Below are 72,089 nucleotides of genomic sequence, written 5' to 3'. Positions count from 1 at the left end.
TCTAAGCTCTAATGGATGTTGCGTAATACTCACCTCCATCTACGGGCAAGGAAAGGAACTCGCATAACCAACGATGAATGTCGATCCTAACATTAGACCTTATTTTGTAATCAAAATCGACAAGGTACCAAGTCGCATTTTTAGAGTTCTCTAGAGTACGCCATTATTTTGCTTCATGGGGAACCTATCCCCGTAACTTGAAGACTTTGTCTCCTCGTGTACTCTTATATTTATATTAATAATATATTCACATTTTGCTTGCAAAAAAGAACATGCCTCGTATCGAAATGACGCGCTCCATTGATCAAACCTCAATGAGCGAATGATTACATTTGTCGGGCATATGGAATCCACCTTGACCCGCCATGAAAAGTGGTCGCAAACCGCTGGAAATGTGTCTTCACGATCCGGCAAAGCAGGACTGTAAAAGTATATAATCCGATCTTGAAAAGTCGAGCTCGCTTTGTTTGGAGACAACACAACCTAAAATGTTAAATAATGCAATGACTCGAGCTAGTAATCAATACGACGCAGGCAAAATTCATCAAGTGCGTGAAAAATGCCAATCTCCCATAATGTTCGGGGAGTACAAATAACATTGCAGTCCCCATGTTCATGGTCATGCTTGCTAATGGAATGGTGATGTTGGCCATGGCACATGGCCATCTCCTTCTCGCTTGATCTCAAGACCATCACCATAAGAGTTGCACGCTTTGCCACCGAAAAGGAACGGTAAGAATTATGATAGATGTAATGCCAAGATGCAGCAGGTTCATGGTATGGAAGGTCCAAAGTTAGGGCAAGTTGTTGTTCAAAAAGATATGAGGTGTGTCACCAACTCGGATTGTGAACCCGTCTAAATAGAAACCATGCGATGGTCAATGTCAGTGTGTCTTCCATATTAGCATAAAAGTATGCAGCCAAAACTCGAGAAATAAGTTTGGTCAGGGTTGAAGAATTAGGGAAAACCACCCAATGTTTGTGATGTAATCATGGAAGAGATGGCCATAGGCATTGAATCCATCATAGACCGAAAGGATTGCTCGAATGAAGTTCGGAGGTACCATGGATGATGAAGATGCAATGTTTGATGAATTTAGGGTTAGGTGGTGATCAAGTAAGTAGGCGTACGTGATTTCTCTAATTGGAAAACTACTCACTGCATTGTCATCACACAAATCACTCATGTCAAGGTTTTTGGTTAGATTCCTCACCCAAGGATTTATAGTTAAGTAACTAACGTTGGTTAGGAAACTTCTTCTTTATGTACAATCGATGATACTACGATGCGCTGAATATTCATGAAAAGATGTATAAACTATGCATCACATTATTATCTAAAGTTTCTTAAAAAACAAATCCTAATTAGGATACTAATGTGAGATTTCTAGACAATTTTCATCATTGAAAAGGAAACAAGACTTTGTCACTAAGTACAATTATTAATATGAAAATAAAAACAATATACGAGGCTACAAGATGCCTAATTTTTACTTTCTGAGGTTTAAAACACCCCCAAAGCGTAATGATGCTTAGTCCTCGAAGGATCAATAATTAAAGAGAGAAAGAAATCCCGAGAACCGTGGAGCAAAATTGGGGCTAGATCTTTGGAGCGAAGCAGAGGTTGGAGATCATAATATATTATTGAAAACAAGAAAATGTTGATAACCCAGCAAACATAGCATAGATCATAAAGACAACGGAATAATGAAAAACAATAGCATACCAAACATGAAAAACAATAGCACACCAAAGCATAAGGTTTAGCTAGATATATGTACAATGGCAACCTCATTTACCATCCAGTGGGATGTGAAGGTCATGTCCTCTTTAAGGAAATGCATTTCCTTAGCATCGCCGCCAATAGATAATAGTCTGCCAAATTTCTGCCCATTCTTTGTCTCCGTTCCCTCAAATTGGTCTTCATCTTTTCGTCCTTTGGGTAACATCGAACATGCCTCGGTATCGAATGGGGCAGCTTCCATTAATGAAAACCTCAATGAGCCCGAATGATTACATTTCTTTGGGCACATGGAATCCACCTTGACCCGATCATGAAAAGTAGCTGCAAACCGTGGAAATGTGTCTTCATGATCCGGCAAAGCGGTGATCGGTAAAAGTATATACTGATCCCGAAAAGTGCGAGCTCGTTTGAGTTGGAGACAACACAACCTAAAATGCTAAATAATGCATGACCACGAGCTAGTGCGAATACGACGCGAAGCGGCCCCGTTTGGCGGTAGAAAAATGCTAATCTCCCATAATGTTCGAGTACAAATAACATTGCAGTCCCCATGTTCATGGTCATCTTGCTAATGGAATGGTGATGTTGCACCATGGCACATGGCCATTGCCTTCTCATTTGATCTCAAGACCATCACCATAAAAAAAATTAAGCCCGAAACGCTTGCCAATGAAAGGCGGTAAAATTATGATAGATGTAATGCCAAGATGCAAAGCCGGTTAGGTGGTATGGAAGGTCCAAAGTTAGAGGCAAGTTGTTGTTGAGAAAAAGATGTGAAGTGTGTCACCAACTTCGGATTGTGAACCGTCTAAAGTAGAAACCATGCGCATGGTTAAATCTTTGGTGTGTCTTCCATATTAGCATAAAAGTATGCAACCAAACTTCGGAGAATAAGTTTGGTCGGGGTTGAAGAATTAGGGAAGACCACCCAATGTTTGTGATGTAATCATGGAAGAGATGGCCATAGGCATTGGGAATCCATCATAGGAAAAGGATTGCTTTCGAGGAATGAGTTTGGGAGGTACCATGGATGATGAAGATGCAATGTTTGATGAAGATGCCATGGTGGATGAAGTAAAAGAATGGGTAACGATCTGTAATTGGATGGAAAAATGAGTATGTAAGAAAATAGATCCTCCAGTAGCACATGTTAAAATTATATTAGTCCTGTGAAATGATGACAATCTACTAAGCATTTCATACAAAAGAAGACAAAAGATAAGACAAAATACATAGTATATGGCGGAAAAAGCGTAATAACATATATGATTATATACTTATTGACTTAGTAATACCATGGATTCTTATATTGATCTTGGAGATGCATATTTTGCACCACCAATTTATTTTAGGTCTTCTATTTGTTAGGCCGAAGCATCTGAATGTCCCCCTTAGTTTGGCAGAGAGTATGTAGTTTGATTTTCCATTAGGAGCGTGATTTTGCAAGGATTGAGAATGATTTTCCAAGATCTCCTCATGTTCAACATCATGCGTTGCTTGGACGATCTTGGAAATCTGAAGAGTTGTGATGATGATATTACGGCGTGTAGTTCCCTCAAACCACGATGAAGAAGTTTAATGCCTTCCATGGGATTAATAATATTGACATGACATTTTCATCAAATAAATGGTCGAATTTGAACTTGGGTTGTTACGCTCATCATCTATCCAGTATCGAGGGGTCCAAAACCAACGAGTAGTCTGTTTGGAGTACCTTTATATATGCTCTTTGAAGGGGGTCTCTGGAGAAATTATTGGATAACCCAATAGCATCATAATCTAGCGTTACTAAAGTGGGTAGGGTCTTGACCTTCTTGTTTTTCTTGGTGATTCGTTCGGGAGGTGTTGGATCGGACAAAAAGTCATCTCTTTGAGTTTGCAAAATCCAAAGTAGGTGAAGTTGAGGCTTTGTGACTTCTGATTGGTGTGATGTACCTACCACATTATGTCCTGACCCAACTGGAGCACAACACGTTGATTCTGTTTCAAAGCGTTGAAGAACAATGTGATGTGTATTTTCGGCGTCGCCATGAGATCTGATAGCTTTCATGATAAAGTTTTTTGAGGAATCAAATGATGACTCTTGAAAAAGGGACTCCTGGGTATTTATTGGGATTTGAAGTATGTATGGAGATCATTTCCTTATTCAATTCAATCGTTGTCCATAGGCATTGAAGTAGAATTTTCCATCTTCATATCCGCTAAATTGGTAGAACATCAAAACCAATTCTAAAGGAATAACCAGCTCTTTGAATGATATAGAAGAGGCGTCCATCCGACGTATGATTTTGTGTCAAAATAAGGAGAAAACCGCCCTCTTGAAGAAAGTTTTCAGGTAGTCTTTCTCTGCCGCTATTTTTCTTGGTTGAGCCATTCTTGAGGGAAGGATAGTGAAAATTGTTTGAATAAGAATGGCTGAAAAAAAGAGATTTATAGCCAATCTATAAGTCTATACCAATCTAGAGTCAAGTGTAGTTAATGACCCATGTGATTATGAACAACATCATAGGGGATCCACAAGTAAGTCTTTATCATGTCGGATATCCAAATACAATTAATGAGATGGTTTAATGTTAGAAAATCACGGAGGAAAGTTTCCGCGGGGTAGTTAGACTTACGTAATTTCAGAAATGATGATCATAACTTCGGTAATAGAATATGGATAGAATAATCGAGTGCATGTGTGACAAGTGTTATGTGTACCTTGTAAGCGTCTTGCGATTTTCTCTGAACACCATGTGTATCCATTAATTATTTTGGTGAGTTTTGGATGGCCTTTCTTTGTTATGGTTTGTTTATTTATTTACTTTATTATTATTTTGTTATTATTATTATTTTTTATATATTATTATTTTTATTTTATTATTTTATTATTTTTATTATTTTTATTATTTTTATTTTTTATTTTTTTTTTAGAGGAAAAGACAACTAATATACACAAATATTTAATCTGGAACTTCTCCATTTAATCATTTAACCCGATACAAATGTGTGAGAATTATTTAACACACCATACTAATATACAAAATGAAAAAAAAAAAAAAAAAAACGGTTACATAGATCTAGATGTTACGGATCATGTTATGCATGAGTGACAAGAGAATAATGATAAACATTGTTATCACGATTAATGTGATAGCCCATTCGCGTTATCCTTTTCCCATCGGTCTATTTGATTCATTATGTTCAAGGAATTGAAAATTTGTGAAAAAATTTGTGAAGAGTGAGAGAAGGGAATGAGTGAAAGTGGAAAGGAGAGTTGTATTTATAACTTGATTTCTTACCGTTGGGCATCGACCGTTTGGATCAGTCATTGGAGTTCGGGATCCGTTGGGGCTTTGAGAGTAGGCCCAATGAATCAAGGACAAACTTCATATTTTTGAAAGTACTATATTCGCGATAACATAAATAATTTCTCATTCAAACCGTGCGGAGATACAAAATTATGAGAAATCAACCCGATATATAATAATTTAGCACTAAAAATAAAAATGCAATGCATAAGGGAAATAAATGACATAGTCATTTCTAAACCAAAGGGAAATAAATAACTCATGGGAATCCTCCCGTTAGCGGAAGATGAACCCGGGTTTCTACATCTTACGCCACTAAACCCGGTGAAATTTGGCCGGTGCGGAATGTGGCCTATAGATTGTATCAACCCGATCTTGGAATTCTTCTTTGAGTTGCCATCATCATTCTCTGGAAAACGGCCTTGGCGATTTCTCATTTCTTCTTTGGGAAGTCATTCAGGAAGTAAGCATCTCTTCTGGCGAAGAAACATCCCTGCAAGATACTAGTATTCATGTGCCTCAAAGCGTCCATAGGAGTATTGATTAGAGCATGGTATCTTCATTAAAAACAAATCGGTGGGTGAAGGAGGAGGAGGAGGTACGTTATCATGCTCAATGTCATCTCTAGCTCTTGGGTCCCAGTGGTCTAAAACCACAAGTCTCAAAAATTCCAAAATTCTCGAAAGACCTTGTTTTGATGAAAGGAGTAAGCGGATTTGGAACCCTAAGTTAAGCATAAGCTAAGTAACAAGTACAACAAGAGAGTGACCTATTTGACCAGCGGTCGTAAGAATATGGCCCAGGAAATGGACCATACAGAAAGTGTTCTTCCTCTCTGTGGGATCCACGGCAGGGTGTAAGAAAGTCTTGTTCACGTCGGGCGTCTTTGAAGTTCCAATGACGTTGTCGCCCCGACCATTAGTGGCGGCTAATTGGTTACGTCGGCGAATCTTTGGTACAAGCGATTCGAGCGATGTTGTACTCTCCTCCGAGAAGCGTGTCAAACATCAAATCCCTCGTGGTCGGATACTCGACAATAACGAGTCGGACTATCGAGTTTATCGAAATCAATGCGGTATTGAAATCAACTCCGGCGTGGGTTCCGCGTTCCAACCCATCCGCCGTAATCCAAAATTAAAATCACTCCCGGAAACCTCCATTGTTGTAAAATTTCAACACTTAATCTTGAATCTTGAGCTGGAATTGGTGCAATAGATATTCCCACTCTCTACTAGCAATTTCTTCATCGAAAAATGGGTGAAACATCCCTAATTGTAGAGATTTCGAAATTTCGCTCAAGCTATGATTCTCCTTCGTCTTTGCCATAAGCGCGATGTAGATGATCTTTTGAAGGTGCAAATAGCAAGAAGAGGTGGAGGAGATGGTCTTTGGAGGAAGGGGTTGAGTTTGGTGTACTTTGGCCCGTCTTGTGGTCGAATTCACCTCTGCCTAGTCGCCTTGGTGATGTGTGGGGGGACCAAGATCCGATTTTTGTGGAAGAAGAAATGAGAGGGGTGGGCGTGGGTGCCTGTGGCGTGGGCTTTGTACCGGATTTTTGATTTTTGGGTCGGGTCAAAATTTTGGCCCAAGCCCAAATGAATAACAGAAATTCCCACTTATGTCCCGAAATGTTCGAAATTTCAAAGCGTGGAAATTGATTACGTTTCAACTCAAAATTGAGCGGATGAGATATCAAAAGCGATCGGCATTAAAATTGCCATCCACTAGAATATGAAAAATCACATTCAAACAATTTTTTTTTTTTTTTTTTTTACTAAACATTTTTTAACTTTGGTTTTATTTATTTACACTTTTATATACAAATGTACAAGTCGAGAAGAGCGTGTCAACAACAGGAAGTCAAAATAAAACAACACATCAAAATGCGGCTTAAATCAGGGGCAACTTTCATGTCGCTGGGCGAACCCAATCCAGCCCGGTGTGGCTTATCCTTTATGTTTTGGGGGCTTAGGGTTCGGGGCGGTACCATCCACGACCAATGTCTGATGGTCTAATAATAATATTACCCTTAGTACATATGGTATAGCCTCAAAACCGCCCGAAATAGTCACATAAATGATCGGGGTTGGCACGGTGGAATCCATTGCCCGATCACGAACTAGGAAATGTCCGATGGTGCATATCCGCGACTCTCTTTGGGCACCATCTTTGGGTGCTAATAAAAAAAAAAGCAGTATATACATGTTGAGTCTTTTTATGTCGGATCCTCGAGAGGCGAATGTGAGTCTTTTAACGTCGGATCCTCAAGGCGAATGTGAGTCTTTTAGCGTCGATCCTCAAGGCGAATCCCAACACAATGGAAAAACGAGCGGCAAGCGAAGTTTATCCTGGCGGTGGTGTCGGACAATAATATACCTTATACCGGCTCATCTCTCGATAGAAAATCAAGACACAGACCGAGAAAGGAGTTTGGCCAGTTCATACACCACCCCATCCTTTTTAAGCGCGTCGCTTTCAAGCAAAAGTACTATAACCATTACCTATTCGAGATGGGTGAGATTTGGACCAAATGATGAGTTGGAGTTCGCGAGGAAGAGAATAGAAAAGGGAGGAGAAAGAAGGAGTTGAAATTTTTGGTACCCATTGTTTTCCAAGAGGCACGTTTGCTCGATTATTAGAAGGCATTTATACTCAGTTCTGAAATAGAGTTTTTGTGGACTAAGGTTCCGACGCTTGCAACCACACACTCTAGGGATTTTTAGAAAAGAAAATAGAAGAGGTCCCGGCTACCCTAATGGCATACTTTTCCTGTTTAAATACATGGAATGAAGTACACCAGCGAATCTCTTAGTCTGTGTAGACCGGATCATTGAGAAGAGTCTCTTCGACATCCGGAGGCGCAACTTCATGATAATGTTTAAAGTGGGCCATTTACTTGAAATTCGCTACCATCATTTACGTTTTCCACGAGAGATAGCCCCATAAGGGGTGACAGCAGAGACGATGAAAGGACGGACCATCGAGTTTTAATTTTCACGGAAAAATGTGTAATCTTGAGTTATACATCAAAACTTTTTGACCGACTTTGAACTCTTTTCTCAATATGTGCTTGTCATGCACTCTTTTCATGTTGGCTTTATAGGATTTTGAGAGATCATAGGCATCACTCGAATTTCCTCAAGCTCATTTAAAGCAATTTTTCTCTTTTTGCCCCCGCGTTAGTGTTATAATTGAGGCTTTTGATGGCCCATAGAGCCGCGGTGCTCAAGTTCAACCGGCAGATGACAAGGTTTTTCAAAAGCGAAGCGATCTGGAGACAACCCTATAGGTGTCTTAAAAGGCATTACGTATGCCCACAAGGCATCGATAATCGTAGAGACCAATCTTTCCTAGATGGATTGGCCAGTTTTTCAAAATGGATTTGATTTCTCGATTAGAGACTTCTACTTGAAACCTTTGGTTTGAGGATGATACGAGAGTTTCCACTTTGTGCGTGACTCCATATTTCTTTACTAATGATTCAAAAATTTATTGCAGAAATGTTTTCCCGTCACTAATTATAGCTTTTGGAACACCAAATCGAGAAAAATATTTTCTTTTCTACGAACAAAACGACCGCTTTATGATCGTTAGCACGACATGCCAATGCCTCAATCCATTTTGACACATAGTCAACTGCTGCTACAAGTATGTATAGGAAGCCATGAGAATTTGAAATGGACCCATGAAGTCGATGCCCCATACATCAAAGATTTTCACAATTAGAATGGGATTTAAGGGCAACATATTGCGTTGAGTAATGCGACCTAACAAGCGGCAGCGATTGCATGCTTTGCAATGCTCATGTGCATCTCTAAACAATGTTGGCCAATAAAAGGACATTGTGTAGAACATTGGCGCGGTTTCCTTACCACTAAAATGACCACCACAAGATTGTTCATGGCGGAAGGATAACACATCGTTGTGTTCCCGGTCGGGAATGCAACGGGCGGATTAGTTGGTCTGAACAATACTTGAAGAAGGTAGGGATCATCCAGAAATAGAATTTCCGCGATGGATAAAAACTTTTTCCGGTCATTCTGAGACCAAGATAAAGGGACTTCCTCGGTAACTAAGTAATTTACTATGTCGTACCAGGGGGCGAAAAAATAGAATACAAGTGTTCATCCGGAAAGGAATCCGCGATAGGTTCGGTATCGATATCAACATCAGCGACAAGTCTTGATAAATGGTCGCAACCACATTTTAAGCTACCTTTTTATCTCTAATTTTGAGAGTAAACTCTTGCAAAAGGAGAATCCATCGGATCAACCTTTGTTTTGCATCTTTTTGCTAATAGATAGCGAAGTGCGCATGGTCGATGTAGACAATAGTTGGAGAACCCACTAGGTAAGGACGAAACTTATCCAACGCGTATACAACGGCGAGAAACTCTTTCTCGGTGGTATAGTTACGTTGAGCTTCATTAAGGGTTTTACTCATTATAGTAAATGACAAGCGGCTTATCTTCTCGGCGTTTCCCTAGTACAGCTCCTATAGCATAGTCGCTCGCGTCACACATTAATTCAAAAGGTTTAGACCAATCAGGTGGTTGAATTATGGGAGCGGTAGTTAATGCGGTTTTTAATATCTCAAAGGCTTGTTTACAACTGAAATTGAAATAAAAAACGACATCTTTAAGCAGGAGATTGGTTAAAGGTCTAGCAACCTTTGAGAAATCTTGAATAAATCTCCTATAGAAACCTGCGTGTCCTAAGAATGCGCGAATGTCTCGAACTGTTTTTGGTATAGGAAGTGAAGCAATTTTTTTATCTTAGCTTTGTGGAAATTTCGATTCCGTCCTTTGAAGCGATGTGTCATAAAACTATTCCTTTAGTAACCATGAAATGGCATTTTTCCCAATTAAGAACAAGGTTTTCTCTTCTGGCGTGTAAAGACCTTTTCAAGATTTGATAGACAGCTATCGAAAGAATCTCCATATATTGAGAAGTCGTCCATGAATATTTTCATAAACCGTTCAACCATATCACTGAAAATATGAAGCATGCAGCGTTGGAAAGTACCAGGTGCATTGCAAAGGCCGAATGGTATTCGTCTATATGCAAATGTACCAAATGGACAGGTGAACGTTGTATTTTCTTGATCAGCAGGGTCTACGACTATCTGAAAATAACCTGAATAACCATCAAGAAAATAGTAATAGGCATGACCGGCTAAACGTTCGAGCATCTGATCGATGAATGGAAGTGGAAAGTGATCCTTACGAGTGATGGCATTAAGTTTGCGATAGTCAATACATATTCGCCATTTTACTAGGATACGAGCGGAAATGCATTCATCTTTATCATTTCGCACAACTGTAATGCCAAATTTCTTTGGAACTACGTGTACAGGACTCACCCAAACACTATCAGAGATAGGGTAAATAATACCCGCATCTAGTAATTTTAACACTTCCTCTCGGACCACATCTTTCATGGTAGGGTTTAGGCGACGCTGTGGTTCACGCGATGTCTTAGCATTTTCTTCCAAGTGTATGCGATGGGTGCACACATTAGGTTCAATGCCTTTAATGTCATCGAGGGACCATCCAATAGCAGAACGATGTTGTTGAATGACATTAATTAAACGAGCTTCCTGATCGTCAGTCAATTGTGAAGAAATAATAACTGGGTGACGACCATCGGCATTAAGCTGTACGTATTTTAATTCCAAAGGAAGAGGTTTTAAATCAGGGGTGGGCGGAGTGGGTATTAAAGATTCTTGAGGAAGGTCATCATCCATCAAGAAACAGATTGATGATCATCCAAGTTACTTGACATCACCATGTTGTAGGGTCAAATAATGGTAATCGACTCTAATAACTCATTTACTTCTTGTGTATAATCATCGCCTCAAACTCAGATTAAGCTAAAGGAAAGAAATTGGTACACTTCATCTTCGGGAAAAGAGTTTGTGAAATACTCTTTGCGAATGTTTGTCAACCCCGTTGACCTCACCATCAATGTCGCTCGAAGTTGTTTCATCAACTTGAACACATTCACCTCGACCGAAAGATTTCCGAAGGACATGGTCATGGAACCATCTCTACGCTTAATAAGAGCATTAGCGATTGGCGAGAACGGACGTCCTAAGATGATAGGAATGGAATCACATGCAACTTCGTATCCAAAATAACAAAGTCTACGGGATAGAAGAAATCTTGGACTTTTACAAGGGCGTTTTTTACAATTCCTTTTGGATACTTTATGGAACGATCGGTAACCTGTAGAGTCATGGTGGTAGGTTTAAGCTCATGAAGACCTAGTTGTTTAAATAAATAATATGGAAGTAAGTTCACACTTAGCTCCTAAGTCTAGTAGTGCGATGGTCGTGTATTTGTCACCTAAGGTGCATGGAATCGCTTGGTCTACCGGGGTCCTTGTATTTTACTATACCATTGTGTTCGGTGATGGAGGGAAATTGTTCAGTGAGGAACGCTTGTTGAGGAACATTAGTTCTCCTTTTTGTGGTGCACATATCTTTCAGAAATTTTGCATGTTTTGGTAATAGTTTTAAGGCATCGAGAAAAGGTAAGTTGATTGTTAAATTTTGAAAAGTCTCTCGAATTTCAGCAAAAATTCTCATCGGGTTTATTCTTTGCCAAAGCGTCAGAAACGGTGCCTTAGGCGGAATTTGGCAAAAGGGTCTACTTGCTTGTTTCCTACATTGGAGGTGTTGACTTTGTTGAATCTGGGAATCTTCCGTAGGTTCATTATTAGAAATAGATTCCTTGGAACCCTCTTTTCCTTTGGTTGATCATCCGCATACGTATTTGATTGTCTACAGTTTTTCAGATCGTAGAGTAGTGATTGCATGCACCTCACCTTGGTTGGGGTGCTTGTACCGAGGCATTATCAGAGTTCAAAGGCCGTGTTTTGGTTTAGGGTTTGGAACTGCTTGCCAGGAGAAACACGCCTTTCTAACTCTTTTCTTGCACCAATTGTTGAAGTGATTGTTGGATAGACGTTAAAATTTGACTGTGGGTTCATGTTCATGCTAAGAAAGTCTCGTTTGTCCTATCCGAAAACGGGTTGCGCAGGTTGTACAAACGGTGGTAGTTCACGATTATTCTTGAGAAGTTGTTGATTATAGTTGGGATCCGGATTAGTCGGAACAAGGCTGCGGTTGGTTTGATAGTTTGCATTGGAATTATTTTGAAATTGACCTTGTTGGTATTGTTGATTATTTCCTTGGCGTCATAGAATAAAATTGTTTGTAGGCCGAACAGGTGGATTAGCGAAACCTAGAGGAGCCCCCATTTGTTTGTTATTTTGGCGCCAAGCGAAATTCGGATGTTGTCTCCACGGTGCATTGGGAATGTTGAATGCACATGCCTCCTCCGATTGTTGAGTAGGGGAAGCATATAACAAGGGACAATATGCATCAGGATGGTTAGGACAAAGACAAAGGACACAAGGAGCGGTGTCAACGTTCATGACTGGTTTTGGTAGTTGATCGTTTACTTGAACTGCAAAGGCATCTACTTTTTTAGTTTGGGATTCTATCAAATTTTTTATTTCGGGATCGGGTTTTACCTAAAAAATAGATGTGGCTTTTGTAACAAATCCTTTGATGATATAGGCGACTCGGTGTTACCCCAAGGTACCTTTTTTTAGCTTGTTTTTCAAGAAAAGTATAAGCGGTAGCTCCTTTGTCCATGAAGCAACCTCCGTTCATTATATCAAGAGTTTCTTTTTGATGATCAGACAGACCATTAAAGAATGAACGAACAAGGACAGCTTTGTCTAGTTGGTGGTGAGGACATTCTAACAGAAGATCAGTAAAACGACTCCATGCTTCCGTAAAGGATTCATGAGGATTTTGACGGAAGAACTGAATTTTCTGAAGCATTTCAGTTGTTTTCTTCTGAGTGTAAAATTGAAGCATGAAAGCTTGAACTAGTTTATTCTATGTGCCTATGGACTGTGGATGTTGTCCTGCTAGCCAGATTGACGTTTTTTCCGCTAAAGTGAATGGAAACAGTCGAAGCAAGAGTTGTTCCTTAGAGACTGCTGGATGGTGAAATGTTGTTGCCACTTGTTGAAGCCTACGAAGATGATTGTAAGGTTTTTCGTGCTCCAAACCATGATATATAGGTAACAAACTGAAAACATTTGGTGGGATACGAAAATCACCGACAATGTCATCAAGTTTGATCGCGGGGAAGAAGGTCCTTCCCCAGAATGCGAGATAGAAGTCCGAGAGGGCTTCTCTGCATGGTGGAGGATCGTCGGCCATAATGACGAAGTTGATGGCGGCGAAGGATTGTGATGAAGGTAATTAGCGTAAGAAGAACAATTTTAGGTGAGAGCTTACGCAATTGCTTATCGTTTTTTTCGACGATAGGTATGTTCAATTTCTTTAGTGGAACCAGACCTTAATCTCATGCAAGCATAAAATTAGATCTAACTTACAGAAGGAATTTAGTAGGACTCGAATTTTATTATTATCTTAAACATTAGAGTTTAACAACATATGCCTAAGCTCTTTGCTAACGTGCTTGGTGAAGCTAGGAATACGTGTGCATAAACCAACGGCCAGTCACAAAGAGAGATATGAGGGAGGCTTTCCGTGCAAGCACGGTTCTAATTAAGTAACCTCAATCTTTCAAGTTTCCTAGACACCATCGGAATATGATTAAGATTTATGGAATTAAAATTTATGCAAAAGCGGTATTAATTTTAATTTAATTTATTTATTTATTTATTATTTATTTATTTATTATTATTATTATTTTTAAGATTTATGCAAGGGTGAAAATACAAACATGCAAATACGATCTACTCATACAATACTAGGTGCAAGTAGCATGTGAAGATACTCTACTCATCGATAGCTATCTGAATAGGCAAGCTTGTGTCATCAATAAATACTTCCATGCGTGCAGACAAATATACATCAAGAATGTCGTATATGATATGTATTTCTAATTTGTAAATCGATATTACGTAAACGTATATCAACGATGCTGAGCAAATTTGAATCACTCATACGTATCTAAATACATAAACATCGCGGATATAGTATACATAATGCGGATAAATCATGACAAAACTAAACATGCAAGGTATTATACATAAACTAAAATATTTACTCTTGTATTGCATAATAATTCGATTTCGACAATACTCATTGAGATTTTCTAATGTCATATAGAGAGCGACTTTACCCGTAGGGTTTAGAAACAAATTACCCAACTCAGATTTTAACCCTCGTTGGAATGTTCTCCTCTTTCTTGACAAAATCGACTTATTAGACAATACCATGTACGTATACGTAGAGAAATATTAAACATGTAACAAGAAACATTTATACGTAGAAAGACATATACCCATGCAAAACAGTACCATTAATATGCAATTTATGTCCGTGTAATCGTATATAAATATTTACCGGTGTACGAACTTGATTCATGCATAATTTTAGGCTAAAACGTAAATAATAATCCATAAATTTTTTCCTAATACTATATACATGGCATACATGCAGAAAAACATTAAAAAAAAATTACAATAATACTGAAAATTTGGAACCTCAGATCTTCCCGCTTTTTCCGCCTTTGAACCTGAAACAAACGCGTTTCAATTGCCGACGCGATTAATCCCAAAGGATTATCGAATTTTTAGGTACAGGGCGGATATTTAGGCCTGGAAATGGATCAAGGTAGATCGGGGAGATACCGTGGTTTGAACAGGGGACATCAAACAAGCAATTTGACTTCATGAGCGGTCACACTCACAAGAATACACCTGCAGCGCCGCGCCGTGTCAAATAATCCACAGTGAGTTCAATTTTTTATGGAAGTCTTATAATCTCCTGTAGTGTACGTTCCCAGTCCTAACTTTTGGTACCTAGAAGTGGAACGAAAAATTTGTGAGCGAACAGGTCTATTGCGAGGCAAAAATCCGAAAATTTAACAAAAAGCGTAAGAACGAAAAGAAAAGGAAAGAAAAGAAGAGAATGGGGGTTCCCCTTTTGCAACTTCCGATCCGTAGAACACATTCTATGGCTTTAACAACAGCAGCGGCGCATTTGATATATGCTTCTTTACTACTACTTAGAGGTTTGAACTCTCTAAATTGATGCAAAAAGCAACTCAGGTCCTTACTCACGATCTTCGATTTTAGTAGAGTTGGAATAAGGATTCAACCAACCTAAAGTCTAGGACAACTACAAATTGGTTGTTACAATAAAGGGAACTAAGGAGTAAGGTTATAATACTAATGCTAGGTTTTCTTTCCTACACAACATTTAGAAAAACATTAAAGTTTGAAATCATGCACTTAAACAAAATACAAATTACTAAAAAAAGGTGGAGAGTTAATCCTCCTCATGTGAAACTAACATTTAGTTTATTGATTTGAAAAGGTTTATTGATTCTTCCTAGACTCATAGACAAGTCCCTAATGGAAAAAAAAAAAAAGATTTGATCCCTAGCATGTATGGCTCACTAAAGAGCTCATACATGCTAAAAATGAAACCAAGCAATGACTTATCTCTAAGCTCATTGCTTGATTCCTAACTAGACACTACACCAACTATCATTTTGGGATAGGATGTAGAGTTAGTTGTTCTTCCTAAAACCTACCAAACCAACAACAATTGTTTTTCCCTCACATGAGTTGGATTAACTCCCCAAAAGGGAAGTTAGCTCATGATTCTTGAGACAAGGAATTTAAACTAGAGAAACAAAAAAAGAGAGAAAAAGGAAGAAGATAAACAATCAAACTCACTTCTATTTATTTTCTAGAAGAAAACAAATGTTTTCTCCATTAAAACTATTACAAGCTTTCTTACCAAAACTAAAAACTAACTTATGATTTTCTTTACTAAGGAACTAAAATAATGCCATGTAAGGAAAATAAGTCAAGGGAGTAAATGGAGTGTCCCCCACCTTTGTCTAATTTCTTCTCTATTTGAGAGAAATCTCATTTTCTCCCACGTGAATCATCAAACCACATTAATTTATTTTTATCCACCACATTAAAACAAAGTGACACCTTGCCTTTTTTTCACTATTAACACCTAATCTAATTTATTACATACAAGGTGTCAACTTTGCACCAATAATTTGTTATTTTTTTTTGTCTTGACATGCTCCATGATTGATGACTCATCCAATCTTGTGGCCCCACATAGTGGGTCCATGTGCAGTCCAGTGGCGGTCCGGTATTTTGGGCAGTTTTACAACTTTCCGCCTATGCGTAGAGTTCATCTCCCTGATTGTCTGAGCAGCTCTCTTGTCGCATTCGGAGTCCTGGTTCGAGAGGTAAGAGCTTTGGAAGTTTGATGCTTCTGTGTGGATTTGGCGGAATTCATATATACGCCGTTCCTCGTGCTTTATTGCATATTTAACCAATATTTCCATGTTTACTGCAAATACCTGCAAAAGTATGAAAACATATTTATTTCATGATTATTAAACACATAATTAACCAAATTTATATGTCTCAATGGGGTTTCATAATACACTTTTGGGTGCTTATCATACATCTGTGATGACCTTGATACTGTGGGCTTGGAAGTAAGGTCGAACTTCCGAGCTGAATACATCAAAGCTAACATTGTTTTCCCCATTGTGGAGTAATGTTTTTCTGAGTCGCCCAATGTCTTGCTGGTGAAATAGATTGGCTTTTCGATTCCTTCGTCTTCGCGAAAAAGAACCGAGCTGATGGCAAAGTCGATAGTCCCAACTCCCAAGGTAAAGCCCCAGTGTCTCTCCTTCTGTTGGTTTGGACAGGATGAGAAGAGTTGATAGGTAAGCTTTCAGGTCGTTGAAAGCTTTTTGACATTCGTATGTCCATGTGAATGTTGCGCCCTTCTTCAGTATTTAGAGGAAGGGTCTACATTTGTCAGATGCACGTGAGATAAATATGTTGAAGGCTGAGATCATGCCAGATAACTTGTAGATTTGTTGCTTGGAGGTCGGCTCTAGCATCTCGAGGAGAGCTCGTATTTGTTCTGGGTTTGCTTCGATTCGCCTTTGTGAGACGAGGTATCCTAGGAATTTCCCTGAAGCTACCCCGAATATGCATTTTGCTGGGTTGAGCTTCATTTTGTTTTGGCGTAGTCTTTCAAAGGTTTCTTGTAAGTGAGAAATGTGATCTTTAGCCTTTTCACTATGTAGACTTCCATAGTGTCGCCTAACAAGTCTTTGAATATCTTAGTGACCAGTCTTTGGTAGGTCGCGCCTGCGTTCTTCAAGCCGAATGGTAGGACGTTGTAGCAAAACGTTCCCTGTTCGGTTGTGAAGGACGTCTTTTCCTGATCTTCCTCTGCGAGTGGTATTTGATTATACCCACTGTATGCGTCCATGAACAAAAGGAGTTCGTGGCCACAAGTTTGATCTACCAGAATGTCAATTCTTGGTAGGGGGAAACTGTCTATGGGGCAGTGCTTGTTGGCGTTGGTGAAGTATATGCAAAGTCGTACCTGGCCGTTCTTTTTGGGGACGGCTACGATGTTAGCTAGCCAGGTCGGGTATTCGACTTCTCTGATAAAACCCACGTTTTTTAGTTTTTCTATCTCTTCATTGATGGCTTTCTGAAACTTGAGAGCTAGTTTGTAAGGTTGTTGTTTGATAGGCTTTACATTTGGATTGACATTTAATTTATGGCAAGCGACCTGTGGGTTGATTCCAGGCATATCGATATACAACCAAGCAAAAACATCTTTATTGAGAGATAAAAATTTGACAAGTTGCTCCTTGAGCTTGGGGTCTAAATCAGCCCCAACATAGACAAACTTTGGGTCATCATTTGTGCCCATATTGACTTTTTCTCCCGGTTCAATTTGTGTTTGTTTCCCTTTGAGCTTGTCTGCTGCTGCTGGTGGGGGGGAAAAGCTTGAGGATCTTGCTTCTTTCGAACGTCCCTGTTTTCGACTGAGGCTAGGGTGTGGTTATTGTGCTGACGTGATTACATCGGTGAGCTTCTAGTTGGTTGCTTCTGAGCTCCATGATGCCTCGGGGTTCGGGGAATCGCAAGACCTGGTGTAGGATTGATGGAATTGCTTGGATCTTGTGAATCTATCGGCATCCTATAATGGCAGTGTAGGACGACTTGACATCGATCACACTGAAGCGTGTTGACGTTTTGACCATGTCCTCTTTTTCACCAACAGAGACTGGTAGGATGACGTCTCTAATGGCATCTGTGCGATCTCAGTTGAACCCATAGAGCGGTGCATTTGACTCTATCATCACCGAGTCTGGTAGGTGCATGTCCTTGTATGTTTGATAGAAAAGTATGTCACACGAGCTACCTGGATCGATGAGGACTCTTTTTACTGTCCACCCGTTGATTTTTACGTGCACTACCAGGGCATCATTATGAGGTAGGCATACCTTGTCTAGATCGTTCTCCGTGAATGTTATGGAGGTCGTTGACTAAGAGCTGGTAGGAGTGATGACTTCAGCTTTGTGGGAGAGATGGTAGATCTCCTGAAGCGCTCCTACCCTTCTGTGCTTTTCCCATGATGTTTCATCGTTGGAGGTATCAGTAATCATGTTGATTACTTTTTCCTCGTCGTTGTCGGAGGAGTGTTGTCTCTTATTGTGTCTCGACCGACCTGGAGAATTAGATCGTTGGACCATTCTGCTTTTGCTTCTATTATTGGCAGGTCGTTCGTGGTTGCAGCTCCTACTTCTGTGGCGTTTTGCATCCAGTTTATGCCTGAGGTCGCTTTCTGGCAGGAACTCCTTCAATTTACCTTCCTCGACTAAGTCTTGGAGGTAGTGCTTGAGGCTCCAATATTCATTAGTGTTGTGGTGGTGGAGCTTGTGAAAATGGCAGTATGGACGTTCTGGTATGGCGATCACCTTATTGATGTTGGGTTTGAAATACATAGATCTTCTTCAGGATCTGCCTTGGTGTCCTAGAGAAGCTGGAGAATTCCCTTTTTGTGTAAGAGGGCTTGTGGGAGCTAGGGCCCTTGTTATTGTTGTTGTTGTTGTTGGAGCTGCTTGAGTAGCGTTTGTTTTCTCTGGGTTCTCGCTTGTCGCTTACTGCAAGAACTTCTTTGCCTTTGCACTGTGCCCGCCACTCTTCGTACTTGATGTATTTGTCAATTCTGTGATATAGGTCGTCTAGGCGTTTTGGTTTGTTGCGCATCAGAGATCCTGCCAAGTCGGAGTCATCTAGGAGAGCATTGGTGAATGCAGAAGTTGCAAAGCTGTCCTTTAAGCCTGGCTCCATTGAGAGGAGCTCCTTTTTGAAATGTCCTAGGAACTCGCAGATTGTCTTGCCATCTGCTTGCTTTAGTTGAAACAGGGAGTCCAAGTCGGCTTGTTTCTTCCTGTTGTGGACGAACTCTGTTGCAAACGTCTCAGCTAATTTGTTGAAATTGTTGATTGAGTCAGGGGTGAGCGTGTAGAACCATTCTAATGCTCCGTCCTTCAAGCTGGCTAGAAATAGTTTGCACTTCAGGTAGTTATATTCTGGAGCGTCTGTAGAGTGTGAGAGTCTGGCTGAAATAAGCTATGTGCTGGCCTGGACACGAGCTACCGTCGTACAGCGGGAACGTTGGTTGGATAAATTCTGAAGGTGATTGCTTGTGACTGATCTCCGTCGTGAATGGTGACGCCTTGTATGTCTGGAGTATCTTCTGAGCGATCTGGATCGCGCTTGTCTTGTCGTTTAACTTCTTTAACTTTTGTGTGAAGTCTTCTAACCTTTGATTGGTGGTAGTGGTGAGGGTTACGATGGTGTTGTTCTCTACTGCGTCTGGAGTGCCGTTATTGGCGTTGGAAGTGGCCTGTTCGCACGCATCGTCTGATTTTCTTGCTGCAAGGTGATGAAAGCTTCTTGGAGTGTCTTCATCTGATCTGCCAACATTTGAAGTGAGGGGTCCATGGTGGTTTTGCTGACCAGCTTCGTGGGCTTTAGAAAAGGGTGTGTGTTCTTTTCTTAAGGAAACAAACTGGCATACAACGCCAATGTAGAGGTTTGGTGTTTACTGGACAACGACCTGATGATTTATGTGATCGGGAATGGCTGCACTCTCCTTGGGACAAGAGTTGCCTACGTATCAAGTTTCTTGGGGTAAACTTGAATCAAGTCTTATATAGTTCATCTCTTTCTATTTATAGATGTTTGAGCTGACCTTCCTTATTTGCTCCAGACTGTTATCAAGTGTAGATCCATATTTTGTACTATCTTGATGATTTGACATTACTTCTACTGTTACAAAGTAAATGTCTCATTGATTGGCATGTTGACTGAGCTCCAAGATGATTTGCTTCCATAAATGGCTGTAACTGCTGCTTGGGACGACCTGGGATCGGGTCGTTAGTACGTTCTGCTAGAATGGTACGAGCTGATGGAGAACGACCTGGTGTATGGACACGTGTATGTAGTCTGATCGGAGGGTACTTATAACCTTCTTTATTCTGACTTGTTGTAAATAACCGCTTTTTTCTCGGCGTTACGAGATCTGGCTGAGGTCTTGATATGAGTGACCTGGCTGATGTCTTAATATGAGTGACCTGGCTGAGGTCTTGATATGAACGACCTGGCTGAGGTCTTGATATGAGCGACCTAGTTGAGGTTAACCTAGCTGAGGTCTTGATATGAGTGACCTGGCTAGGGTCTTGATGATATGAGTAACATGGATGAGATCTTGATATGAGCGACCTGGCCGAAGTCTAAATATAATTCTGTGATAAGCTGTGCTGGACACGTGTATAATATACATTGGTTGTGTATATTAGTCCCTCACAAGCCTCAAAGTCACCATTGTATTGGACTATTGTTTTGGAGGACTTGAACATGACTTTGCTCTATTTCTACTCAAAGTCCCCTCCATTGGGAATGCCCCCCTCCCCCCCCTATTGGAGATGTCCTCTTGTTACATTAGGTTTTGAAGTTTGACATTGGGAAGTTTGTCCCCCCCTATTGAGACCGTGTCCTCTTGTTCAAAACAAACCCATTAGGTTTTTTTTTGTTTTTGATTTGACGCAACGGTTTGAAACGCCCTATATATTCATTTAGAGAGAGCTCCATACGATAGTTTCCTTAACGAAATACCGGAAAGTATCAACGAGATGTTTATATTTCAGAACTTGCTTCCGATATTTCGATATAGTGGCCGAGATTTTGGAAATATCTGTTATCAACTAATAACAGAAACAGTTGACAGAAAAAAGTACTCAAGTGAACCACCAATGGCTTCTCTTGTGCTTCTCCAATCTTCAGTACCACTCTCAAAACCCAAAATCCAACACCGCCCCATTTCTCAAAACATAGAATCATGCTCAACGATCTCTGACATCAAGCAATTCCATGCAAAGTTCATCAAACTCGGTCTCACTACTGACAATGATGCTATGGGGCGACTTATAAAGTTTTGTGCAGTCTCAAAATCAGGTGACTTGAACTACGCTCTCAAAATATTTAATAAAATGACCCAACCTGATGCTTTTATATATAATACTATCATTAGAGGTTACTTGCTTTGTGAATTAGTTGATGAGTGTATTATGTTTTATTCAAGAATGTTAGAAGAAGTTGTTGTGCCGAATAGATTTACGTTTCCTTCTGTTGTTAAAGCTTGTTGTGTTGGTAATGTGGTTAAAGAAGGTAAACAAGTTCATGCACATGTTTTGAAATTCGGGTTTGGTGAAGATGACTTTACTCAAAATGGTTTGATTAATATGTATGTAAGTTTTGGATATTTGGATGATGCAAGGAGAGTTTTTGATAAGATGGTTCAGAGGGATGTTGTGTCGTGGACTACTTTGATTACTGGGTATTCGAGATGTGGGCTTGTGGACGAGGCGTATAGAGTATTTGAGTTGATTCCGGAAAAGAATTCTGTTTCTTGGAATGCAATGATAGCTGCTTATGTTCAAAGTAATCGTTTCCGTGAGGCATTTGGTTTGTTTGATAGGATGCGGTTAGAGAAAGTGGAATTGGATAAGTTTGTTGCGGCGAGTATGTTGTCAGCTTGTACAGGTTTGGGAGCTTTAGAGCAAGGAGAATGGATACATAAGTATATTGAAACCAGTGGGATTCAAGTGGACTCCAAACTTTCAACAACTATAATTGACATGTATTGCAAATGTGGTTGCATAGATAAGGCATTTGATGTCTTCCGAGGGTTATCACACAAAGGGATTTCTTCTTGGAATTGTATGATTGGAGGCTTAGCGGTGCATGGGAAAGGAGAGTCTGCCATAGAGCTTTTCCATGAGATGGAGAGGGAGATGGTATCCCCAGATTATATTACATTTGTCAATCTTCTAAGCGCGTGTTCACATGCAGGTTTGATAGAAAAGGGTCGTTATTATTTCAATTATATGAAAGAAGTTCATGGAATTGAACCAGGAATGGAGCATTATGGATGTATGGTCGACTTGCTTGGTAGATCTGGTTTTTTAACAGAAGCAAAGCAGCTTATAGATGAGATGCCCATGAGTCCAGATGTAGGTGTCTTGGGTGCCTTTCTTGGAGCCTGTAAGATCCATGGAGAAATTGAGTTGGGAGAAGAAATAGGAAAACAAGTCATTGAAATGGAGCCTGATAACAGTGGTCGTTATGTTTTATTGGCTAACTTATATGCCAATGTTGGCCGATGGGATGATGTTGCTCTCATAAGAAAGTTAATGAATGACAGAGGAGTGAAAAAGGCCCCTGGTTTTTCTATGATTGAAATGGATGGTGTTGTTAATGAATTCATTGCTGGAGGCAGGGGTCATCCTCAAGCTACAGAGATATATGCTAAGGTAGATGAGATGTTAGAACGTATGAAATGTGCTGGCTATGTGCCTAATACTGATGGAGTATTGCATGATGTTGAGGAGGAAGACAGAGAAAACCCATTGCACTACCACAGTGAGAAGCTTGCCATTGCCTTTGGCCTGTTAAAAACCAAACCTGGGGCAACAATTCGGATCTCTAAGAATTTGCGAGTTTGTAGAGATTGTCACCAGGCGAGTAAGCTCATTTCAAAGATTTTTTACCGTGAAATAATAGTGAGGGATAGGAACAGGTTTCACCATTTTAGTAAGGGATGCTGCTCTTGTAATGATTACTGGTGATAATTGATAGATATACCAACAGATAAATCAATCTAAATATCAAACCAGGTCATATATGTATATTAGTACCATTTGGAAGCACTATGACACTATATTCCAAGCCTCAGATAACTGTTGACATGGAATGGCAAAAAGCTGCATTTTAAGGAAGTGACAGCACTCCTGCCAAAGCCCAAAGGTTAGCGAAAAAAAGGCAGCACTCCTGCCAATCATAGTATCATACCTTTCAATCAAGTCCAACTGTGAGAAACCTGCGTGGCCATAAGTGACTGCTTAATGTTAAAATTATTTCTGTGTGTTTCATATGGAATGAGAGATGACCAGGAATGTTTGTAGAGAATCCAACTTTACAAGGGGAGGACGGCAAGCATCTCCACCACTCATAGTACCGAAGAAGCTATTGAAATAATGATTCTTTGGGAAGGTTATTCACTTCAAATGGTGGCGACAAGTATGAAGGATGTCTCTGTTCGATTATTTACAATCTTTTAAGACTCTGTATCTAATGCTTCTTAGATGCACACCAAATGGGTTTTTTCCATCAATTTGGTCCTCGTAAAGTGTTCAATGAGGCCTTGCACCATTTGCAGTCTACTGATGAGATGACAAATCCATGCAACTCACCTAATGAAAACGGTGCAGTAGTATGAAGGATGATTGTACACACTTACTGTCTTCTGATCCATTGGAACGAGCACTGCAGAAGCTCTGTTGTTGTGCAATAGTACGAAGGATAATTGTATACACTTGCTGTTTTCTGATCCATTGGAACCAGCACTGCAGAAGCTCTGTTGAGGACAACAGCCACATCGTTAAAGAATTTGAAACGGTAAGAACTGATACAATAATCAAGGAAAAAATAAAGTGAGTCTCAATTTAATTGTTGGTCAATAATTTTGTTTGTGTCCCTAGTGATTATAAACTTTTTTCAACTCAGGCGGGAAGGCAAAACACAAACGAAACTAAGCCAGTCAATGTATATTGCATTATTGCTTTGCTCATGAAGTCCCGGAGAAGTTAACCTTCCATTTTACGGTACGCATCCTTGTCTCCTAGACTGCTTCATATTTTTGTGAACTGCACAGAGTGCTTATTTTCTAAAAATAGTAATGAGGAAAAGCGATATAAACATAAACAACCCAGCAGGGAAATGCTTGTAGGCAACTTAATTAAGCAACCCAGCATATACTAATTCCAAGTGGTAACCCAATGGAAGAATGCTACTATTAATACCCTCGCAACCCAGTATATACTACTAGCAAGTAGCAACCCAGTAAGGAATGCTACAATACCCTGGCCTGCTCAGGGATGCTAATATGTTAATTCCTAAGTTACTTAAATGTCAGCATCTAAATACAATTCTAGGCAGTTATTTGATTGGAAGAATAAAAATAAGATTCCGTTAAGATAGATAATCAAGAGTAGATTGGTCTGTAGAACCATGTCTTTGCTCCACAAATATCTGAGTGTTTGTTATTATGCAATATCGTTTTATGGAAGAACAAAAGACGACTTTCGCCTGGCTTAACCAGGTTGAAAGTATTGTATGATTTTGTTTGCGTATAGCTTGTTCCACATTGGGTTTTATTTAATATCTTCCTTTCCTCCCCTCTTTTCACATTTTTTTTTCAGAAAGCTTAAAGTGGATGACATGGTCTCTTTTGAAATCACCGATATGGTTAGTTAATATAGAAACCTTTATAAAAAGAAGATAGATTAGAAAAAAAAAAAATTACTTGGGTTGGAATAGCTTTGTCTATGTTGTGGCTTTTGTCATTGGTTTTGCACTGCAGATTCTGGAGCCATTTTATGAGTTTATAAACCTCTTGTAAGGGAGTGATATCCTCCTTCAGGGATATCGGCGTACTCAGCATGATGGAAATACCACACCGACCTGTGGAACTAGATCGTACTTACAAGCTAAGAGAATGCTCCAGCACAGTTTGCGCCAGCACGCGAACCAGGCTATAACGTGACTCAGCTTACCTTCTAGAAGCAATCATGAACAGAGATGCACATGCACAAATCACCGCCACCGACCATCGACCATCCCGCCGCCAAGCTGCCCAGACTACTAATCCCCATCATCACAGCAGACCTATAAAGACAGTTCTCGCACGCCTCCTTAATCTAGACCTCACGTTTGTGGTACACTTTACTCGTAGTGGGCGAGGATTCACTCTCAACATCTATAAATACCCCTCCTATGAACTACGCCAGACCTGATTCTTTTCTCCCCTCATAATCGAGAGCAAGATACGTAGGCAGTTCGCTCTTAAGCCGAACTCGGTCCTCATAATAATCCATTCCAGTTCCCATTCATTGTGTATGTAAAGGAAAGCTGAATCACGCCTTTACATTGGCGCCGTCTGTGGTCTCGATTACTTAAGACACCATTTTCACACAACCCAAAAACCAAAAACCAAATATCTCAAGCCTACGAAGTATGGCAAGCCTCAAAGCTCAAGTTCAAGGCCTCGCAAACCAGCTAGGCTTAACCAATGAGAGCATTTCCTTGCTCAGGCAAGAGAATGCTGCTCTTCGTGCACAAGTTGACGCTCAACAACAGCCAGCTGGTAATGTCGCTGAGAACGGCATCAACGAAGTTAATCAACAGATTAACTAGTCATCGCGAATGGATCGACCCGGGCCTTAATCTGTGAAAGACGAAAGCGGTCGTTCGTAAAATGCTCAAGACATACCGCTTCCCGCTCACCACAGAGGTACTTTCAAGAAACCCTCTCCTCAAGATTTTGTTCACCACGTTTTCCAATGTGCGATGGCGGTATACCCCCCATAGTACAAAATATCGGGATATGACAAAATATCGACCTCTGATTTATGGATATGCATTATGGATATATCCCCCGTGTAGGGATATATTACATTTGGGCATCTGTAAATATCGTGGATATATTGAGATATATCGAAAAATATCGACAAATATCCATAAATATCCACAGACTATGTGTGGGTATTTCTGAGTGTAAATATCGTGGATATATCGCGATATATCGACAAATATCCACAAATATCGATAAATATCTATATTTTCTTTGAATATGGTCATTGTAAAGGTTGAATTTGATCAGTCCTTACAAGTGTGAATAATGGAGAAGATTGTGATGGGTCGAGTTTTGACTGAGCTCGCTTTGGGACGAGCTGCCTACATATCAAGATTTTGTGATGAACTTAAATCAAGTCAGACATTGTTCCTCTCCTCTGTTTTATAGGTAAATACCCAATGCTTCCCCCCTTTCCTCCGTCAGCTCAAGTCCCTGTCTTGATGAGAATAAATGAGCTTTTAGACAGTGTATTTATAAGCGCGACTGATGCTACGACTTTAACTAACACGCCTCGTTGGCGTTCATCCCGTTAGCGTCGTGTGTGCGAGTTGTCACCTCGTTTGGGACGAGGTGTTATGTTGTAACGATCTGTCATGAGCCCTAGAGGTTATCACCTCGTTCTAGACAAGGTGTTATGTTGTAACGATCTTCCATGAGTTTTCATGATTCGTGTTGGACACGTGCATAATATATATAAATATATTATTTCCTCACAGTCATATTTTTAATATAAATTACTCTCTAATACTCAAAAATATACCAGACAATGAGCCATATCCATCCGCTTAAGGTTATCAGTAAGGCCCCTGGAATCCAGTTCCTGACGGCTGCCATCCAGAGCTATGTGGTCAAGGAGACTCGCCGAAACCTTACTCGACTTGAAACTGACATCAGTTCGTTTCATAGTTCGCTGCACCCCCTGGTCGTCCAGAAACAACACTTGGCCCTCCAGATCATCACCAACCACAACAGACTTCCCACTCGTTTTACTAGGAGCCTTAGACCTTACCCCTGAGATAGGCTCTCGATACACCGGTGGCAGACTTGGAACGACCTCAAAGGTTTCCAGATCTAATCCCCGCAAGTCGGGTGCAACCCTCGACCTAGAGCTGCGAGAGGCCTTACCCCCAACCCGTCCAACCCCAGTCACTCCTCCAGCACCAGAGCTATCCCCAAGCAAGTGTCGCGCAGCTTTGGCAACTTTCGCAGCTCCCTGCTTGGTCACATCAGCCTTCCTCTTCAGCGAACTGCCTCGCTCGCGAGCCTTGAAGACCACTTCTTCCAGCTCAAGGGGAGAGCCACTGGACCCACCAGCCCCCGACCCACCAGCGCCTCCGAGGGGTCGCTTCGGACCAGTACAACCTCGATCCCGATCGTCCCTCGTCACCAGATCGCTCTTTCGTCTCTCCATCGCTGTCTCACTAGGTTGACCTCGAGCCCTTTTTTCTGGACCTCCCTTTTCTCCCTAATCTTGCGACCTCCTCTTTCCACAAAGAAATGTGTGACTTCAGGCAAGATCGCTCGTTTCTGCTCCTCGAAGTTAGCCTCGCAAACCTCTCTATTTCCTTCCGGCTAGTTCGCCTCTTTATAGCGAGCTCAGCAAACACAACAAAGACCCAAGTCAATTAAAATAACAATAATCCAATCATCCAAACAACAGAACAATACACCATCCAAGACCCACCAGCAATATTGCAAACCCTAGTTTCCAAACTACATCCTCTAGCACAGTAGTTCCCAACTAATAGCAACGGCCTCTTCTTCCAAGCCTCATTGCTTACACCATCCAACACACTAGAATGCCCCATAAAAGTTTGTAAGCTAAAGTTGAAATTACGCAATCGCTTTATCGTGTAATGCTCAACAATATCAGACACACCTATGCGGTACTCACCACTCGCATTCAGTAAGTCGAACACCTTGAACAGCCGCCAAGTGTTACCAACAAACTGACAGGGAGATTTCCAACAGAAATTTAAAAAGTCGCAAACCAGCTTCGAGAACGGTATCTTCATACTAGCTCTCAGCTGCCCCTCACAGATTATTATCCCGCAGTTCGGAGGGTTGTACTCCTCACTCAACACATTTACGTCCTGGCCTGGGTCGTGTATCTCCAGGTCGTTTACTTCAATACCATAAGATTCCCTCAGTTCGGGGAACACACACGCCGCGAGTTGATCCACCGTCCTAGGCGGCAACCCACTCGATGGGAGGACAAGACCCTCATCACGACCTGAAGTGCTAGCTACAGACACCCACATAACCAGCTCATGCCCTATCATCGTCACCCCTAACCTCAGCCTCATCATCTTCATGACTACCTTCAAAACCTACCGACTCCTCCTTATCTTCCTCATATTCCCCACAACTTAAAGATACTTCCTGAACCTCTTCCGATCGAGTATCATCAGAGTCAGACATTTTTTGTTTTGTTTTCTTTTTTCCTTACCAAATCCCTAAAACTAAACAACAAAACCTAACACCGATCAAGCTACTAAACACACAACGCCTGAGCACGACGAAAGAAACAAAAAACGGAAAAGCAGCGGCAGCAAAAACACTAACCTGAGAAACCCTAGCTGGCGTTTTGGTTGAAGAAGAAAATAGAAAATGACTTTTCAGTTCTCCAAAGTTTGATTTTGAATAACCGCCTGTTCAGTTCCCAATGCATTATGATTACAACTTATGCCCTAGCCTGCACACGTGTACCAAAGACCTGTCTTTTCAAGAATCCGGAAAACGCGACGACACTTTTCCTTAGCAACTGCTATGATTCTCTCACATGCCAACCACGTGCCAGCTACTAACTCCAAGTCATCACACAACACGAACCGGTTCGCTTTTTACTTCCACGTGTCACCATTTTCTCTAGGCATTTCTACTCACAACCTACTAAGGTTCGTGGAGGGAGTTTTCTCATTCATATTAAGCAACACATAACACCACCAAGATTCTTCATATTCAAATTTTCGCTTCATATTCCAAGATATATCTTAGGTCGAACGTACGACCTCAGAACGCGACGACACCATCCCTTATGCAGAGGCAATCATTATCAGAGCCATACTTGTACTTCCTATCATCGTGACATACAAACTACTGTAACCACTCCCAATCATCACATAGCTCCTACCAAAACCAACCTAACACTCATTCTCAATCTTCACCCCACACTTGTACATGTCAGTATACGTGTCTCGTAGATCTACATTTTCAGTATCTATAAATACCACCTACATGAACTACATCAAACCTGATTCTACTCTTCCCCCGGAACCGAGAGCTAGATACATAAATAGTTCGCTCTAAACGAACTCGGTCTTTTCTACATTCAATCCCCGTCTCCTTGCTAACCTTGTATGCAACGTAGACTAAAACACACCTTTACACCAAGCAATCTTTCAATAATGAAGCTTGTAATTTAGATTTGTTTGTCCCGATGATTGGAAATCATAAGTTCTTGATTATTCTCCTGGAAGAACTAGAAGCCTATTTTATAATTTGAAGATCCAATTCGTTCATAGCTTTTGGTTTTGTGAAACTCAAAGGTAATTCGTTCTTCTCTTGCAACAATATATAAAGTAAAGCCTTGTTTTCAAAAAGTTGAATTCAAATTGCCTGAAACTAACTTTAGGGTCCAAACTCCAAACGGAATAATTTGTGACAAGTTGAGGGGTCAAATCTGCCTTTTAGCTTAGTGCCGACTCTATTTTTTTCAATGTTTTTTATAACTCCACCCTTCCACAGGACGTATCTTGTTTGCTTCCTTACCCGCTAGTTGTGTGAGGCAAATGAGGAATGATATGAAAGATTGATTGTTGGAACTGTCTAAATTAATTGACTGGTTTATTTATTATGAGAGGCCAAACGAGATTTGCTCATGGATTTGATTTTGGATCTTACAGTTTGTTGTGAGCGTCTGGACCCAGAGATAGCTACATCATTTGGTATGTTGATGGAGGAACTTGATCTGAAGAGGTGGAAGTGATTCTAGGAGCGGGTAGTTGTTAATCACACATATCGTGGAAATATCGTAAAATATCAACAAAAATCATCGATATTTGCACTGGTATGTATCCAAATTAGTATCGTAATATTTCGATGCCCTTCTCTGAAATCTCGATATATATCGCGATATACTATGACCACAGTTACTACAGAGGAAGAGGTTGTAAAATGCAGGACAACAAAGCAAGATGACGAGACTATGGCATTAGTTCTGTACATAATGGAAGGTTCAGTCCACGGTCGTTTCAAACATTTCCAGGTCACAGTTCAAGTTTTTCCAAAGGGCGAGGGAAGCTTGGTGAAATGGATTATCGAGTTTGAAAAACACCATGGTGAAGTCCCTGATCCGCATATGTATTTGGACCTGTTTCACAACCTGAATTTGAAGATGGACGCTTATGTTAACCAGGCATAGATGCCAGACCTCTTTGCTTAGTGAAAGATACATGGTGATTTCACATATGTAAGCTATTTGAATTTGCTTGTGATGAGCTTATATGTAGCTCTATGGAAAGTTGAAATAAGTTCCCCATAACTACAACAGCTCCTTTCTCTTTCTTCTTCACTAATCACTACCACCACTTCTTATTTTTTGCATGCAAAACAAGGCTGGGATTTGTAAAGGCTGAAATAGAGACAGAAGTGAAATACTACTATCTACAGAACTTTTTTGAGATGGTTAAATACAGTCTACACCACCTTCCTACAACCTTCCCTGAGATATACAAGGAGTTCGAAAATCATCAAGACGAAATCCTTGATCCACACGACTATTTAACCGTGTGTAATCTTACTGAGGGATTACGAGGGTAAAGATTTTACAACGGGCATCAACTGTGGAATTTAGGCCATCAACTGGAACGCTTGGGCCAAATAATATCCTTGTAGTACTTTGAACTTGAGATTCCTAAAGAGCAAAGCCCAACTCAATATTATTACCAGTTGGAGGGCCCACTTTCAGAGAGAATTTGTAAGGGTGAACTGATGTTACAGAACAGAGGCAACCACACTTACCAAGTTACCAATAGGGTAGCTGAATTTTGCTGCCAAAACAAGTTGCAGTTACAGTAACTTTGTATTTTAGGAGAGATTTCAGTTCATTATCTGTTTAATTTTGTGTTGATAATGATAGGGATCATGGAGCTTTTCTGGGAGCGGCCACTCAATCTGGGAAGGTCTTTTCTAAGGAGTATGCAAAACTGGTGGCAACTGCAGTGCGCTATGGTCAGCAAGAAGGCTTTGATTGTATAATCATTGATGATGGATACACTAAAACCATTACCTGCATCTTGGGAGAGGAGGGATTCTCTTATGATTGGAAATGGAGATAAATTGGGAAGAATATTAGAAGTTGTGTTAATTTCCTCTTCTTTTTTGACCATGAGTACTAGTTGGTAACCGGGTATGTAAGGGGTGTAAAATTATATCTCTACATAGGCTCCATCTAGGTGCCATTAGGATTTTACAACTCCAATTACAAGTTATTGTATAGGTTATAAATATTCACTCTCTATTGTTCATAACGGAAAAGTGTAAAAAAGTTTGATTTTAAACTCGGATGACATTTGAAGTGACGTTATTCTTTAATTTAAAGAGGGAGGTCACTTCAAATGTTGTCCGAGTTTAAAATTGACTTTATAAATAGATACGTCCGAACGTTTTTTTTGTTCAGAAGTGTGTTCAAGTGTCATCCGGGCTATTTATCAACTGATAGCGAGATGGAGACTTCCCCACCCCCTCTATCAACTAATAATCTATTACCTACGGCTTAACATTCCCATTAGATAGAGTTTTTTGACACTTAAGATGTAAATTTTCCACTCTATACGGTTTACACCTCCCATTAGAGATGCTCTAGCAAAAATAATGGACTAGCCTCGTGGGCCAAGGGACAAGAAATTAGTGAATACTGCATACATGACCGAGATTTTATCTCTAGTTTTGTTGTAGTTGCATTAACTACTAAAAGACATGGTAATATTTTATTTTTCATGCGGTGATCACCTTAGTCCTTAGCTATTATGAAGCAAGCGTCCAAGGCAAATATGAAGGCAAATGGTTACATGTTGTTAGTCTTGCTTACATGCCCGGATGGGTGTTATGTTCATAACTGTTTAAGGCTAATAGCATAGTGTGTTGTATGAAGAATCCTCCATCTAATGATCATACTCTTAGGGAGGTATATAACTCTTCCAAATTTAATCAACAGGTAACGGCTTAACCCCATAGCTTGTTCCAAAAAAATAAAGACCTAGTAAGAGAAATAAAATATCCCAAATGAGGAGAAATATAGGAGAAAACAAGAAAGTAGCTAAAAGAAGAATCAGGGTATCTAAATTCTCAAGGAAGCATACCACAGACAAGGTCAAGTAAAAGGGAAACACATTGCCCCGAAAATTACACTCTGACAATTCATGTATCTGCTTTCTTTGGAAAACGTTACCAAAATCCCTTTACAACTCATCAGAGACATCTAGCTGTTAAGAACTTAAGAATACTGAATACCTAAATCCCTGTACAACTCAGAGATCGACCTCTAGTGCAGCCGTTAAGAATTGCTAGTTTATTATTTATTGCCATTAGCAATGCCCAAAATCTAAAACCCCATCCCTTTTTTTTTTTGTGTGCTGTGCACCAAATCTTTTTAACAGGAGGAAGCAGTAATTCTCTTCTAAGAGTAGCTAGATGTCAAATGAACTTATTACAACGTTACGACACACCTTGTAGAGCTGATTGCTTGGCGATGTGCTTTCTTCAGACAGAAGTCCTTACATCATACGTCCTAGGCTCAGCTGAAGTGCACCAAAACAAATCCAAGTACGCCTGAACACTAGTCTTAAAAAGTGAATGGCTTTCCCCCGACTTAAACAGGTAATTTTATGATAAATTTCAGCAACAAACTCAGGTAACAGCACAACAGTACGTATCCTATGTTCAAAATTTTGGGTGACGATACTTTTCCCAGAAGCCAGTAAAACCCGTTCCAAATGGTTTTCCAGCTCAGCAATCTAACAACTGATTGTCCCGACTACAAACAACTTTGATGCTTAGGCTAAGTCCAATTTGTGCATATAGTGCCAAACACTAAATATCAGATTTTGATCCAATAGTCTAAAACATACCACACTAAATATCACGGACAAAAATCCAATGGTGCCAAAACGCTTTGACCCGGCAACACTATCGTCCAAAAAAAAAATTTTATATAAAACTAGATAGCGTCAAGTCTAATGGCGGTCAAAGAGTCCCCAAAAAAAAAAAAAAAAAAAACCAGGCACTTTGAGAATGGCGGCTAAGAGTCCAAAAAAAAAAAATTTTATTTTTTTTTTTCCACGCCTAATGGGAATGGCGGTTTGGAGAGTCCCAAAAAAAAAAAAAAAAAAAAAATCCTACCCGTTGAGAGTCCTAAAAAAAAAAAAAAAAAAATTTTTTTTTCTCACACGCTAGGAATGGCGGTTGGAGAGTCCCAAAAAAAAAAAAAAATTAGGCATTGGCGGTTGTGAAAATAACCATTGGGTTGGGAAACGCTAACCCGCTAACTGTATACACTATGCTATTGTGGTTTAGCGGGATGGCGCACCAAACCATTGGACTTAGCCTTACAGGAACTTTTCCCTATATCCGTAAAGCCACAGTGCAGAAAGCAACACTTGTCTGATGGCCAACCCTCATAATCAGATCCAAATGTGCCAAACAGACACAAAGCACAACCTAGTCAAATTATTTTTTGCAGCCAATTTCACCTTGCACGAAACAATCTCATAGTCTCATAATCGTACGCACAAACGTACAGTACGCCTCAAGTTTTACCCTTCTATTTTAGCAATATGCATTTTAAAGGGGCAGTTGGGGAAACAAATGTATACACTTTGGGGTTTCTCAGGCACTGCTTAAGATGCTCTAACAGAGGAATATATTATATCTGGATTACCAAACAAATACCACAATGTTCTCTTTCACCCTTTCAGAAATTGTAAACAAACATATATTTATGTCCACTGACAATTATTCTCTCCAACTACAAACTAAGTGGGATTTGACAGCAAAACAGAAATATGGATAGGAACTCATCAACAGTTTATTTGAACTCACAGTTTTCCTGACAGCATAAAGTAATTTTAAATATAAAGATACACATTACTAAAAATAAAAGCAAATTCGACAGACGCTTGACTCTAGACAGAAAATAAAAGTAGCAAGGGCATACCATCTCCATAAACGAAACCCAATACACAGATGTACCAAGTCATTCAGCTGCTGTCGGCATTCCTTCGCGGTTTTTAACGATTGCAACTACATCCATATTCCAAACAAAATATATGAACTTCCTTTAGTCACCCTTCTGCAACTGACTGCATGTTGTACGGTGGTTGCTTGATGTTAATTCTGCTCAGTAAGAACCCAGTCCCAATTCAAAATTCCGTATCTGATACTGACCAATAGAGACTGATTGGCTTCAATTATCCTCAATGTACTGATTCCAACGTATTCTGATTCGCTCTTTACCTTTTTGTCTTAGTAAAATGCTACTTCATTCGAGTCTCTCCATCAGTATATTATCAATTGTATCATGTATGAGAAACCGATATGAATACCACAGATTGGCATCGCTTTCAATAGAGCTTCTCCATTAACCTGTGGCGGAATTTACAGAATACCATTGTTGTAGATCGTGAAAGAAGCTTTATGCTGACTCGCGTGAAAGTATATAAATCCATATACCAAAGAAGTGAAGTTTCATGTAATTTTTCCAAATCACGTTTACTGATTCAAAGCAGGTTAAGGGCTGAATCCAAACATGTAACCCCTGACAAAACCATAAGGATCTATTGGATGATCCAAACAGATACTTCATAATCCAAATGTAGATATACCCAGGAAAGTGAACATATGGTGCAAAAAGGAACCTACGACTGCATCATCGAGCCAGAAGGAAAAGCAACTTCCAGGTACCATCTTGTGGACACTAGTCTCAAGTAATGATACATGTCAACCCAACCTTGCACAACTGAGTATTACTTATGAATATCTAATAATATCCTTGAAGGAATTTACCGTTGGCCATGCTGAAAGCATAACCCAATACCTTTAACTTTCTAAAACAATTTAAAAACCATATTTTACCACACTAACCTAAATTTGCAAAAAGAGATCCTCCTTCCTCATCTTTCGTTGTCAACTTCCACTCTATTTACGACTCCAGGATCTCTTCTCTTACCTTAACTAACTTTTGACGGAAATCAAGTACCAGGATTGGTACCTGCATCTCCACCAAACCCAATGGTAATAGTGATCGGCTGCCAGTCATTTGCATGAACTACAATCCACTTCTTTAAAGTAACTACAATATTCAAAATCTGAAGTATGTCACCCAAAGCTACATCTTTCAAGCTCAAGCAAGAATTCTTCAATGTAATAGCAGCTTCATACCTAATATAAAATGACAGGCCTTTCAATTCAGAAACACAATCTTAGGGAACAAATCAAAATGTAATACTTAGAAGAAAAGAAAAGCATACCTGCAACGAGATGCACCCAAATCATTCCGTCCAATAGGAGTATTTAGAAAAGTGTAGATTTCATCCCATATTGGTTCTGTGTATAGCGTGGTATCGCTACCTAATGGGTTTACACACTTCCATAGTGACTCATTCCTGCCAGTATAGTATTTTAGCAGCCCAGCCTTACGTTCCACTACCATATGATGCTCAATAGCACTCTCTAGGGCCTTCTTAACATCCATATTCTGATGTCTGGGATCTCCGTAACGAATACAATCAGTAATATTTGCTTTAGTTGGAGTCATCTTATCATTTTTTAAAGTATTCAAGACGAGTAAAATAACTCCCATAATGCCTTGGACATATGGTGAAGGTTCTGGGGAACCTGAAGTCCCCCACACAGGAATGGGATTGATACCCATTGCAGAGGAAGATGGAGGTGGAAACTCTGGTCCACGAGGGTACCTATTGTTCTGATTGCCATAATAAAATGGTGGGTTGCTTTGCACAAAATATCCATTACGAGGGCCATTGGGGTTCGGGGGATTAGGGGACTCCACAAAAGAACTTGGCCTCTGCTCTCGCTCATTTCGTTGTTTAACTTTGGTCTTATGAACTCTATTGGGATTCTCAGATACACTTAGCTTACTGAAATCGGAGATGTTTGTTCCGGGACCTGAGTTAAAAGTGGGACCGTCAGGTATGAAAGGTGCCTGATGATAACCCTGATTATGCGTATTTGGTGATGGAAAAATATTGCTAGGGAAAAATTCAGGTCGCAATGGCATGTTGTTTGGTATTGGCAGCTGAGAATACTGGTGTTGGTAAGGGGCAGTTGTTCCATTGCTCCAAGACGGACCGGGATTAGATGGAAAGGCATTGAGAGGCCCATTTGACAGGGGCTTACTGGCACCGAAAAACTCGTGAGGAGCTGCTCCAAAGCTTCCATTACTTTTGTTTTCTTGTATCCCTACTGGTGCACTAGCGGCTCTCAATATACTGGGTTGACTTGGATATTTACGAAGCTGCTTCCCTTTCTGTTTATTTTCAGCTGCCTTTCCAGTACTAACAAATTTTTGGTTTCCAAAGGAAGTGTCGGTAGCAGAATCCAAAGACTGGTTAGATCCAGAAAGTTGGTTGTCAGTAGCAGAAATATTGTTATTGCTGCTAACCTGTGTTACTTCACCATTTGTTAGTGGTGGTCCTCCAGCAAGAAGGCTACTCCAAAGCCACACACTCTTTGCTGCAGCAACAAGCGGTGCAGATGCATTTGGCGGTTGTGCTAACAGAATATTATACCTTCTCATTCGTAACTGATGGAGAGCATTGGAAAAGTCACGGTCACCGGAAATCAACAAATAATTTGCAGGGGCAGGATTGTCAACTGCCCAAAAGAGCATGTCCACAAGAATCTTTTTATCACTAGCATCTTTAGCACCTGCTCAAACAGAAAAAGTAAATATCAATTTCTTAGACCTCAGAAAAAAGAAGAAGAATAATAATGAGAAAAAAAAACAAACATACAATTCAAACCCCACAAAAAAGATAGAGCTTTGAACGAAAAATAACCATACATATCTTATTTCAAACACATATAATCTAGTCTTCAAAGACTTGAGAAAAAGACAGCAACTGCTTCACATATTTCAAAAGATAGTGTCCCCTGTGACCAGAATATGCATCTGAGAGGAAACAAGGAGTTTACATGTCTGAAATGACACAATGATCTTACTGAACAATACCGAGATTTTCTCTTATGTATGACCCAGACTTTAAATTGCAGGGTAGCAACAAGTTTTCAGTCCTCATTCTTAAAATTCCCTACTCAGACAAAACAACTAGCAAGTTCTGCACTTTTTTATAAAAGTATAGTTTATTAGGGTGTTTGTGGGGATTTAAATCTAGGTACGTGGTAACAACTCCTATAAATGTTACCACTAAGCAAGCTGAAACCAGTAACGGCAACAATCTTTCTTATTTTTCTTACCATCACGAAAGTCAATATCAAACTAGAACCAATAGTTACCAATCAACAACCATATCTAGTTCAGTAGTTCTCATGTATTGTGTAACCTCAAAACAAATCATATTCTTTATTTTCTCCCCAGTATAAGTTTCATTAAGCATCATATAAAAAACACAAAAAGCATATAAAGTGTAATAATATATCTATCACTAGGCAGTCATATACTGAAGATGAATGAAGCAATACCAACACAAACAGATCCGATCAATAAAGATGGAATTTTTATGAATAAAAGATAAAAAAAATTACCAGCAGGAACGTGATTTAAAGTGATGCCGGTAGAATTAAGAGCATGTTGAACTTGAGTATTAATCCGATTAGTATCACCATAAGCAGAAATAGTAGAAATTTGACCACAATAATTCATCCTATTTAAAGATGATCTTATATTTTGTGCTATTGCATGTGGATCACATCCTTTAGGTACTTGACAATTCTCTATGTCCCACCATACTGATATCTTCGCTTCTACATATTGCTTCTCTGCTCTTCCCTCTTCTCCTCCAGCCATGCCTGCCCCTCTTTTTTTTCACTCTGGACTTCTGGAGAGAGGAGTGGAAAAAAAAGGTAATGACAAGGTTTTCAAAGGAAGGTACTTTTTATTTATTACTAATTATTGAGGAGGATTCTATTCTAATCTAACTTTATTTTTGGTATCTAACTTGAAGGACAAAAAAGTTTGAATAGCCTTTTATTATATACTTTTAAATAGGTAGATGCGTTTGTAGAACGAGTGAAAACCAGCCGCGTGTACAATAGAACGGTGTTTCTCTTGTTTTCTATTTTGTGAACAAATGCCTTCTATCTTTCTCATATGATTGAATTAGTGGGGAATGCAAGGAGTGTAAAAAAAAACCGCTGACCCATCATCTGCTGACCCATCATCTGGTAGGGTATCCGGTCTTCACCCGCCACCCAAACCCACACCGACCCAAAACAGACCCGCCCTGCCCCACCACCGTTTTTACGCGGTTGGGCTATGGGTGTAGGTTCTATGCTCAAATCCGACCCGTCAAACCGTCCGATCTCGCATTCAAAAAGTCGCTGACCCAACCCCATTGACGATTTCAAGACTTAACTCTAATATTTTTGTATTTTGTTTATATTTTGTTTTAACTTTTATAAGAATTTGAGAGATATGAACACAAACTTATGAGTTCAACATCAATTTCAAATATTCAAGTTTGAACATTTGGCAAATAAATATCAAAAGTTCAAATTCAACTTTCGAATTTTGAAGAAAATGAATCATTCATCCTTGTATTAATTTCGAATTCTTTTAGTTTATATTTTATTGTTTTGTACCATGGATCCTCGCTCCCATCTTCATTTTATCATGTTATGGAAAATAATCAATTTACAAATGGTAAATCACGAGAAAGAAGTTTCAAATTTGCAGATATGGTTTTGGATTCAAATTCAAGTTTTTTTATATTTGTTTATTTTGTATTGATTGATTCTTTTTTTTTTTTCTATGTTGTGAATTGGAAATATATTACTTGCAGAATTAGAAAGTTTTTTTTTAGGTGAAATTGGGTTCAAATGATAATTTTCACCCGACCGATGACCACTTAAAACCCCCCATAAAGTGACCCAACAACAGTTGGGTGATGGTACAAGACATGACACTTCAACCCGCCTCCCACCGTTCTGAGACCACTGGATTTGTATCTCCTAGACCCCCGCCTCCCCATCACTATTTGACCATGGGTTGACCCCCCCCATATTACCCCTAGGAGTACCATATCAACTGCCACTAACTCTATTAAAGTTCTGGATCCTTCTCCACTTTAAATTATATATAAATGCTTGAATAATATTTTTTTTGTTTTTTGTTTTTTTTAATTGTAAATCAGAGTGTTTTCTCACAAGTATTAAATATTAAAGTGATTTTTATAGAATCAAAACATTTAAACTACAAAACTAATCTCATAAACAATTGGCATTTCGGGAGAAATGTTTCATTCAATCATTTTAGACCGAGATGGAATGAAACATCCCATCCCCACATTCTAATTTAACAAACGAGATCACTTCATCTTGTCCACTAATCTCTCCCCCCTTTCCCCTCAATGATTCCCCATCTATCACACCATGTCAAGAGCGTAGTAGATGGTTTGGAAAATGCTGAATTACTAAAAAAAATGGGCAAATTAAGATAATCATCCTTAACGACTCAAAATATGGACGAGGATGACGAAATTGAGCTTGGATTTAACTTTCCACCACATTGTGAAGTTGACCAACACCCACCATTAGCGACAACATCCGTCCAACACATAGCAAATATATATAGTGGCGCAATCTCAAGTAGGTTTTATAATTTTATGATTTATTTATGATTATTTTTGTTAGTTGATATCAAGTTTTGTTGTTGAAATTATATTGTGTTGAATAGTTTGTTGTATTGCATGTAAAATAAATGTAGGCAATACACTTATGGAAAGTGCATTGCGCATTTTCAAATGTCATGTCATGGTCGCATTATTTGAGATTGAAGATGGATCCTAATTTTATCACTGTTACTAGTATTATAGCTGCCACACCATTTGAAAACTTGTTAAATTCAAATTTGGGACAAAATGATCAAACGTTGTTGTTTGGGATAGTTGAGCGGTGGTGACAATCTACCCACACGTTCCATTCCCATGGGGTGAGCTTGGGATTACCCCTCTTTATTTTACTATATATGCTCACGGGTATCCTTATTGGTTATGGAGATGTCATTCATTTTGATGAAAATTTGGAGGCTTTTACTTCTGCAATGAGTTTCTTCGAAGGTTTTGATATTGTAGAAGATGAAGAGGAATATATTTTGTTGATATTATCGGCTGAGCAATTTAAGGGATGAGGTATAAACATGAGTTGGTTTTACTCCGAGATACTTAAATAGGCTAAAGGAGAAGCCGAGGGACTATCACATTGGCATTGAGTCAACCGAAGAATATGTACGTGCCTTCCTCTTTTACTTTGTTGCTGCGCAGTACTACTTTGAAACTCTAATAGCTTCTTACGTGTCGGGTGGATGGATGTTGTCTTAGACGTAGAAATGATGTGGGATTATGACTAGGGCTGGAAACTCTAATGTTGTCTTCTTACGTGTCTGATTCTCACTCAAAACTCTTTACCATATTAGGATCCATCCGGATTCAGATCGGATTTCGGATATCCATATCCATTAAAAAACACCAAAAATACACTATTTATAACACCCCGCTTTTTTCTATTTTCCTAATACAATAAATAATAATAATAATAATAATAATAATAATAGATAAAAATAATATGGATAAAGATTAGAAAGAGATAAGGTAAAGAGGATAAATCCCATTCCCTATTTTTCGGGGGTTTTGAAAAAAAAAAGTTTACATGGAGAGTTTTAAACAGGGAGAGAGAGTTTTACACACAGTGGAAAAAGGAGAGAATAGCGAAGATTATTGTGATTGCTTTTGACGATTGTTACGTGGCGTTTATTGTTCTCAAGTTATATTCATTCACGCCGCTCGTAAACACAATAGAGGTGAGTTTTTATTTTAATTTTTATTTTATCGAAAGGTTTCTCTCGAAACAAAAAGTTTATATATATATATATATATATATCCATTAGAATGCTTAAACTACTATGTAAGGATATATACTGTGTAAGGATTAGAATGCTTAAACTACTGTGGAGAAGTTATATTCAGTTCTGTACCATTTTATTGTTCTTATTCTCTATCAAATTGTCTGTATGCTGTTGAACAAAAGTGTTGATAATAATTCGAACTACTTGTCTAAGCTAATAGTTATATACTGCTGAAAAATGTTTATGCGAAATAAATTGAGTTTTGCAGGTTATTATGTTGTAGTTGATTTGGTTGGTTGAATTGGTTGTTGTTTGATGTTGGGGAATATATATATATATGGGTGGTTGTTGTTTGGGTACTGTTGAAGTCGCCCATATGATGTTAATGGAGGTCGAGATCGATTTTAGGGTAAGTGATGGAATTGAAATTTGTTATTGGCAAAGAGTTGGGTTTTTTTGGGGGAGAAAAACCGCACGGTTTTGGTGTGGTGGGGAGTGAGATTGGTGGTGGTTGTTTCGATGGTGGTGTGGGCTGATGGGAAAGAAGAAGGTGGTAGAAGACAACTTGTAGTTGTAGTGGGTTGGGCTTTAGTTTCTTTTAGTTGGGCCGAATTAGACTTGTGGGCTTGAGTTGTTTTAAGAAATAGAACTTGTGGGCTTAAGTTTGTTTAGACTTTTGGGCTTCGGCAGGAGTAAAAGTCTTTTGTTTTTTTGGACCGGTTTTAAGTTTTTTGTGGGCTGGGTCCTTTTTATTTTATTTTAAGTGGACCGGATTCTATTAATTTAGATGGGCTTTGGGTTAGAGTTTGTTTTTGGGCCGAATCTGTGCCTGGTTTGGAATCGAGTTTTCACCTAGTTAGGGTCTGATTCAAACTCTTGCCAAAACATGAAAAAGTGAGTTTTCTGTGTCTTCTTTCCAATCCAATTGGCCTCGTCGCATTCCAAGGTCTGTGGTGGTAGATATGATGTCTGGAAGTTTGGTTGACAGAAAATAGTGCGTCAGAAATCAGTTTCTTCGCACTGTGTTCAAGTTCAGTTTTAATTTAGTTAGAGTTTGAACTAGATTTTTATGAAAACATTAAAAAGTAAGATTTGGAAATCTTCTTTCTATTCCAATTGGCCTCATCGAATTCCGAGATATGTGGAATTAATTATGGTGTTTGGAAGTTTGACTGGAAGAAAACAGTGCGTCAGAAATCAGTTTTACGCACTTTGTTCGAGCCTAGTTTTCGAATATTTAGAATGAGATTGAGTATTTTTTTAAAACATAAGAAAGTAATTTCTGTGTGTTATCTTTTCAAATAAAAAAGACTCGATGCATTTGGACACCTGTGGAAAGCGTTGTGTCATTCAGAAGCTAGTTCGTCAGAAATCTAGTTTGCTAAAAATTGTGATTTTTACCAACTTTGAACTATTTTTACTCCGAGATAGAATGACATTGGGACTTTAAGTTCTACATGAAAAAGTAAGTATACATATCCTAGTTTTCAAATAATCAAGTGGAGTATCATTTGGATGGCTATAGGAAACGTTATTGTTTTGGCAAATTACCTAGATAACCTACCATGTTTTCTTTTTAAGGGAGCTCTAGTTAATTTTTCTTATTATAATGGGATAAATGATTTTACTTAGACATACGAGTGTCTTGAATCTTGATTTCTTAATTTCACATTTGTATTATATTCCAAGTACAATTGTTGCATATACACTAAATGTTAATATAGATTTATGTTATCTCACGTGACATATTAAATTAAAGTTTGTGTTTAATATATATATACAATTGAGGAATGAAATGAAAATGAAGTATGCAGCCTTAAAGCATGAATTCTTATTGTTCTTTGACTTTGACAATGTGGCTGATAAGAACTACGAAGGCTTGATTCCAATCTTGAAAGATTTGGATACGTAGGCAGCTTTGAGCAAAAGTACAACCACTACACTATACTATATTATATATTATTTATTATTTATTAGTTATTGTGATAACTATATGTGAACAATGTTAGTACTTAATTGTGTACGTGATTGTGGTTGTTTAAAATATATTTACGAGACATTTAACTAATGCGTTATTCCTGATTGAACCTTTTGATTGATATAATTGATAATGAGGTGAGTTGATTAGTTATTGTGTTTGAAATCTTTAGTAATGAATTATTGTTTGAGACGATGTTTGTTTTGTAATTAAAATATTATAATAAATGAGAACTCTTAAATGTTAAAATCCGGTGTAAAAGTGCTCGGTGAAAATTTAATGTGTCGCCCACATCTTCAGATCTCTTCACGCCTCTTTGATGAAAAGAAATGTTTATGACTAATGATGTCATGTGAAAAGCCATCTTAAAGAGGAACTAAGGCATTTGCCTTGCGGGTGGGCTGTATTTCTTGAGTGTACGGGAATCTAGGTATGGGTATTCCTTGAATGTGGCGGGAATGACCAAAGATATTCATTGAATGTGCCATGAATGACCTGTTAGTGTTATGATGGATATTCCTTGAATGTGGCGGGAATGACCCAAGGTATTCATTGAATGTGTCATGAATGACTTGATATTTTGTTATGCCCAAAAGAGGCTTTGTGTATATGTATGGAAAGCCCAGAGATGGTTGTGACTCACAAGTTACGAGTTTACAAGATGAAAATATGTTTCCTGGAGGCGATATCCCCGTTTGGGACATATGTCTTGTAATGGTACTCGGTGTGAGTGAGGCACATAGATATGTGTGATTTGGCAAATATGTGTAGTGCAAATCGTGGAGTAGGAACTAAAGGTTGGGCTGTGTTTTTAATAAATGAGTTAACGAGATAATTAATAAGCAAAGTAAAATATTGATTTTACGTGTGATGGAGCTATTGCATATGATGTATATGATTTCTTATGAGAAATGTTTATGTGGTTTATGTGAGTTGATACTCACGAGGGATGAATGTACTCCCTAGTTGTGATATATTTCCTCGTTTTCATAAGTAGACGAGTGTTTTTTAAGAAAAATATTGGCTTTATGTATGAGCGAGTTATTGGATATAATTGGTGATATATTATGATATAATGCATATAAGTTCTTACGAAGAAATGTGAATATGGTTAGCGTGATATGATAAATATGGTGGTGTGATATGAATGTTAGTTAATATTGGTGATATATTATGATATGATGGATATGGTGGTGTGATATGAATGTTAATTAATATAGGTGATATGTTATGATATAATGGATATGGTGGTGTGACATAAATGTTAATATTGGCGATATATTATGCCAGATTATATATACCCATGATGGTTGCAGTGAGAGTGAAATAGATGTATACTATAAATGATTATGTTTGGAAAATCTAACTTTATTTTGCAGGAAGGTATGACTTATTAACTTTTTATGCAGAGACGTTGTCCTACCCTATGACGACGTGCTGGCTTAAAGGTAAAGTGTATCAAACTCATATTTAAATACGTTATCATATGTGTATGTAATAAGTTAAATATAAGTGGAAATTATATTGTGAGTTATTTTGGAAAGTGAGCATGATGAATACTGTTATATGAGATTTCTTGGAAATGTATATTGGGGGTTAAAATTTTACTTGGGAAGAAACTGCATTCCGTTTTGAGAATACGGAACTAACTTGTCTTCCAAGTTGGAATGATTGAATAGTATATTTCTTTATTCAAAAGATATGAATGTATTGCTATTTTATATTTAGTCTTACTCATACCAGCAAATTCAATTTGCTGACCCATGTTTGCTTTGTTTTGCAACGTGGGTGTGTTCTTGGAAACATAGATGGTGGAGTGCAGTGGATGAGGACATATGATTTGGAGTTGCTCTTGGAGTCTTATGGTTTAAGTTTTTACGAAGTGTACGGTTTTGTTTTGAGACAGATGTAATAGAGTTGGTTAGTTTCTTTGTAGTTTAATAATATGATGAAGAGTTGTTCCTTTAAGTTTTCTTTTGATTTTAGTTTTTTTTATATCGTGTTTGATAACAGGGTATTGGGTTTTGTTTCATCCCGGGTTTCCAGATGATTGAATATCATTGTTTTAAATATTATTTGGAAATTTGGGATGTGACACTATTTTAATGATTTTCATATATAAATGTACAATATAAATTAATTTTTAGGCATCAAAATATGAATATTGTTAAAATGGTTCGGGTTTGGGTCGGATTCTAGTCACAAACATAGAAACCATATATGGTAAAATGGATTTGGATATGGTCGGATTTGGGTTGAAACCCATACAATTTCCAGCCCTAATTATGACTGGGGTCAATCGATCTTGGCGTATCTTTACCGTTGGCTAGACATCGCTACTGAGACTAAAGTCATCAAAGGCAATTTGTGCAACTTTGTTTGGATTATACCAGTAAGTCTAATTTATTAAGTTATTGTTCCATCTCATTTATTTATCTAGTTATTGATGTTGTTATGTTGATATTGTATTTTATATATTAATTCAGTATTGGTGTTATGAATATTTTCATGTAATGCATGCATTATGTGTTAAGGCCATTGCAACAGAATGAGACTCATGACCTAATTCCACATATTGAAGTATTGGGGCTTCACCATAGGCAAAGAGGGTATAATGATCCATCTCATAATACTCATAACATTCTTCAACATATTGAGCTTTTAAGAGCTATACGTATTGAGTGGCAGCCATGAGCCTCTTCTTTCATCTATCTTTCATACCCCTTATGAGGATATTCCAGATGTTCCAGAGAATGCTGAGTACCGTAGATTGTCATATATGTGTTATAGAGCGAGGTTTCTTTCTCAGTGACGAGTGATAAATGTAGGGTCAGTAACTGCATGCATGGTACCTTAAGGACCGATGTTGGCATCAAATATATGGAGAGATTGTTATACCTTACCCACCACCTATTCCACCAGCAAATGCGTCATTGGTCACAAAATTTGTCAGAACAGTTAGCCATGGTTAATATGATTTAAATTTATTCATGATTTATTATTTGTATTCACTATAAAATGTAACATGCCCTTTGTTTTGTTAAACATGAGGAAGCAAGGTGGGAGCTCCTTATATAGCTCTCTGACTTATGCCATGCGTGCACATGAAGATGAGTCTCAAATGCATCTCTTCATTAATTGTCCATTTGCTTGATCTACTTGGTTTTGTCTAAATCTTATACATGCAATCAATTCGGTAAGAAATGATAATCTCAAAATATGGTTGATTGATGTGTTTCTTGCCCTTCGACAATCAGATGATTATGAATATCAACTCACAATCTTTTCTGTTAACATGTGGTTCATATGGTTAGAGAGAAATAAATACAGGTTTCAATCCAATGCACTGCCTCCGGATCCCAGAAATCTCATCTGCAATGTTAGACAGTTTACTAATGAATTGTTACGACTGAACTCTAGCGGCGTCTTGACTAATTATACACCAACAAAGATGCTACAAATTTGTTGGTTTTTTTCAGTGTTTCCTTTTGTCAAGTTTAATGTAGATGGATCTTCCTTGGGTAATCCAGAACCTGCAGGAGCTAGAGGAATGTTAAGGAATGCCTTGGGTGATTTTCTTCTTGGCTTTGCAACGCCAATTCGAGTGGAACTTCTCTTATGGCTGAAGTCATATCATTGCATTTCAGCATTCAAATTAGGGATGTCAATGGACTGGGCCAAGCCTGAAGCTCGATTGAATCCGAACCGATAAGATAAGGACTTAGACTTTAAATTTAGCCCGATAAGATTATTGGGCCAGGTCTGGACATACCTATGTCCGATCCGATAATGGCCCGGCCCGAAATCTATAATAATTTTATGTGTTTTATATTTAATATTATTAATATATATATTATATTTATTGAAAGTTGACATAGAAAATTGGAAGCCATATTAGTTAGTATTGTGTCTGTCAAATAACAGTTTCCATGTATTGCTAATAGACTTAGGCCTGGCCCGAATCTGAACTTGCCCAATAGGACCTAGGCCGGACTTGGACTCAAAATATCAAATATGATTTGGGCTGGGCCTGGACCTAGGTGTGTCCTGTTCAGGTCTGTTGGCCCATTGACAGCCCTAATTCAAATCGCTGCTAGAATGGGTTTGACTTATGTCGTTACTAGTTAGTAGTTGTTAGATGTTAATATGCATTTAATGCTAGTCTCTAAGAAATTATTGTTTCATGTATAAGTAAATGTCATCTGTGTTCATAGTAGTTGTTAGGTGTTAATATGCATTTAATGTTAGTCTCTAGGAAGTTATTGTTTCATGTATAAGTAAATGTCATTTGTCTTCATAATGTAAGGAGCTAGAACTGAAGAAACTGAAGAGTCTCATGCAAGGACCAAAATATCGATATCGGTGAATATATCGGTGTACCCAAAAATCGATATATATCGGATATATCTATTTTTTTTGTGACCAGTCCAAACTATTTAAAATATTGGATATATCAGAAATATATTGGAAATATCAGATTTATATTAAAAAATGGTCAAAAAGTCAAGCGATATATATATCATAAATATCGATTATATCGGCGATATAAAGTTTTATATCGGAAATTCTGATATATATCGAGAAAAAAAGGGTTCAATATTCGGTGGATATATATCGGAAATATCGATGTCGGTGTACCAAAAAAATGATATATATCGACAATATATAAGATATATCGGTGATATTTTGGTCCTTAGTCTCATGCAAGGATCAAAATATCGAATTCGGTGAATATATCGGTGTACCCAAAAATCGATATATATCGGAAATATAGGATATATCCAGTTTTTTTGTGACCAGTTAAAATTTTGTTTTGTATGTTGATATATCAGAAATATCGTCGATTATATTGAAAATGTCATTTATTATATCGGAAATATCGACAATATATCGGTCAAAGTCAATAATATTTGGTCAAAGTCAACAAATTATATCGGATAGATCGGATATATCGGTCGATATATATCGTTATATCGAAAAGTTCGATATATATCGGGAAAAAAGGATTCAATATTTAGTGGATACATATCAGATATATCGATGTCGGTGTACCAAAAAAATGATATATATCGGTGATATTTTGTTCTATATCTCATGATATTTTGTTTCTTGGTCTTCATGTATAAAAATTCCTCATAATCAAAATCTAAAGTTTTTCAAAGAAATTAGTTATCTGTTGATAATTTACCAACAGTGGTATCAGAGCCAAGTCTGTCTAGCATAGCAAAATATAAAAAGACCCCCTTGCTTGTCTCGTTTAAAATGGCTTCTAGCAGCAACTCCACTTTCAATTATGCAACCACATCAGTTCCATATTTGATGGTGAATACTATGATTACTGGAGCATCCAGATGAAGACCATCTTTATCTCCCAAGACTTGTGGGAGCTTGTTCAAGATGGCTATGCCGAAGGAGGATCAACAGAGATTCTAAAGAGAAATCAAAATAGAGATGCAAAAGCTTTCCAATTTATTCATCAAGGGGGTAAGTAAATCCATCTTTCCTTGAACTATGGGTGCAAGCAAATCAAAAGATGCATGGGAAATTTTACAAAAGGAATTTGGGGGCTGCGATAAAGTCATCTCTATCAAGCTTCAATCTTCATGGAGAAATTTCGATAATCTGACCATGAAAGAAAGTGAGAATGTCCAAGAGTTCTTTACAAGGGTTGCTGAAATTGTAAACCAAATTAGAAGTCTTGGCAACACTATTCAAGACAAAAAGATTGTCGAGAAAATTCTTAGAAGCCTACCAATGAAATTTGATCATGTGGTTGTGGCAATTAAAGAATCAAAGGACTTGTCAAAGTTCAGTTTTCATGAACTAATGGGCTCGCTAGAAGCACATGAGAAAAGACTTAATAGGTTTGCAAATTCATCGCCGGAACAAGCGCTTTAGTCTAGCCTGAATGTGACGATGGAGAATAAAAGTCACAAAGCAGACCATGAAAAAAGGAGAGGCTCATATCAAAGAAGGGGTCAGAATGGGAACCAGACAAATGCTCAAGCTCGCGGAAGAGGACAAGGCAGAAAAGGATTTCATTCGAGAAACTTCAATGGTAATTCAAACATATTGTTATATTTGTAAGAAATCTGGTCATGAAGCTAAAGATTGTCGTTTCAGATGTAATAGATGTAGAAATCTCAATCATTCTCAAAGGGATTGCTGGTACAAAACTAGAAGGGAAGAGAATACGACTAATTTTACTGAAGGTAACGATGAAGACCAATTATTTTATTCATGTATGAATGCAGAAAATGAAAATCAGGATACTTGGTACTTGGATAGTGGATGCAGTAATCATATGACGGGGAATCGAAGGATCTTTGTGTAGCTCGATGATTCATTCTACTCACATGTAAAGCTTGGAGATGGAAATATGAAGAAGATTGAAGGAAAGGGAGCCATTGCTATTTACACTAAAAGAGGTAACAGAAAACTCATCCATGATGTTCTTTATGTACCTGGTCTAACTCAAAACCTCCTTAGTGTTGGTCAATTGTTGCAAAGAGATTATTCCATAGTCTTTGATGATATCAAATGCCAGATTATTGATAAAAAGAAAAATCTCACGATTGCCAATGTGAACATGACTCGAAACAAAGTTTTTCCACTTCTCATGTCTCTAAGCAAGAAGGTTACTTTCAAAACTAAGAAACAAAATGAGTCACATCTTTGGCACTTGAGATATGGACACTTGAGCTACAAAGGCTTAAGTATATTGAAAAGCAATAGCATGGTGATTGGGCTACCTTCCATTGATAAAATGCATGAAGTGTGCGAAGGTTGCATTTATGGCAAAATGCATAAGTTGCCGTTTCCAAAGACCTCATGTAGAGCTCAAGCTCCACTTGAATTAGTGCATGCCGATGTGTTTGGGCCTACAAGAACTCCATCTCTTAATAACAAGAGATACTTTCTGTTATTTGTTGATGACTATACAAGCATGATGTGGATATATTTTCTAAACAAAAATCAGAAGCTTTCTCTGTGTTTCTGAATTTCATGGCATGTGTAGAAAGAGAAAGTGGCAGGAAACTAAAGACACTTAGAACAGATCGTGGTGGAGAGTTCATTTACAAAGAATTCTGGAATTATTGCAAAGAGAAAGGCATAAAGAGGCAGCTCACAGTCAGGCACATCCTGCAACAAAATGGAGTCACGGAGCGGAAGAACAGAACCATTGCAGAGATGGCAATAAGTATGCTAAAAGGAAAGGCACTTCCTAATTAGTTCTGGGCAGAAGTTGTAAATAGGGCAGTTTATATATTAAACCGCTCACCGATCAAAGCAGTTCCATCCAAGACTCCATATGAAGCATGGCATGAGCGGAAACCTTAAGTGAAGTTACTCAAAGTTTTTGGCTGCCCTGCATTTGCTCTTGTTCAGTCACAAGAACGAGTGAAATTTGACGAGAAAGGAGAAAAATATATCTTCATTGGATACAGTGATGAATCCAAAGGCTTTAGGCTATACAGTCCAACTTCAAAAAAGCTTGTAGTTTCAAGTGATGTTGTATTTGATGAGATGGGAAAATAGAATTGGGATGATGCTGGTTCTTCTCAAAGTTCAAGAGCAATAGAGTTCTATGAACCAGAAGCAAATCAAGAAGATAGCAATCCTTCGTCAAGCACAAGTCAGAGACAAAGTCCAGCAAGGTCACTGAATTCAAGCTCATTGGAAGGTCTCCTAGATTCAGATTCACCTCCAAGGAAGATACGTTCTATGTCTGATGTTTATGAAAATTGCAACCTTTGCTCTTTTTAGCGAACCACAAAGTTTTAACGAAGCTGTACAAGATGAGAAATGGAAAAGAGCAATGGATGATAAGATCACAATTATTGAGAAAAATAGCACGTGGAAGCTAGTTGATTTGCCTGAAGGAAATGATGTTATTGGTCTGAAGAGGGTTTACAAGACGAAGTTCATAGAAGATGGCTCCATTCAAAAGCATAAAGCATGACTAGTTGCTAAAAGCTATTCCCAACAGCCTGGTGTTGACTTCAATGCAACATTTGCACCCGTTGTGCGCATGGAAATCATAAGAGTTGTTCTTGCACTTGCTGCCCAAATGGAACTCCCAGTTTTTCAGCTTGATGTCAAGTCAGCCTTCTTGAATGGAGATTTGGAAGATGAAGTGTACATCGAGCAGACACTAGGATATGTGAAGGAAGGAGCAGAAAATAAAGTCTACAAGCTACAAAAAGTCTTGTACGGCTTAAAACAAGCACCACGAACATGGAATAGCAAGATTGATGGATACTTTCAACAAACTGGTTTTTCAAAAAGCCGAAGTATGAAGATGAAATAGCAAGATTGAAGTCTTATACATAAAGAAGGAAGGAAATGAGCTTCTGATCGTTTGTCTATATGTAGATGATTTAATTTATACCAGCACCAGTATGAAGATGCTGCAAGACTTCAAAGAAGCAATGATGAAGGAGTATGAAATGACTGATCTGGGGCTTATGAAATACTTCCTGGGAATTCAAGTTCAACAATCAAGAGGAAATATTTTCATCTCTCAAGAGAAGTACCTTGAAGACTTGCTCAAAAGGTTTAGTATGTCTAATTTCAAGCTAATCTCTTCACCTGCTGCACTGAATGAAAAGTTGAAATGATGGAGCACTAAAGGTTGACGAGAAAGTTTATCAAAGTTTGGTAGGGTCTCTACTTTATCTTACTCACACAAGGCTTGACATCATGTATACTGTGAGCCTACTTTCCAGGTTCTTGAGTGAACCAAGTAAGCTCCATCTTGCCGCCGCTAAAAGAGTATTGCGCTATCTACAAGGAACCAAAAGCTTTGGTCTCAAGTATGTAAAAGAAGAAGTAAATTCACTCATTGGCTTCACAGATAGTTATTGGGCAGGTTCTTTAGATGATAGAAAGAGCACTTCTGGGTATGCTTTCTGCTTAGGTTCAAAGCTGATTGCTTGGTCTTCAAAGAAACAGAAAACAGTCGCATTATCCTCTGTAGAAGCAGAGTACATTGTTGCAATGGATGCCGTATGTGAAGGTGTTTGGCTTAGAAGAATTCTAAAAGATTTGCAGCAAGAAGTCAAGACCCCTACAACTATATTTTGTGATAACATGTTTGCGATTGTAATGACAAAGAATCCCATGTTTCATAGCAGGACAAAACACATTGAACTTCGTTATCATTACATTCGTCACAAGGTGGAGAAGAAGAAGGTTGAGCTGAAGTTCATCAACACAAATGAACAATTGACTGACATGCTCACAAAAGTAGTATCTATGGATAAGTTTGTTCGAGCTCGAGATACTATGAATGTTGCAGCAAGTTGACAAGAAGGGGGAGCATCTGAACTCAAGATTTTCAAAATTAGGGGGAGTGTTGAGAATGAATTTTGAAAATTCTAGAATATTGTGTTTAAGTTACTAGTTAGTAGTTGTTAGGTGTTAATATGAATTTAATGCTAGTACTAAAAGTTCTTGTTTCTCTAAGAAGTTGTTATAAGAGGGTCTTATAAGATGATCTTATAAAGTGGTTTGGTTTTCATTTTAAGTTAACTATATAAGCACTTGTAAAATAGAAAAAACAAATACATAACATCTTTTTCCTGTATAAGTGTCCTCACTCTTCAGAATGTAAGGAGCTAGAACTAAAGAGTCTCATGTACTAAAAATTTCTCCTATCAATTTAAGTAATTTTCAGCAAACTAGTTCTCTGTTGATAATTTCCCAACATATCATACCATTATAAAGCATGTCAAGGAAATCCCATGAGAAATCAATCAGTTGATTCAAGATATCCGCTCTTTGTTAAGCATGCAAAACAATTATCATCTTAGCTGGATTTATCGAGAATGAAATTTTGTTGCAGATGGTTTTGCAAAACTTGCATCTGATCAAGCAAAAGATGTTAATTGGTGGATGCAACCAGTGACATTATGTGATCAGCTACCAGATGTTCTAAATCATATGTATCTAGGACACTCGTCTATATGGTGTTATCGATCCCCAACTAGTCTATCTAGTTTAGTTTATAACTGTTGTTTGTACTTCTTGGAAAGTTTGAATAAATAAAATGCAGTTTACCAAAAAAAGAAGTAATTGCTACATACAATCGATCAGTTGATGGATAAATGGGAGATGCCATTTGATACTTACCTAAAGGGTACTTACCTAAAGATAGCTAGGTGGATTGTTATCCCCTAGTAACACTGTACACTTATTTGATTTTCTTTTTATATAAAATTCAACTTTACCTAGCTAAAATACAAAGAATGCAACGTATATGTTTTTTATTTATGGTGTTTTTTTTTTATGCAAATCATACTACTATATATATTAAACTATCTCAAACAAACAAAGGTCGGCAGTTTGAAGACAACATACAATTTGAAAGATCTGAGCTTCCTAACTGCTTTTTTGCCCATGCAGCTAGTAAGTCAGCATCCCCATTAAAGGCCCTACTAATCCATCTAAACTCATAGAACTTACATCCATATATCAAAATGTTAATATAGGTTATGACAGCCTCCCGTTCCCATCTACATGAGCTATATTGTAAAGCTCCAATGACTTCCAAATTATCCCCTTCAACCACAAAAGACTGACTTCCTAGATGCTTTGCCGATAGTCGCCACTTCCACGCCGCCTTCCAGCCAAATCATTCTTTGCTACTTCCAAAGCTTTGAATCGTCTATCTGCTGCCCCCACAATGCACCCTTCATCATTTGTTGCAATTGCTCTAGCTCCTGCCCATCCAGTTTGCCTACAAAAAGAAGCATCAAACCTAATGATTATGCTTTCATTTGGTATAATGTGGAAGACTCTCTCAAGCTGATTGTTTTCTATATTTAAGATAGGTTGAGGGCTGAGGAAATCTTCTCTGTATGCCATATAGCATTTATCTGTTCCCCCTATGCTCTTCATGATCATCCCTTCTCGGTTTGCCTTTTTATTATCAAACTTGATTTCATTTCTGGTTTGCCAGATTTGTTGGAGCATGAACACAAAGTGGGTGCAAGCCAGCCTTTTCTCATTGTTTTTATTGCAACACCAAGTCAAGACCTGGTCCAGTCTTTCTCTTAACGACAGCTGTTGCTCCTTGTGGATTCTCAATCCCACTTGTTCAAACCAAACAATTCTCACCCATTCACAATCAAAGAAGAGATGTTCTGCAGTTTCCATATCCTTGAGACAATAGGGACAGGAGAAATCTCCTATCATATGTCTCTCAGCTAGGATGTCCCCCATAGGTAACATATGCATATACATTTTCCAAAAGAACAATTGTATATGTGCTGGGACAGGGGCCTTCCAAATATGCCTTAAAGTGATAGGATTGCAACTAGAGCTTCGCCCCACCTCTTCCTTAGGCTTGAGAAGAAGGTAAGCTGATTTCACAGTAAAACTGCCATGTTTGTCTTTTTCCCATCTCAGCTTATCAACTAAGTCCACTTGTGGCCTGACTTTGACCTCAAGAATCTTATTACAAGTAATAGGGTCGAGATAGAGGCTAAACTTAGTCTCATCCCACCCACTCTTGTTTGTACATAATAGGTCAGAGACCATCTTGCCATGCCAAGCTGGTACCTCCACCCCGTAACTCCTCCAAGGTAGTAGGTATTCCATTGCATTTAAGCCATGGGTCCTTCATGATAGAGGTGGAGTTACTATTACTAATGGCCCAAATAAGGCCACCACTTATCTTATTAAAAGTATTATGTATGCCCTTCCAAAAATAGGAAGCCTTGTTAGGGTTTTTTTCACATCCCCTATCCAACTTTTCCCATAGATGCCGAATATAGTTCTAGTCTAGAGAGAGTGCACATCAGTGGCAGCTTTCCAAGGCAACTTAGCCAACATTGTTTTATTCATATCTCTTGATTTTCTTAAACCCAAGCCTCCAGAGCCTTTGGGTTAACTTATGTGATCCCACCCTATGGTGTGGACACCTTTAGAATTTTCTTTTCCAGACCACCAGAAATCTCTACATGCCTTATCAATCTTATTGCAAGTAGACACTGGAAGCAAATAAGTTGACATGGCATATAGAGGAGTGGCTTGGATCACAGCTTGGATAAGAGTTGTTCTCCTAGCCTGTGACAGAACTTTGGCCTTCCAACCTCTAATCTTATTATGGATTTTATCCACCAAATAATCAAAGTCCTCAGACTTTTTCCTTGTTAACATTATGGGTACCCCTAGGTACTTTTTTTTTGGAGCAAACTTCCTCACTTTCCAGAATCTTTTTAGCCTTATCTTTTGTCTATAAGGGACATTTCTACTAAAAAAGATACTGGATTTTTCATAGTTTAATTTTTGGCCTGAGGCCTCACAATAATCATCTAGAATCATTTTCCATTCCCACTTTCAGCCACATTAGCTTTAGTAAATAGGATAAGGTCATCAGCATACAACAAGTGAGTTAGAGCAGGGGAGTGCCTTTTAATCTTTATACCATGCACCTCCTCCCCTTGCTTAGATCTAGCCACCATCCTAGATAAGGCTTTAGAAACTAAAATGAACGGGTATGGGGATAAAGGATGCTAAACCTATCCAAAGGAGACCCATTCAACATGACCTGAAAGGACACAGTATACAAACATTGCTGTATCATGTGCCTCCACTTCTGATTGAACCCTAACTTTTCAAAGATACCATCTATGAAAGACCATTCCACTCTGTCATAAGCTTTGGCCATGTCCAGTTTGAGAGTAAGCCAGCCTTTATGCTTATTCCTCATATTCTTCATGTTATGAAAAACCTCACATGCTAGGCCAATATTATCTCCTATACTTCTGCATTTGATAAAAGCCCCTTGGAATGGGGAAACAATTCTATTTATCAGACTTTTAAGTCTATTAGCTAGAAGCTTGGAGATAATCTTGTACCCAAAGTTACAGAGACTTATGGGTTTAAACTTGGAGGCATGGTTAGGATTCTCAATCTTAGGAATCAGAGTGAGATGAGTCTCATTCAGCCCAGGATTCAGGACTCCTTGGATGAAAAAGTCCTGAACAAAGGCTATCATAGCAGGACCAATGATATCCCAGCATTTTTGATAAAAATTGCCTTGGAAACCATCAGGCCTAAGTGCCTTATGACTCCCCATCTTCCTCACTACAACTCAGATATCCCCACTACTGGGTATGGCCGTGAGAATCTAATTTTCCCTATCTGTCACACAAGGCTGGAATAGATCAAGGATATGCTCATTCATCTCAGGATGATCAGAGGTGAATATATCTATAAAATATTGATTTAAAGAACTCCCCACTGTAGTCCTTCCTTCAGTCCACTCCCTATCATTATTTTTATTCTTATCAATAGTATTCTTCCTTCTTCTATAGATGGTAGAGAGGTGGAAATAATTAGTATTCCTAGCCCCATCCTTCAGCCAGGGATTTGAAGACTTTTGTTTCCAAAATCCTCCTCTTTATTATACCACTCAAGTAACTCATCTTTAAGCCTTTTAGCTTTATTATAGTTAACAATGCTAAAAGGCTTAGTCAACAGATTATCAAGCTTGGCTTGGGTGGCTTTGATGTTGGTAAAGATGTTGCCAAAAACATGTTTATTCCACATAGATAAATCTAATTTAGTCTTGTCTAGTTTATTCATAAAGTTTATGTCAGGGAGATCATGCTCAATAAAATTACAAGCTTTCTCAATGACCTCCAGACAGGTCTCATGTTTAAGCCACATATCAAAAAATTAAAAGGTTTGGGAAGCTTTTCTTCTTGTTTCTCAAGATTGATGAACAACGAGATATGATCAGAAATAACATTGGCCCATGTTCTGATCTGGGCATTAGAGAAGGCCACAAGCCAGTCAGGAGTGACCATGGCTCTATCCAGCCTCTCCATAATATGATATTTAATCTTTCTATTATTGCTCCAAGTGTATTTGGGTCCTTTAAAACCTAAGTCCACTAGGCCCAAATCATTTATGAAGCCATTAAAGTCATGCATGCTTTTAGTGATTCTACTTTTCCCCCCAATTTTCTCATCCAGGCTTGAAATAGTATTAAAATCCCCAAACATACACCAGGGGCCTGGAACTAAGGGAGCAACATCCCTCAGTTCATCCCACACCTTATTTTTGTTATTAGCAATAGGTTCTCCATACACAAAAGTAAAATACCAAGGATCTTTATGAAAATAATTTAAAATTTTACCTGTCACATGATTGCGAGATGCTCCCAAAATGTCCAGCTCCACGTCTTCCTTCCATAGAATAGCTAGACCCTCACTTAGACCTATGGCTGGCACAACAAAAACTCCATTGAACTTCAACTGTTTCCCTAATTTTATTATACTCTCCTTTGAGGCTTTGGTTTCAGATAAACAAACTATATCTACATCAAACTTCCTTATTATGTCATTTAGTTGTTGAACTGCTGTGGTGGTACTAATCCCCCGATAATTCCAGGCGTGTATCGTCATGGAGACCAAGGTAGCTGTGATGGGACAACCATCGCGAACCCTGGGGGAGACAAGCACAGACCCCCACTGCTAGTTGCATTATTCTTTCCTTCACCACTCTTATCTTTTTTTGGGTTATCTTCCCTTGTTTTCCTTTGCTATTATCAGCCTTACCTGAATTTTCATCATCTGAGCTCTCATCCCCATTGTACCCACTTGAATTACTTCTGCCCCTCTTAGCGCTATCTGCATTACACTGTATTTTTTCTTTGCTCACTAGTTTTTTCACTACTGTGGAATCATCCATGGCCAGCGGCTTCGGTTGGTCAAAATAAACCTGAGATACACTCCTCTCAGAGTCGTACCCACCCCCATCTGGACTTCCTTGAGTCAGGTCCAAAAGAGCATTCCCCACCGAGACCTCCTCTTGAGATTCAGCATTGAAAACCACCATATCCAAATCCTCCTCTTCCGATGGCTCTTCCTCTTCTTCATCTGTGAAAACATTGGATGGGATATCCTCCTCTGGTATTTCTGGTCCCCATCCTTCTTCTGATTGTCCACTGGAACTCAAAGAGTTGTTTGAAATGATTGGTTCCACTGACTCCCTTGAATCACTAGAGATATCTATAATTGGTGCTTCTTCTGGAATCAACAAATGACCTAACCCTTTTGTTCTCAAGTCATCCGCCTCTCTCTTAACCCTTTTTGAGTGTCTTGCCACCACTCTTAAGCTATGCCTACGCCATCCATCATCATCCATACTCGCAACAAATTTGCCCCACCCACTACACAATTTCCTCTTACTTCCCACACTGATCTCTTCCACTTCTCTCACCCTTCTCTTGGTTTTTCCTTTGCTTGGACCTTTAGAAACAAGAATTTTGTATCCTCTTCCACGTTTTGGTAACCCAATAAAAAGAAAGTTTGGTTTCCCATCACCTATTGGAACAGACGCGTGATCTCTCCCATCAGTTTCACACTTCTTAAGATTGGGAATGATGGTTTGGGGAAAGGGGGAACCCAAAATCGGCGAGGCGTGATCCACCATAAGATTTTCTCTAGTTCCCAGATAGCCACCCTCCATAGCTGGCCACCCTAGCTCGACAGCTTGGCATCCCACCTTTTCCCTTTCCTTATCTCGACCCTCCACCGAATCTCCCATATCTAACAAATCGGGTCCATACTCTTTTTCTTTTGGGCTTTTATCAAGGTCCATCCCCGCAGGCCCAGCCTCTGGGCTCCAAACCACCACAGCCCCCCTATGGGCCTTAGTCCCATCCAACTTCTCTGGACTAAGGCCTTTGGTTTCCTTATTTTGGGTTTGGATCTGCCCCACTTCAATCTGGGCTTCAACTTGCACCAAAAAGCCCCCATGGTTTAAAACTGACTCTCCAACGGTAACTGACACCTCCACCTCAGCCTCTAAACTATCCATTCTGTTCTCTGATACTGCATGCTCTTTGACCTCCATACTCCTACCCCTACCAATAGATTCTTTTCCTACCGTTCCCACTATTGGTGGTGATGTCAGCACTCCTGCCCCATACCATAGCCTTTTAACCGGTGAGCCCCTATTTCTGGCCGGAATCTGGTTGGATCTGGGTTTTTGTGGGGATCCAGATATAGTAACAGATGCTGGACCAGTACTTGCAGCTCCATTGAAAAAGACATTTGCTCTCATCATGAATGAGAGGTTGTTTTTAATATCTCTAGGAGAACCCCCGTGTTTGCGCAACTCTATACTGTATGATTCTCTTTGATTACAATAGTGAATATCATGCCCTATACACCAACATAAATAGCAGAAGATCTCCAATTTTTCGTATTTGAAGGTCACTGGGAACACTTCCCCCCTCTCTGTATGGAGATCTATACCTTTCATCAGCCTCTCTTTTATATCCATGCACCCTTACCTTAGCTACCGGATTCCGGAACTCCGTTCTGCAGCATAGATCCACAACTTTTACTTTACCAAGGATTACTCCTACACTTCGAACATTCTCTTCATTTATTCGGTCTCTTGGGATCCCGTAAATTTGGACCCAAAAATCCACCAAATTGAACTTTTTTGAAATAGCCACCTTATCTGTGTGCATCCCTTTCTTGATTGAGAATATGAAGCCTTGTATCAGCCAAGGGCCATTTTCCTTAACATGATCAAATTCCTTTTTATCTTCGAATTCCATCCTGTAATATCCTTTTGCTATTAGTTCCACCTTTGTAGTACCCCTTGTTTGCCAACATCGGTGTAGCTCATCCGCCAAGTCTTGTAGCGAGATAGGTTTGCCTCCGTACAACTTACCCATCAAGGTGGTCTGCTCAAAGGTGGTTTCTTCCATATTTTTACTCTCAATCTCTATCACCCTTTTTTCTTTTGAGCATAACAGATTTTTCATATCCACTTGAAGTTTTTCTATCTTGGCTCTAGTCGATCCATCTTGCTCAGGCATATCTACCCTAGCCTCTAATGGGGCTTCTATCAGCATCTTAGCTGCTCAAAGACCTGAGAAGGAGAACCCACGACTAACTACTCTTAGCCTTTGGAATCTATCTCTATGAGGTTACCTGCGGAGACAAAGACTTTGGAAGGGCCCAAAAAGAACACTTGACCCCGAAAGGAAAGAGAAAGAGAGGGGGGGGGGGGGGGGGAATCAGGGGTGGGGGGAGAACAAGGGTGGAGCTGCTTTAAGCCGCAGGAAAGCTTTTTAGGACGCCATTTTAGTGCATTGAATTAATATGAAACTTTTTTTTTATGGTGTTTGAAATGTACATGCTGACCGTTTTTCAACAAAGCACAAATTAATTAAGATATAGGATATATAATAGTTTTCTGAAGAGGGCAGAAGTGCAATGTGCACATTTTAGTGCTTGGAAACAATGCAAATTAATCAAGAATGAATCGTACATATTCTCAGAAGCATACATAGTTGCACATTGTCAACTATTAATTATCGAAGCGTGATACATAGATGCTGACGCTCAACCTGAGCACAACGCAATTTTTAGCACATGATTGCGGACACTTTGAACCTGGCGTAGCTATCCCATTGATAGAGAAAATTGAATCCGGACGCAGTTGTAAATTGAAATATTTGCTTGCCTCGCAAGTTAACTTGGGAAGCCCACCTGTGCTGCGGCCCAATGCTTAGCTAAGGTCGGTAACAAAGTTCCATCTCTTTGCTGGTTTTGTTCTCCCCAGCCCCCACAAGACCACAAGGGGGCCGACGACCTTAGCTTGCTTCCACTGATCTTCCGTTCCAGGCTTCCAAACCTTAAAAGCAGTAGATGGCACCAAAAGCCAGGTCCATTGTTCTGGAAAAATCTTTTGTCAAGTTCAACGACAAACACCACCTCCACCTTTTCTCCCCACATAACAAAGCAGAAATTAAAAGAAGAAATTGGGACAAATTGTTCTATGCGTCGGATACATTCTATCAAGAGGATTTGGTGGTGTTGTTTCACAAAACGCTAAATTAAAGCGAGACCGATTCCTATTAGGATATATAGTGGGAATGTTTCGACTTCGCTTTGTGTAGAGAAAATGGCTAGGAGTTTTTTTTTTTTTCTCTTTGGCGAATAGGTTGTTAGAAATTGCACCAAAAATATGTTTGGCCTAAAGGCGCCAAAATCCCACTATATATTCGGCAAAAAAATTTGATCATTTCGGAAATAGTACAAAAATGTAGAGAAAAAAGAGTTTTTTTTCTCTCTTTGGTGAACAAGTTGTCAGGCGCGCACACGCTTGAAGTATGCCTGGCCTAAGGCGCGCCCGCGCTCCACCGTATTTCAGCAAAAATTCGATCGTTTCGGAAACAGTACAAAACAAAAGTTTTTTCTAAAGAAAAACTTAACCTAACTAATACTATAACAAAGAGAAAGATTGAGAGTGAGTGTTTATTCTTTGTGAGTGAATTGAGAGCTTTTGTAACCTGTTACTCTGTGCATCTAGTAAAGCTTGGAACTCGCCGTGCGGATTAGGCACATTGCCGAACCACGTTATATCCATGTCTTGTGGTTTGTTCTCTTTTATATTAATTTCTTTACTTTATATGCTTGCTATTTGATATTAAGAAGTGTCGGGATAGTACTTGGAGGGTGTTGAAGTCTTGTCTAGTAAGAAGGATCAATTCTTGTGTAGGGTTGATCTATTTGTAGTGGATAGCATTGTTTCCGTTGTAAGTTATTCACAATAATTGGTATCAAAACTTAGGTATACGACCTAGGATTTTGAGTTTTGGTGAAGAACCATAGTGCTCGAAATTTGTGTAGACAAGGTGTTTGATAAAATTCCCAAGTGATTTTTTTTTTGGTTATTGTGTGTAACTTGAAAAATGGCTCCTAAGATGTCAAATGCTAGGTTTGAAGTAAAGAAATTTAATGGAAAGAATAACTTTGAGATTTGGCAAGTCCAAGTAAAGGACATCCTCATCTAACAAGGTTTGCACAAGGCTTTAAAGGGGATTAAATCAAAGGCGGCGAATATGAGTGATGATGATTGTGAAGAGTTTGATCTACATACTTGTTCATCAATCCGGTTATGTCTTGCTAATGAGGTCATGTATAAGGTGATGGGAGAAAATACCGCTGTCGGTATTTGGCTAAAGCTAGAATCTATGTATATGACTAAGAGCATGATGAACAAGATGTACCTTAACGAAGCGTCTTTTATCGGTACATGATGGTAGATGGTTCAACGATGCAAGAGCACGATAGTGAGTTCCGTCGATGCCTAGCGGATTATTTGAATGTTGGTATGAAGATGGATGATGATCTAGCGGTATGTTTAATATTCTCTTTGCCCGAAAGCTATGAGCATCTAATGAATACTTTTATGAATAGAGAAGATGTTGATCTTGATAAAGTTCAAAGTGTTATTCTTTCTTATAAGTTGATGAAGAAGATCGACACGAGTTGAGAATAACATTGATGCAGGACAAGGGCTAGTGGCAAGAGGAAGGTCGTATGAACAGGCCTTTACAAGCAATGAGAGGTCTAGGTCCAAGTCAAAGAAGCCGCTGAAACATGTGAAGTGCTACAATTGCGAAGAAAAGGGACATTACGCAAGTAATTGTCCTCACCCGAAAAAGATAACAAGAACAATGGTAAGAAGAAAGGTAAAGCTCAAGTTGAGGCAAGTTTTGCTTCAAGCTCTGAAAGGGACGATGTGAGTCTATGTTTGTCCACACAAGACTATATGGCCGAAAGGTGGATTTTTGATACTGGGTGTTCCTACCATATGTGCCGGAATAGAAAGTGGTTTACTTCTTATGAGAGCATTAATGGTGGTTCCATTTTGATGGGTAATGACGTTGCTTGTAAGACGATATGAATAGGAACTATACGGGTCAAGATGCATGATGGTGTAGTGAGGACTTTAACCGATGTGAGGTATATTCCTGAGCTAAAGAAGAACCTTATTTCTCTTGGTACCTTAGATTCCAAAGGCCACAAGTTTGTGGGAGGAGGTGGAGTCCTAAAGATTGTTAGTGGCTCTTTAGTTGTTATGAAGGGTCAAATACATGAAACCTTGTATACTTTGATGGGTAGTATGGTGACTGGTAATGTAGCAGTGGGTGTATGTAGTGATGATTATGAGTGCACTAAGATGTGGCATATACGTCTAGGGCATATGAGTGAAAAGGGTTTGTCTAAGTTGTGCAAGCGAGGGTTTTTGAAGGACTTGAAGAAGCCAAGTATGGGGTTCTGTGAGCATTGTGTCTATGGAAAATAGTGTAGAGTCAAGTTCAGTTCAAGCAAGAACACAACAACAGGCATCCTTGATTATGTGCATACGGATGTTTGGGGACCCTCCAGAGTGGCTTCAAAAGGAGGTAACCGCTATTATGTCTCATTCATTAATGATCATACTCGCTATGTGTGGGTGTATATGATGAAAATGAAAGATGAAGTGTTTGAGATATTTAAGAAGTGGAAGGAAAGGGTTAAGAATCGCACAGATAGGAAGGTAAAGACACTAAGGTATGACAATGGTACTGAGTATACCTATGGGCCTTTCCAAGAGTTTTGTATGTAACAGGGAATTGCCAGACACTAGACAGTTAGGGGCACACCTCAGCAGAATGGAATGGCAGAGAGGATGAATAGAACCTTGCTTGAAAGAAAGAAATGTTTGTTGTCTAATGCTAGTCTAGGCAAAGAGTATTGAGCAGATGCAGTGTCCATGGTGTGTTACCTGTACAATAGGTCACCAGTTCAGCTATAGATTGCAAGATGCCTTATGAGGTGTGGTCAGGTAACCCAGCTGATTATAGTATTTTGAGAGTGTTTGGATCGACTACTTACTACCATGTAAGGGAAAGCAAGCTAGATCCTAGAGCTAAGAAGATAATATTCTTGGGCTTCGCAAATGGGGTAAAGGGATACAGATTGTGGTGTCTAGAAGACCACAAGTTCCTAGTCAGCAGAGATGTTACCTTTGATGAGACTTTTGTGTTATCTTTCAGTAAGTCACAAAAAGCTGGGCAAAATGGTGAGTCTATAGAAGTTCAAGCTATTGAGTTTGAGTTGTCTGATGCATCAGATGACTGGTTGGTTCATGATGAGGTACCAGGTCATGGAACCACGCAATAACAGGAAGAAAAACATGAGCATCCGCAACTTGTAATGGCTGACCCTAGGCCAAAGAGACAAGTTAAGGAAGTGTACAAGTATGGGCACGATAAGCCGGTGAAACACTATGTTCAGGTGGATTTAGTGGCATATGCACTGAATATTGAAGATGATGAGCCAAATAGCTTCAAGGAAGCTGTTAGAGATGCTCATTACAGAGATTGGTTGGTTGCTATGCAAGAAAAGATGGAATATCTTGATAAAAATCACACATGGGACCTTGTTTTATTGCCAAAGGACAAAAAGACTATCGGCAGTAAATGGGTGTTCAGAAAGAAAGAGGTCCTTCCTAAGTCTGACAGTACTGGGTATAAGGCAAGAGTGGTAGCAAAGGGGTTCTCACAGAAGGAAGGAGTCGACTACAATGAGGTATTTTCCCCGGTGGTCAAACATATTTCCATTCGTGTGTTATTGAGTTTAGTTGCTCACTTCGACTTGGAGTTAGAACAACTTGATGTGAAAACTGCTTTCTTGCATGGAGAGTTAGAGGAAGAGATCTATATGAGACAACCTGAAGGTTTTGTTGTTGCTAAGAAAGAAGATCATGTGTGCAAGTTGAATTGGTCATTGTATGGTTTAAAACAATTGCCAAGGCAATGGTACAAGCGTTTTGACACGTTCATGATATAACATGAGTATACCCGAAGTAAGTATGACTGTTGTGTTTACTTTCCTAGGCTTCGTGGTAATGACTTCATCTATCTCCTGCTTTATGTGGATGACATACTTATTGTTTCTAAAAGCATGGTGGAGATAGACAAGTTGAAATCTCTACTTAGCTCTAAGTTTGAAATGAAAGACTTAGGTGGAGCCAAGAAGATATTGGGCATGAAGATTGACAGAGATAGGAAGAAGCGACGAATAGTTGTATCTCAGAAGAAATACTTTCAGAAAGTAATTTCCCGTTTTGGTATGGAGAATGCAAAGTCGGTTTCTACTCCTTTGGCTGAGCATTTTAGGCTTTCAGCTAAATTCCCTCCTAGTTCGGTGGAGGAACAAAAGCATATGGCTCATGTTCTTTATGCTAGTGCAGTGGGCAATTTGATGTATGCTATGGTGTGCACACGCCCAGACATTTCACATGCAGTTAGTGTTGTAAGCAGGTATATGGCAAATCCTGGGAAGTAGCATTGAGAGGCAGTGAAATAGGTATTGAGGTACTTGAAGGGTATCTTGGATGTGGGATTAGTTTATGGTGGAGATACTTGTTATGTTAGTAGTTATGTGGATTCAAATTATGCTGGTGATCTAGATAGACGACGATCGACTATTGGTTATATGTTTATGACGCATGGTGCACCGGTTAGTTGGAGGTCTATGTTACAGGCTACAGTTGCTCTATCTACTATAGAGGCAGAGTATATGGCAGTAGCAGAGGCAGTGAAAGAGGCACTATGGCTTCGAGGTCTTCTGGATGATATGGATATTGAGCAGAACAGTGTTGATTTGTATTGTGATAGTCAGAGTGCTATTCATTTGGCGAAGAACCAGGTTCATCATGCTCGAACAAAGCATATTGATGTCCGTTATCACTTTATATATGATGTCGTTGAGGATGGTGATGTAGCACTTGAGAAAGTGGACACCCATGACAATCTTGCTGACATGCTAACGAAGGTTGTCATCGGAGTTAAGTTCCAACACTATTTGGCCTTGCTCCAAATCCTACATGTTTGATTAAAGCCCTTTGTGGGCATGACCCTTCGGGGTAGTTGACAGCGAGTTCCGGGACTAATGCTTCTTGTTGAATTTGTTCAGCTTGGTTTTATGTGTTAAAACCTCACCGAGGTAGAGAATGTAAAGAAACTTAAAACCTCACCAAGGTGGAGAATGTAGAGAAAATGAATTTTTTTTCTCTCTTTGACGAACAGGTTGTCAGGCGCACACGTGCTAGAAGTATGCCTGGCCTAAGGTGTGCCCGCGCTCCACCGTATTTCAGTAGAAATTTGATTGTTTCGGAAACAGTACAAAACAAAAGTTTTTTCTAAAGAAAAACTTAACCTAACCAATACTAGAACAGAGAGAAAGATTGAGAGTGAGTGTTTATTCTTTGTGAGTGAATTTAGAGCTCTTGTAACCTGTTACTTTGTGCATCTAGTAAAATTTGGAACTCGCCATGTGGATTAGGCACATTGCTGAACCACGTTATATCCGTGTCTTGTGGTTTGTTCTTTTTTACATTAATTTCTTTACTTTATATGCTAGTTATCTGATATTGAGAAGTGTTGGGATAGTACTTGGAGAGTGTTGACGTCTTGTCTAGTAAGAAAAATCAATCCTTGTGTAGGATTGACGCTGTAAATTATTCACAACACTTTGGGCATATGTAAAAATTACTCGATAATCTCACAACTCTGTCATAATTGCATATATTTTTCATAACACTAACAACAACAACATCCACTCGTAGTCGTAGAGTAGTAGGACGAGTTCGAAAGCTGGTTAAAACAAGGATCCCAACTTCTGTGTGTTGTTCCAATGTCTACTATTTGAAGGCAGATGTTTTTCTCTCTTTTTTCTTTTCATTTTTTTTTAAGGCATTGGGAGGCCTTCCCTTTTCTTTTTTCTCTTCTTTTTTTTGGAAAGTATTGGGAGGCCTTTCTTTTTCTTTTTTCGCTTCTTTTTTGGGAAAAGCATTGGGAGTCCCTTCATTTTCTTTTTTCTTTTTCTTTTTTTTTTGGAAAGCATTGGGAGTCCCTTCATTTTCCTTTTTCTTTGTTTGTTTTTTGTGGAAAGCATTGGGAGTCCCTTCATTTTCTTTTTTCTGAAAGGCATTGGGAGGCCCTTTTTTTTCTTCTTGTTTTTTGAGGGCATTGGGAGGCCTTTTCTTTTCTTTTTTGTTTTCTGTTTTTTTTAAAGCATTGGGAAGCCCTTCTTTTTCTTTTTTCTGTACTCTTTTATTCAAGGCACTGCGAGGCCCTTCCTTCTCTCTCTTTTCTTTTAAGGCATCGGAAGGCCCATTTAACAGGGGCTTACTGGCACCGACAAACTCGCGAGGAGCTGCTCCAATGCTTCTACTTCTGTTTTTTGGTGCCCGCCGTCTGATTTTAGTAGTTTTCACTCGTCGTTGGTTTAATTTTTGAAGACTATTTTCGGCTTTAGGGAGACGTCTCCTCGCCCTTTTCCTCCGCTTTTGTGCACTTGAGGCTCTTGATATAGTCGGTTGACTCGGATTAATATGCATAGATCCAGAAACTCGGTTGTCAGTAGCAGAAATATTGTTATTGCTGCCAAACCGTGTGTAACTTCACCTTTTGTTAGTGGTGGCCCTCCAGCAAGAAGACTAGTCCAAAGCCATACATTGTTTGCTGCAGCAACAAGCACTGCAGATGCATTCGGTGGTTGTGCTAACAGAATATTATACCTTCTCATTCGTAACTGATGAAGAGCATTGGAAAAGTCACGGTCACCGGAAATCAACAAATAATTTGCAGGGGCAGGATTGTCAACTGCCCATAAGAGCATGTCCACAAGAATCTTTTTATCACTAGCATCTTTAGCACCTATTCAAACAGAAAAAATAAGTATCAATTTCTTAGGAGGTTGATATTTAACCAGAATCAGCAGTTACTAATCAACTACGAATTACAGTCAAAAAAATTCTATTACAATACAAATTAGAGTCACACACAACTATTTCTCTATTTCTATGTACCAAATATATCTATAATCAATCAATTAGCAAGCGTAACAACATATCTCTCTGATCTATCAATTAGCAAGACGCCAAGACCATATACCGAAATTGTACATTTCAGAAAACTGGAAACACATTTCGGCGATCTTTTCGACATATAATTGATTGATGAAAAAAACCCAAGACTATTAACAAATTCCTCAATTACACCTACGAAACTCGACTTCCCTTACAAATCAAAACCAAAAATTTCATATTTTTTTTAAGCCAATCAACCAAACTTCATAATGGAATAGACAATAACACAAATGATCAAATGAATCAAGCCATACCAACAGAAACTACCAAAGTCAACAACAAAGATCAAAACCCAACAATTAAATTAATGAAATATAACAGACCCAAATAAAAACATGTTAGAATCTTTATCATTCAATTCAACAAAAAAAGAAATCCCAATCTATAAAAATAAAATAAAAAGATTACCAGCAGGAACATGATTTAAAGTGACGCCAGTAGAATTAAGAGCATGTTGAACTTGAGTATTAATCCCATTAATATCACCATAAGCAGAAATAGCTGAAATTTGACCACAATAATTCATCTTATTTAAAGATGATCTTATATTTTGTGCTATGGCATGTAGATCACATCCTTTTCGTACTTGACAATTCTCTATGTCCCACCATACTGATATCTTCGCTTTTACATATTGCCTCTCTGCTCTTCCTATCACACTCTCTTCTTCTCCTCCAGCCATGCCCTCTTTTGTTTTTCTTCACTCAGAAGTCATGAGGAGAGTTTATGACCGGAAGTTTCTATTTATTTACGAGAAGGATTCTATTCTTTCTAACTTGCGCGGAAGGTTACATGTCCGCATAGCTTTACAGGCGCTGATCTTGGCCACTCATCTTGGCCACTCACTTTTGTGAAACTGGTTTACCGGATAGATTGGTTCCATAGTGAAGTATTTTTGTCATTCTTTACTTACTTCAAAGTTCAAAGGGGGGGGGTGTTCAATTGTTCATGGGGTCGGTTTTTATCGGTTTCAGTTTTGGGTCTATTTTTAGCGGTTTTTATAGAATTCGGTTTTTTCGGTTTTTTCCATATATTTTAAAAACCCAGACCCATATCTATTAATTAAGTTATTGCTAAAATTATTATTTTTAGTTATATAACTGATATAAAAGTTGGTTTATGGCGACTATAACACTTGTCATCGATATTTTTGTCCTCTTATAAGAAGTAATGGTCCTAAATTCAATAATAGTATTTGAAAGTTATCTAAAAACTTTAAATACATTCTCATACATTATACGTATGTGTATATTTTAAATCGAACATGTATATATTATACTATACGTAATGCATTATATATAGAATAAATACCACATGTACCACAATTGTTAGTTAGCATTGCATGACGTTTATTATCTAATATATATACATAATATATATCAAGCATGTACACGATGCATTAGTTAATATAGGCGGTCATTAGTTAATTCATAATATACGACTATAAGTGTAGACGTAGACACGTAAATATTATTATTAATATTTATAATACACATATTTAATGTAATATTATAAAAGATGCATTTAATAATACACATTCACTATTATGCTAAATGTTATATATATTTAGTATAATTTTACACCTAATAAATATAGACTATATATAATAATAATGTTTGGGTTTGCTTTTATTTAGTGTAATATAACACTAAATTATATATATCAAAATCATACTAATCGGTTCCAATTTCGATTTGAATATCCATCGGTTTTTTACTATTTGGTTCTAACAGTTTCGATTATTTATTGATTTGGTTTTTAAAGATCTATTTTAAATAGATATAACATTTTAAAACCCAAAACCACTATAAACAGTTTCGGTTCGGATAATTGGTACCCATACACAGTGGCGGAGCCAGGGGGGTCTCAGGGTACACCCTGGCGCACCCTCAAATTTCCTTAACAAAATATATATACTTCACTACAAACCTTTGCTTGGTCAGTGACAAAAAAGAAAGAAAGACCAACATCTCTTTTAGTGATGTAAGAAAACATGTTTAAAAAAAAAAAAAAAACAAGAGCTAGTGAATGACGGAGAGTTGAGTTGGCAGACCTGAACCGGATCGTGCCTCATTTTTCCAGTGAGGAAGATGATGACGTCATCTTTCTTTTTAAATCAAGTCTTAAGTTGGGCAGCCCATGTCTTACGCCCATATATATCAAGTCTTAAAAAAGTTCATAGACCTTACTCGAATAATTCCTTCTGGCCCATGTTTCATATTCGGGCCTTATTTCATTTTGACCGATCACACTCAAGCATACTAACTATCCAACCCATTTACTAGGTTTCTTCTTTTACAATTATTAATGATTTTATTCTTTGCCGGACCCCGATTTGTGTTTGGACAAAAAACGATTATTAAGTGTGCCATTAGTTAAAAAAAAAACAATTATTCTGAATGTAATATTCTCCGAAAATTGAATTGAAACCCCATTAAACCATTGCATGCGTTTGGGCCAGAATCGCGACTTACAAACTTAGTCCAAAACTAAACGATCATACTAAATTATATCAAAATCATCCTTAATTGAGATATTTTGTATTGAGATATTGCTGACCGTTGTTTAGATACGCTTGAATTTCTTTGAATTTTTGAATTGCTTTAAGATTTTTATGACCAAATAAAGTAAAATCTATTTGTTTTTTGGATTTATTTGGTTACTCATTGATTTATCCAAATTTAAATTTGGTTTTATAAAGATCTAATTTTAAATAGATATAACATTTTAAAACCAAATAAAAAATAAAATAAAACGATAGACTCACAAATATAAACTTAAGTTTTTTAATTGTTTGCGTTGAAAAATTTGTAGTACTAATCGGCTCACCCTGGAATAAATTCCTGGCTCCGCCACTGTCCATACACACCCCTATTTCAAAGTGTCAAATTATAATATTCTATCCGCTTCACAATATAAAATGGTTTCTAGCTTCGACAGCTGAGAAACAATGTCTTATAAAAAAGACACTGCTCAAGTCAGTCACTCAAAACGAATTGAAAAGATGGGCTCCATGGTGGGCTCCATTTACTATGTCATGTTGTCTGCCACTTATTCTGTCGTCATTTTTCTGACGTAGATCATCATGCACACACACCAATAAATCTTTTTCGTATGGGGGGAAGAGATTGATCTTTGAGAATATTTTACTTGATTGGTACAAAATAACAAATAAAAAACAAATAACAAATATCTAAGATCGGTACAAATACAAGGGGTGCAATATAACAAATAATATTTGAGGTGCAGGCGCGCTCTGTACTTTGACTTGCGAATCAACTTCTAATACCCCCTCAAATTAAGAGTGAATATCAAGAACTCCCAACTTGCGAATTAATCTCAGAAAGGTGTCATTGCCGAGAGGTTTAATGAAGGCGTCAACCACCTGATATGAGGATGGAACGAACGTAGGTGATAGTAACTTGGCCTGTATCTTGTCGCGTAAAAAATGACAGTCCAATTCGATGTGCTTCGTTCGTTCATGAAAAACTGAATTTTGAGATAGATAGAGGGCGGTCTGATTGTCACAGAATATGTTCATCAGAGAAGGATGAGAGATGCCTAAGTCATGCAGAAGATACTTTAACCATTGAAGTTTACATGCAAGGGTAGCCATGGAACGATATTCGGCTTCAGCAGAAGAACGAGATACAGTGCTCTGTTTCTTTGTTTTCCAAGATATAGGACTAGAACCAAAAAATGTGCAATAATCACTAGTAGAACAACGAGTGACAGGGCAGCCAGCCCAATCAGAGTCACATAAACCAGAGATGTGTAAAGAGCTATTAGTTGATAAGATAATCCCTTTGTTGATCGAACCTTTAAGGTAAAAAGTATACGATGAGCAACATCTATATGTGGAGTTCGTGGGGACTGCATGAAACGGTTGAGATAATTAACAGAATAAGTGATATCTGGACGTATAATTGTGAGATATAAGAGACGCCTAATCAAGCGACGATAGGCAGTAGTATCCTGAAGTAACGTGCCATCATCGGTATGGAGGTTGATATTTTGTTCCATAGGGAACTCAGAAATACGACCACCAGTGGTACCACAATTAGACATAATGTCCAAAAGATATTTGCGCTGTGTAAGAAATAATCTTTCTTTGGAACGAGCCACCTCAATGCCCAAGAAATATTTTAGACGTCCCAAGTCCTTGATATAGAACTTTGATTCTAAAAAATGCTTCAAGTTCTGAATGAGAGATGGATTGTTGCTTGTGATCAGAATGTCGTCCACATAAACAAGGACAAATGTAGAATTAGAACCACAAATATTTGTGAATAGAGAATAATCAGACTTAGACTAAGTGAAGCCGACAGTGATAAGAGTGGT

The 72,089-nt window shown here is 38.6% G+C and overlaps 3 protein-coding genes, 1 long non-coding RNA gene and 1 pseudogene across 8 annotated transcripts; 2 read left to right on the top strand and 3 right to left on the bottom strand.

Moving 5' to 3' along the window:
* Nucleotides 1–21,190: 21,190 nt before the first annotated feature.
* On the top strand, nt 21,191–30,466 carry LOC147481067 (pentatricopeptide repeat-containing protein At5g48910 pseudogene; annotated as a pseudogene). Of its 3 annotated transcripts, XR_015205219.1 has the most exons (5): nt 21,191–23,906; nt 24,015–24,112; nt 24,710–24,755; nt 29,829–29,992; nt 30,075–30,466. The product of XR_015205219.1 is annotated as a pentatricopeptide repeat-containing protein At5g48910 pseudogene, transcript variant X3 (transcript). The 3 variants fall into 3 exon arrangements; XR_015205218.1 differs by having other exon boundaries at nt 29,829–30,466; XR_015205217.1 differs by lacking the exon at nt 24,710–24,755 and having other exon boundaries at nt 21,192–23,906; nt 29,829–30,466.
* Nucleotides 30,467–33,987: 3,521 nt separating this feature from the next.
* On the bottom strand, nt 33,988–38,117 carry LOC147481066 (Putative endonuclease or glycosyl hydrolase). Its single transcript, XM_086580280.1, has 3 exons — nt 37,708–38,117; nt 35,451–36,870; nt 33,988–35,361 (listed from the first exon to the last, which is right to left on the bottom strand). Exons 1-3 carry the CDS (start codon nt 37,967–37,969, stop codon nt 35,172–35,174), a joined length of 1,872 nt encoding a protein of 623 aa, XP_086436406.1. The 5' UTR covers nt 37,970–38,117; the 3' UTR covers nt 33,988–35,171.
* A 10,067-nt stretch (nt 38,118–48,184) lies between these two features.
* Nucleotides 48,185–52,524, top strand: LOC147481065 (uncharacterized). Of its 2 annotated transcripts, none has more exons than XR_015205854.1 (2): nt 48,185–49,059; nt 49,256–52,524. It is a non-coding gene; the product is annotated as an uncharacterized LOC147481065 (long non-coding RNA). The 2 variants fall into 2 exon arrangements; XR_015205853.1 differs by having other exon boundaries at nt 49,125–52,524.
* A 1,064-nt stretch (nt 52,525–53,588) lies between these two features.
* On the bottom strand, nt 53,589–54,605 carry LOC147481064 (uncharacterized). Its single transcript, XM_086578823.1, has one exon. It carries the CDS (start codon nt 54,603–54,605, stop codon nt 53,589–53,591), a length of 1,017 nt encoding a protein of 338 aa, XP_086434949.1.
* Nucleotides 54,606–66,377: 11,772 nt separating this feature from the next.
* Nucleotides 66,378–68,629, bottom strand: EDA32 (Putative endonuclease or glycosyl hydrolase). Its single transcript, XM_086580281.1, has 2 exons — nt 68,157–68,629; nt 66,378–67,536 (listed from the first exon to the last, which is right to left on the bottom strand). Exons 1-2 carry the CDS (start codon nt 68,428–68,430, stop codon nt 67,106–67,108), a joined length of 705 nt encoding a protein of 234 aa, XP_086436407.1. The 5' UTR covers nt 68,431–68,629; the 3' UTR covers nt 66,378–67,105.
* Between the last annotated feature and the right edge of the window lie 3,460 nt (nt 68,630–72,089).

This window comes from Coptis chinensis, chromosome 8 (assembly GCF_015680905.1).
Source record: "Coptis chinensis isolate HL-2020 chromosome 8, ASM1568090v1, whole genome shotgun sequence".
Classification (NCBI taxonomy): domain Eukaryota; kingdom Viridiplantae; phylum Streptophyta; class Magnoliopsida; order Ranunculales; family Ranunculaceae; genus Coptis; species Coptis chinensis.
Note: the sequence above shows the minus strand (reverse complement) of the source record. Positions and strands in the feature narration are given on the sequence as shown.

Coding starts and splice junctions, on each gene's coding strand:
- LOC147481066 (XM_086580280.1), bottom strand. CDS start 37,969: ATGGCTGGAGGAGAAGAGGGAAGAGCAGAGAAGCAATATGTAGAAGCG. Junction 36,871..37,707: donor TTTAAATCACGTTCCTGCTG/GTAATTTTTTTT, acceptor CTGTTTGAGCAG/GTGCTAAAGATGCTAGTGAT. Junction 35,362..35,450: donor TTGGGTGCATCTCGTTGCAG/GTATGCTTTTCT, acceptor ATTTTATATTAG/GTATGAAGCTGCTATTACAT.
- LOC147481064 (XM_086578823.1), bottom strand. CDS start 54,605: ATGGAATACCTACTACCTTGGAGGAGTTACGGGGTGGAGGTACCAGCT.
- EDA32 (XM_086580281.1), bottom strand. CDS start 68,430: ATGGCTGGAGGAGAAGAAGAGAGTGTGATAGGAAGAGCAGAGAGGCAA. Junction 67,537..68,156: donor TTTAAATCATGTTCCTGCTG/GTAATCTTTTTA, acceptor CTGTTTGAATAG/GTGCTAAAGATGCTAGTGAT.